Genomic DNA, 72,089 nt, shown 5'->3' with positions numbered 1-72,089 from the left:
TTAATAGATTATTTTATTAAGTATCAAAAATCTAAAAGGTGTGCGTTATAGCTGACACCTAGACAAACACTTTACAGTTGGTTTTGTGACTGTAAGTCATTCCGTTCAAATGCTATTGAAGTTAGAAACGTGTATACCAATGTTGTATGTAACTTTAGAGACGGTCCCTTAATTTCCACATATCTGCGAATTTCCTTTATGCCAGTGAACCACTAGGCCTTTATGTTTTATGATTCGTCCAATTTCTGAGGACAAAAGTATTTTAGTGTTTAGTTGGCGATATTGTTTTCCTCCACCACTAAGAGTTTTTAAATAATCCTTTTTTAGGTAGAATGAACAGTAAAATCAGTCAAAAAAGTCAGGGTTCCGACCAAATCACAGCACTGAGACTGCTCTTGTTAAGGTCTTCAATGACATCCATTTAAACACAGACAGTGGCAGAATTTTAGTCTTAGTATTATTGGATCTCACTGCTGCATTCGACATGGTCGACCACAATATATTACTAGACCGACTAAAAAATTGGGTGGGACTTTCTGGCACTGTACTAAACTGGTTTGAATCCTACTTAATGGACCGGGACTACTTCGTGTCTATAGGCAATTACACATCTGACATTACAAAAATGACCTGCGGAGTTCCCCAAGGCTCCATTTTGGGACCTCTTTTGTTTAACATTTACATGCTTCCACTGGCTCAGATTATGAAATACAACAAAATTTGTTGTATTTGACAACAAGATGACACAGATTTACATAACCCTTTCGCCAGGGAAATATGATCCCATACAGGCTCTGAGGAACTGCATTGAACAAATCAATGATTGGATGTGCCAAAATTTTCTCCAATTAAACAATGAGAAAACTGAAGTTATTGTTTTTGACATGCATGGTAGGCTGATTGGCGTGTCTAAAGTGTCCGTAGTGTATGAATGGGTGTGTAAGTGTGTATGCGATTGTGCCCTGCGATGGACTGGCACCCTGTCCAGGGCGTACCCCGCCTTGTGCCCGATGCTTCCTGGGATAGGCTCCAGGTTCCCCCGCGACCCTGAAAAGGAGTAAGCGGTAGAAGATGAATGGATGGATGGATGGATGTGGGTTATCTGCACCCCGATGGAGCCCATGCTTATACAGAAATTCCGGTCTGCAGGCCGCATTCACTTCATCCGGCTCTGCAGGGACTGGAAGACCGGCTCGTCACTTGGCTACGCTTACGTCAACTTTCAGCAGCGGGCCGAAGGGTAATACAAACCACACAGAACACTGGAGTACGCAGTTCCGTACAGTATTTATGCATTTTATACCAGTTTATAGCATACTTAAGGCTACATATCTAATTTATGTATTATTTTACTGTTTTATTACATGGATAAGGTCTAGTTATGTGCCTTATAATGACATGCTGTTTTGCTGAAAATGCGATTAAGCTAATTAACCAAACCATTTTTCATAACCTCTCTAACCCATCTTTACCAAAGGTGCCAATAATTCTGAATATGACTTTACCTAGTATTTTTTAATGGAAATGAATGAGCTGTAATTAATTTTGTTCCCTCAGCTGAGCAAGCATTGGAAATGCTTCATTTTGAGCTCCTTATGGGACGGTCCATGCACGTCATGTGGTCTCAGAGGGATTCATCCCTGAGGAACTCCAGCATCGGAAACCTGTTTGTCAATAACTTGGACAAGGTGATTGACACCATGGTCATTTTTGACACCTTCTCTGTCTTTGGAAAAGTCCTGTATTGCAAGGTTCAGGCTTTGAACTGTTTGGAGCTGTATAGCATCTGTATAGCGTGATAAGCATGTTTTTATACTAAAGTCCTGTATTAATATATCCTCTGTTTGATATAAATTGTGTGTTGACATGACATGTCTCTCCTGAAGGTTGTGGGTGATGAGAAGGGGTCGAAACGGTACGGCTACATCCTCTTTGAGTCTGCAGAGGCAGTGGATTTGGCGATGAAGAGGCTCAACGGCAAACTGATGAATGGCCTTAACGTGTAAGCCATGCGTAAATGACTAGGTTTTAGCAGCCTGGGTTCTAATGTCAGGGTTCTTTTTACTTTTACTCTTTTGTCTTTAACTAATTCCATTTGATATTTACTGAAATCCTTATATTGTTGACATAAAGGTTCTGTTTGGTCATATGAGGGTATTTCAGCCAACTTCAGGTGTGGGCATAAAGACTAACAGCAGTGTTTAGATAAAGAGTCTAAGAGCACTGTCTCCGTTGTGTTACAGCTTCAGTGAACACTTTAAGTCCCGTGAGGAACACGAGGCTGAGATGGACGCTCGCTCCCAAATCTTCACCAACAAGCATGTGCATGTGGCCCGACAGCAGACTAAAGTATAGAGACAGACCAAACTCCATCAAAAGACTGAGCAGGGAAACACACACACACGCACACACACAGGATGCTGACTCTACCTTCTCTGCTCCAGGGTTTGGAACGCTACGTGAATAATCTTGATGACAGGGTAGATGGCAAGTGTCTGTACATGAAGTTCTCAAAATTTGGATCCATCACCAAGGCAAAGGTCAATTACAACTAATAATCCCTGCATTTTACTATTTTCTCCATAACCTGTGTCTACTTCCCCTTAATGACTCTGGAGTGTGTATCTAATATGAAAAGCTTCCCCAGTGCTAGTTTTTTCTCAGAGTTAGCCATGTTAGGATCTCCTAATGTGTCTCTTCGTGTGTCTCCTACAGGTGATGATGGAGAATGGCCACTCCAGGGGATTTGGCTTCATGCGATTTTAATCTTCTGAGGAAGCCATGAAGGCCAGGAATGAGATGAACCGTAGGTGTATGTGGGTGTGGCTCAGCTGAAAGAGGAATGCCAGGCTTACCTTGCCATTCAGAACAGGCGGAGGATGGCGAGCATGCAGGTTAATAACATACAGAACATCTACCAACCCGTGCCATACACATTAAAATCATTCAATATTGCAGTTAGATACTTCAGTTAAAGCACAGCTAACTGCTAGCTGTGATGATGATCTGAGAGAAACAAGATGAAATAAAGTGTGTTAGTGGCTGTGTGTATCTGTGTGTTACAGGATGAGTCTCTCTTGGGATCAGATCTGTCTCTTACACACCCAGCCAGAAGGTCGAGCCCCGCCCAGATCTGCTCTGGACTGCACAGACTATCCAGCCGCAACATGAGTCACGGCTGTCTGATTATGTATCAGTGTTACGTTTGTTACACAGCGTGTGTTCCAGTCTCTCCACGGCTGTGTCAAAAACCACGCGCCAGTGTAGTCAATAGTGTGTTAGCTTGTGAGATCAGTGTTTAGCAACCAGGGTATTATCTGAATAAATATCCTTTAGCAATCAGTGTTAGCTCATGACTTAGATCGGTGTTTATCTGACTATTTCCCAAGGCTCTGTTACAAACCACATGCACTACATGTACTACATAGGGTGTAAATAGAGTATGGCACCTACTCGTAAGCTATGGTCCTGTACTACTTAAACGATGTACTGGTAGAACATGGTTTGGGATGCAGCCACAGATAGAGCCTTTGTGTAACATTTAAACACTCTTGCCAGCTAGCCAACTGTTTTCACTGAATGCTGTTAGCATAGCAGGATATGGTTTAGGATGCAGCCTGTAACTATACGTCTTTGTTTTGTGCTTTTTTTCTGTATGCAGATGTCCAGAATATGCCCGATGTTTTTCAACCGGCATCGGTGCATCAGCAGACCAGTGGCACCATCACAACATCAACTAGTCAGGTGCCATGTTTGAATGAAGAGTGTATAATCATCACCGCACCAACATCTGCAGGTACTGTTCCAGTGGCAGACACAGTGCCAGCTGTAGAAGCAGTTCAATCTGTAGCTAGTGTCCCAGCTGCAGACACTCTTCCATCTATAGAAAGTGTATCAACTTGTGACACAGTTCCAACTGTAGATGGTGTCTCAGTTCTAGTTCCAGCTGCAGATGAGCTTCCAGCTACATCTCAAGCTCCAGGAGTGCGAGTGAAGTGCAGCAGGACAAGGACACAACGGTAAGAACAAAACTCTAATTGTGTCATTTTAATTTTGACTACTACTACTAGTACTACTACTACTACTACTAATAACAATAATAATATGTGTGCAGGATGTACCCACATGCCCATCAGGTGGGAAGCATCTAACTATCTACATGTTGGAGTCGGCTCCTGTAAATGACCAGGTCTAGAAGGCGCGGGAGTCTCACACTCATATACACACAAACACACACATAAATATGACTCATATACACGCCTGCTCTGCAACGGTGATTTAATGCACTTTATTTTACGTCCCCATTACGGTTTCCTTGTATGGACTGAAAACTTCTACAAGCTCCTGCTTTCAACTCCTCTTGCTTTTGTTACACAATAACAGTGTATAGAAAGAGTCTGGCATCTGAACCCTGCCCATATTACATGATTTGGATGGCTGGCACCATTCACTCTTCCTCTCTCACTTCTCTCTCTCTTTCTGCAGATGATTACATGTTACCTCTAGTCGAAAAAATCCACCTGACTCAGGCTAATAAGATAACCTGGATGCTTTTGGAGGGTGTGAACAATTATGAGATCGCGAACATGATTGGATATCCTGAGCTCCTGCATACCAGGGTGAGCATGCATGCACACACACATACACATACACACACGCGCACACACACAAAATTATTCATATTAAGCTTAGGAATTATTTTTTAAGTGGTTGTAATAACAAGTGTATATTCAAGCAATATATAAAGTGTTTAATATCTGATTCTTAAATTTTTTTATATTAAAATGATGATTTGGCTACGTGGAAACAAAACCTCACCCCCTGATTCCTCATTTACATATATTCACAATTACATATATCACTCCTCTATTCAATCTTTATATGCATGTCACTATAATTGACCCACATGTGATATATGAGTGTGTGTGTGTGTGTGTCTGTTTGTGTGTAGGTGGAAGCTGGTCACAAGCCGGTGAGGATTCTTAATGAAAGCCGAACATGTGTAGATAATCGGTTATATGACACACCACAATATTTTGTAGTTGAGTCATATTTAGATTTATCATCACATCACAGTTTACACAGGGATAAAAAGTTCCATCAACAAAGCAGTCACGCACACACACATGCACACGCACTCACACAATCTAGCTGTGAAACACACACACATGCTGTGTAGACTAAAACCCTCTGCATTTCTCTTTCAGGAAACCCTGAAGATGTTCTATAACAAGAACAACAAGACAACAACAGCAGCAATAAAAAGAAGAAGAAGAAATAAACACTGCAACCAATATTGCACATATTATAAAATGGTCTGGGTCTTGATTATTGTCATTTATTTAGAATTTAAAGATAAACTTGTGAAATGTAAATGTGTTAACTTAAGGGTGTTAAAATCTAAAGTATTAACTGAAGAATATTAACAATTCATTGTGGTTTATAGGTATGAAAGAGGGAAATTTAAATGTCCATGAGTCAGAACTTCATTCTGTGGAGGAGATTAAGTTGTAAATGGCTGAGTTAGATAAAGAACAGAGTTCAAGCTGTTGCAGGGTTTTCAGCGTGACCTGTTCTACTCCAGCCAGGAACACATCTGGGGCGGTTGTGTATCAGGTGGTAGAGCGGGTTTTCCACTAATCGTTTCTCAAATTTAGACGCTTTTTTAAGGTCCGAAAAAGAGGACCTGTCTGGGAAAAAGAGGACGTATGGTCCCTAACAAAAGCATTTCAGAGAACAATTTGTGTTCATTTTACCAAATGAACTTTGTGCAAAATTTATTTGCGCATGCACCAGGAGGTTGCTCACGTGAGTCAAGAGAGAACCAGAACTATAATCAAGCAGCTGTCTATATTGTGTTATGTCAAAAGATTAATTTTAACGAATTGCAATCCTGATAGTATTCCCATTTTTACTAAATGAATCTATAATCTGATTACTTTGTTTTTTGACGGAACTGTAAAAGATTATGGTTACTAGTTTTTAGTATACTGATTACGTAATGCCATTAAATGTATTCTGTTACTTCCCAAGCCTGTGTAACACTGATATACAATCAGACAGCTGTGGCTTACATTGAGGTTGGATGGTCTGTGCAGTATAATGAGGAAAAGTCATCTCGACCTGCTGGCAGCTGGCATAATAGGGAGCCAGGTACTGGGTCTGTAAAAGACATGTAGACACAGCACATGTTATTTCATCTTGTTCCTCACAGATCAGAATCACAGGTTGTAGTTAGCTATGCTATCCTCATCTGCTAACATAGAAGTATTACCTAGAGTAGCTTAAAGCCAGAATTCCTCAACCTTTTACAGCCAGAGACCCTTTAACTACAATTTGAATCATTTCAGATGTTGGTAGATGTTCTGTACTGCATTAACACTGACCTGCATTCTCGCCAACCTCTGGATGTTCTGATGGGCAACCTCTTTCCGCTGAGCCACGCCCACGTATATCTGCCCGCTGCCCCACATCCTGCCGTTCAGCCCCTTTATTGCATTCATGGCTTCATCAGGAGACCAGAAGCGCACGAAGCCAAAGCCTTTGGAGCAGCCATTCTCCATCATCACCTGTAGTAGACAGTGAGGAGACACATTAGGATAAACATGCTAACGTGGCAACCATGACGGAAAACCAGCACAGAGTGTACACACAAATATCAATGAATATCACAAAACTGTAAGAGGACAGCTATGTTTTGTTAGCATCAAAGTTCTGGTTTTGAATCCCCACACATATAGCAGTGCCCAGCTAAGGAAACATTTTATACTAGATACACGCTTCAGAGTAAGTAAGTGGAAGTGGACCGGTTATTGGGAAAGGAATAAAATGTAGGGATTATTAGTTGTAAGCGACCTTTGCATTCACGATGTTTCCAAATTGCGAGTACACAGTATGCAGACACTCCTCATCCACACTATCATCCAGGTTCTTCACGTAGAGGTTCAGACCCTACAGCAGAGAGGAGAGAGCAGAGAGTCAGCATCCTCTGTGTGTGTGTGTGAGTGTTTTACCTGCTCATACTTGTGCTTGAGTTCAGTCTGTCTCTCTACTTTATAATGTGCTGGGCCCACATACACCTTCTTGCCCTTCAGCTCTTTCCCGTTCATCTCATCCACAGCCTGAACATGTACACAAACACCACATTAATTACTGTTTTCCTGCTGTAAGGAAACTTTCCACTAGGTTGTACACTAGTACACTTGACTGTAGTGTACACTCACCCTCTGTGTGTCTTCGTGCCTCTCAAATCTAACAAAGCCAAATCTCTTGGACTTCCTGTTCTCGTCGGTCATAACTCAAACACTGGCCAGATTCTGAATTCTGTCCAAATGTTCTAACCAAACCAGTGAACATGGCACATTTACCCTTGACCAGCTGGTAGCTAGAGTCCCAAGTAACTTAAGTAAATTAAGCACAAGTTCACTCTCCAAAACTATATAGCTTGAACAATCAGTATAGAAAAAACTCATTTTTAATCCTATCTGTACACAAAAAACTGAACAAGCCAAGCTGCAACAATTCCCACTTATAATACATTCAGTGACTCTGTTCTGTGGATAAGAAGTGTTTCAACAGTCTGTGACCTTGCTGTTAATTGGCCATGATGCTTTATTATTATTATTATTATTATTATTATTATTATTATTATTATTTCGCAGAAACCCCTTCTGTATATCCATTTGTATGAACAAGTCTGATTGCAAACTGACCTTATCAAATAAAACATCCATCCATCCATCCATCCATCCGTTTTCTATACCGGTTATCCTACAGGGTCACAGGGAACCTGGAGCCTATCCTATGGAGCATCGGGCACAAGGCAGGGTACACCCTGGACAGGGTGCCAATCACATACACATTTACACACCCAATCATACACTACGGACAATTTGGACATGCCACTCAGCCTACCATGCATGTCTTTGGACTGGGGGAGGAAACTGGAGTGCCCAGAGGAAACCCCCGCAGCACGCGGACAACATGCAAACCCCACACACAGGACCACAGCAGGAATCAAACTCCAACCCTGGAGGTGTGATGCAAACATACTAACCACTAAGCCACTGTGCGCAAATTTTGTTTTAATAAACAATAATGTATATTTGTAGTTAATATTCAATAATCATATTCAATAATAATGATGATGATGATGATGATTATTATTATTATATTTGAAAATCTTCTTCTTGTTTAATATTCCTTTTATTTTAATATTACATTTATTTCTTCTTCTTGTATAATTATTATTATTACTAATTATTAATAATGTTTATTATCGATAGTTTATTTATTATTACTGATTGTTATTATTACTCATGAAAGTTGTCATATCATAGCAAACCAGTTACTCCATTTCCCAGGGTGCACCATGAACTACAAACATGGCCGAAGAGGACTACACTTCCCTCACACACACAGGTTCACCTTCTCAAGATTTCTAATCACACACACACCTGTTACCAATCTCTTTCTCTCTCTCTCTCTCTCTCTCTCTCTCACACACACACACTCACTGCACAGTATATAGAGACTGTTAGAACACAATGTCTTTGTGAAGTATATGCTCAGATGCTATTTGTCTCTGTTGTTACCAAGCCTTTCTAAGTGTTGATATTCTGGTTTTGACATTGTTTACTCCATTCACCTTGATTCTCTGCCTTGACTATTTTGACCTTTTTGCCTGATCGTATGACCCTTGTCTTTTTAACGTTGTGAAGTTTTGAATTGTCCTTTCGACTTGTTGTTTTTGGATTAAACTAACTAACCTGCACCTGCTTCTGTCTGCGCCTCCTTTAAGGACCATAAGTATTATATAAACTACAATCAATTATTAATATTCTTCGTAGTTAATACTTCAGATTTTAATACTATTGACTTAATACATTTACAATATGCTTCTCATTAAATTCTAATTAAAATGATAATGATAAAGACACAGACACTTCATGCAATGTATTGTACAATATATTATGGTTGGAATTGTTGGATGGAATGTTTGTTTCTTCTTTCTCCTCTTCTTCTTCTTATTGTTGACGTTGTTGTAAAACATCTTCAAAGTTTCCTGAAAGAAAAATGCAGAATGGTTTTAGACTACACAGTGTGTGTGTGTGTGTGTGTGTGTGTGTGTGTGTGTGTGTGTGTGTTTATCCCTGTGCAAACTGTGATGTGATGATAAACCTAAATATGAATCGAACACAACTATATTGTATATCACATGAATGATTATCAGCACATGTCCAGTTTTCAATGAAGATCCTCACCGGCTTGTGACTAGCTTCTTTTGCCTTCAAGAGAGTGTCCATTATATCCACCTACAAAAAACACACACACAAATATATGTATATATCACGTGTGTAAATAAAAGTAATATGCATATAAATATTGAATAGGGGAGTGAAACAGTTTGTGTATTGTTGGAATATACACTCATTATTACAACCACTTTACAAATAATTTCTAAAAAATAATAATAGTAATAATATGTGTGTGTGTGTGTGTGTGTGTGTGTGTGTGTGTATGTGCACACCTCAGGAGCTCAGGATCTCCAATCATGTTCATGATCTTGCAGTTGTTCTCACCCTCTAAAAGCATCCAGGTGATCTTATTGGCCAGATTCGGGTGGATTTTCTCAACCAGAGGCAACATGTAATCAACTGCAGGGAAACAGGGAGAGAGCGTGTGTGAGGTGTGTGTGTTTGTGTGTGTGTGTGTGTGAGAGAGAGAGAGATAATAGTGATAAAGTGAATGGGCTCACGGGTGAGGCTCAGGCACCAGATGCTTTCTATGCATTATTAATGTGTAAGACAAGCAAGAGGAGTTAAAAGCAGGTGCTTGTAGATGTTTTTAGTAGACACACAGAATATATGTGTGTATACAAGTGTGAGACTCACGCGGCATCTGGATCTGGTCATCTACCAGTGCAACATGTAAATTGTCAGCACCTTCCCAGCTGGAAGATATGTGGGTACATCCTGGGAACATAGGATATTAATATTATTATTAGATTGTGGTATTAAGCATGCAAAATAGTGTTATTTTATTTGTCTGTGTGTGTGTGTGTGGCTCTGTGTGCGTGTGTGCACTTCACTTACAGATACTGTAGATATAGAAGGAGTTATATCTTCTTCTGCAGCTGGAGCTGGAACCTCAACTGCAGCTGGAGGTGGACTTGGAACTGCAGGTAGATGTAGACCTGGCACAGTATCTACAGCTATAACAGTATTTGCATTTGCAACTGTATCCACAGCTATAACCGTATCCACAGCTATAACTGTATCCACAGCTGGCACTGTATCCACAGATGAAACTGTATCTAACACAGGAATAGAATCTGCAGCTGTAGGTGTAGTTGTGTCTGTACACACTTCATATATACATGGCAACTGATTGGTTGTGGGTGTGATGGTGCCATAGGTCTGTTGATGTGCTGTTCCAAGATGCATCACATCAGACATATGGTGGATATTTACATAAAGATACCAAACAAATACATATAGTTACAGGCTGGAGAGACTTGAACACACACTGTGTAACAAATGTAACATCAGGCTTGGGAGGGTTACTTTAAAAATGTATTCCATTACAGTTCCAAATTACTTCATAAAAACGTAATCTGAAAGTAATACACAGTGAAAATAATCACAATATGTAAGTAATGTAATCTGATTATATAGTAGGCTAATGGTTGACAGGCAGGAATTTGGCCAATAGTTACAGCAAGACTTTTATAATCGACCAATTGGTGTGTGAGAAGGCGGGACCTACAGAGAGGGGTTAAAGCAATGCAAGCATGTGCACACAATGCCACATCTCATTGGCATTGTTTGACCCGATTGCTGAGACTTTGTCAGAAAAAGGGGAATATTCTTCAGATAGTGTCTTGACAAATCGGAGAATAACTTCTCTAATAGACCACGAGCACCCTAGTTATCTCAGAAATGTGAAATGATCTTAAATCTGAATGAACACAATCAAATATAATCATCATTAACCTTAAATCTTAACAGGATCCAGTTTGTGTATATGAAATTGTCCATTATTGTTTTTGGTGGAGTATTTTTAAATAACACGTTTTCCTAAGCGAACGGTGTCCACAGTCCAGCCTCAAGGCCAAACACAGCCTGTGGACAGATGTGAATTGGCCTGTGGCTTCTCTATTAGAATGTATAATTGATGGCAATTATTTCTTTCACCTGACGGTGGCAGCAGATTGTGTTATCACAATTATCTAAAAATAAAACCCCTTTTTTTCCCTCTGACTACGCCTACAAATTTATTTACTGAATGAAATTTAGTCATAGCTTCAGACAAAACATACGTCAAAAAGTTAACAGTGAGATTTCAAAAGAACTGGAAACAAGAAATCCCGCAACCACCATGAACACACACACACACACACACAGGAAATGACTGGTATAATTTCATATCATTTAATCTTAGACAACCTAAGCGATTTAGAAAGGTATGGCATTTTACCCGTCATGTGAAACACTTGCAGGATGAATTCATGCATTTTCTGTGTTACACAAACAAACAAACAAAAAAAGGTTTAGAGTTTTGATTGTAAGATTTAGTTATTAGTAGAGATGCACCGATACTAAATTTCTCAGCTGATACCGATAACCGATTATTCAGAGTGATATCGGCCGATACCGATAACCGATACCGATAGTTTGGCCTTTTATACCTTCTTTTAAATGAATAATAATTAATTCCACAATTCTGAAGGAAATGCAAATAAAAACTTTATTCTCTCCATTTCAACAAGTTGTTTCCCAGTAACTGGTCTCATAAACAGAAAACACATTACTCACATTAACATTAACACATGAACTAAATTCTGAAGATTAAAGTAAGATTTATTAACTTTTTGAATGTTATTAATTCATATTAACAGAATTAATTAACTGAATTCTAAAAAACCTCCTGTTAGTCTCCCATTCACTCACCACAAACAAATGCATTTCTACTTCATCACTGAACATCAAACTGGTTATATATAGGCCCAATATAAACTTTTTATTTGTTGATGATATTAACTCATAAGATTTCTGTGCAATATATACTTTTTTTGTCAACTCATCTTCATTTAAATCTTTCAACGGTGTGCTGGTGCTTTAATTTAGTGCGAACAGCTCCGGAACAGCATGCGAGGGGAGGGGGGAGTAGACTCGATTTCGCTGCTGCTCACTTCCGGTGTAAAATTTTAGTGGTGCAGAGATTACAAATTGCAGTTTTGTCATCATTCCACACACACAACATCTTTACACACAGTACGAAATCAATTTGTTTTCCCGCCCTCTTTTGATTGACAGGATATAATTGGCCCTGATCATCGGATGTTTTTAAAGTACCAGCCGATAGCGTGAAAAATAGCCTTTATCGGCTGATGCATCGGTGCATCTGTAGTTATTAGTGTATATGGGGTGAATTCTTCTCTTCTGCCCAGTGTCTGCCAGGACTGGCCCTGAATTACTTATGGCCCTGACCAGGATAAAGTGATTACTGAAGCTCTGAAGATGAATGAATGAAAGAATGAATTAATATAATATGAAAGAATGAGTCGAGTCTGACTTCAGGTCACTTTTCAAAGCAGTTTATATTCCTGTTATTTCCTACATTTTTTGGCAATCATATTCATTGTTCCTGACATGCCATGATCATTTCAGTCACTTGTGATAATTAGCCTTTGTGGAACCTCAACTCTCCTAAGCACGGTGGTAAAATCCTCCAAATGCACCATCCTCTAGGCATAGCAGTGAGTAAGGGCATGAGCTAGCGTACTCGCATGTCTGAAATAAAAGTTCTTCTGTTACACACGATGACATCATGTTGTGTCTCTCAGGGTCAGTAATACATGTGATGAGTCATTTAAGTCTGACAGCACTCCAGCAATAAGCAAGTAAAGTGTGTGTGTGTGTGTGTGTTTTTGGCTAGGGTGAGTCACATTTAATTCCACACTGGAATGAACTCGGATGCACTTTTGGGTAGGGGTGTGTCATGTGGCAAAACTATAATGTCAATGATTCAAGACATTTTTACACCACACATTATATATACACCATGATGTTTAGGATGACTAAGTGCCAGGATTAACAGTAACGCCACTGGGTGAGTGTGCTATGACAAAAGAAGAGAATCTCATAAACGTAATATACTGCGATGTATTTAAGGTTGAAGAACGGTCAAAACCAAAATTCATACAAAGGGCTGACAAAGAGCAACCCAGACCTCCTCACCTGACTTCAGTGCCTGACCTCACTAATGCTCTTGTGGCTGAATGAACGCAAACCCCCACAGCCACGCTCCAAAGTCTAGTGGAAAGCCTTCCCAGAAGAGTGGTGTATATTATACAGATCTGCAATGGGATATTCAAAAAGCACCTGAGTGTTATGGTCAGGTGTCTACAAACTTTTGGCCATAAAATAGATTTTAAAAAATGTATATAGATAAAGATAATTGAAGCACTGAACAGATACATATAGTGTCATTGAGTTAAACATGTAATGTGCAAATATAGCATGTAGAGTGACCATCCATCCATCCATCCATCTGTAGAAAAAAAAAAGATGTTTCACTCACAAGTCCTCCATCAGTTGATGATGACAAACTCATACAAAGAGTTTAAACCGAAAGAATACTCTGACCTGGTCTGATTCAGTGACATATTCAAAGAGGTCATTGATGTTCTAGCTTGTGTGTGTATTTCTTACGCCAATCATAGTTTTTCTTGCACAGTAATTACTGGAAACTCACCTTGCTATCATGCCCTGTATTAGCACAACAATTAAACAGCACAGCACACACACAATTATGATTAATGATGATAAACCTCTGTGTACAGAATCCAAATCAAACCAGTGTTATCGTCCCTGCCTGCTATGTTGTCTTTCACGCTGTAGAGGGCAGAAGCAATTTGTTACCTTGTGTGAGAGAGGAAACAGATTTACTATGGACCATATAACAGTAGTATTTAGAAATTCCAAACATTTTTGAATGTGTTTCCAAAATTCCTTTACAGGTGGTTATTTCAATAGAGAAAAGTGAAGTAAAGCCTGCTTCAATTCACACCACCGGTCTCCTACAGTGGCACTTTCAATTTCCAAGACTGACATGTCATGAAAAAGGAGGCATGATGAAGTGTTTGGGTGTGTGTTTACTAGAAAAGAAGCAGAACAGTGTGTGTGTGTGTGTGTGTGTGTGTGTGGGGGGGGGGGTTCATTTTCTGAAGAGCCTCAGCCTGAGCATGTGAATGGCATGAGTCAGGCATATTGACACAATGGAAAATGAAAGCTTTCAGTGTTAATTAGAATTGCCTACGTACTGGCAACTGGAGTGAATCTCTCACACACACACACGCACACATATCGTGAGCCGAGCCGAGGGATACAGGACACACTATCCTCAAATCTTACTTTGCATCGACACTCCATCAATGTCTCAACAGGTGCTTTGACTAAATTTGGTGGTACATCTTTTTTTTTTTGAGCTGGCTGCGATAGAGGGTGTCATCATCTTGCTCGGGGTGAATCTTGGTTCAATCAGAGCCAAATCTGACATGATGAGTTTGCATTAGAGAAATATGAAAACGGAAAATCTCAAACAGCTTACTGCTTGTTCCTCAAGTACCTTGCATACTGTACATTGGTGGGTAGGCCGCATGGTGGTGCAGAAGGTAGCGTTGATGCCAAGGTAACTGGTTCGATCCTGAGGCTGGGTTACTGTCTTTTGTTTGCATGGGCTTCCTTCGGATTGTCCTGTTTCCTCCCATTGTCCAAAAACACGCAAGTAGTTGGATTGGCTTTGCTAAATTGTCCCATCACATTCATCACAACCGTGACCATCGCAACCCTGAACAAGATAAAGCAGGAATGGATGAATGAATATTGATGGGTATTACCAACAATTCTTTTACTTTATAATGTCAACTTTAAGAGAAGAATGCATGATATGTCCATTCACAAATGTGTTCATTTCCCTTCTTAGACTTTAGAAAAGACACATCTGTGATACTGTGGACATCAGCCGTGAAATGCCATGGTGGAATTCACAACAAATCAATTCAACTAAAGCTCCTAGATTTGATGGCATGTGTAAAGTCTAGTCAGTCAGACTATTCCTTCTTCCAAATGAAGTGAGCCTCTTTCATCAGGATCAATACATCCACAACATCCCTGCCAGGACAGGGAACATAAATCTCATCTATGAACAGAGAGGGAGAGAGAAGGAGGGAGTGAGAGAGATAGGCAGGATGGAAAATACTCAGGAGAAGGACAGCAAGAGAGGAGAGAGAGCATCTCCTCTTAACGTAATGGAGAACGGTTCAAAAGTTTAACGCGCCGGCCACCCGCTCCTGTCTTTATAACCTCTTTGAGTCATTGCATGCGGGTGAGGGCCGATCATGTCGATGGCCATTAAACCAAATGCTGGGTGGCGGCTCGAGAGTGTGTGTGTGTGGGGGGGGCAGGGAGGGGGAGGGGGGTGCAGGGAGGTGGATGCATTAGGGAAATTGGTCCTGCTCGCCTGAAATGCCGTACTGTACCAAAGTAATTATAGATACTGAAGGGATGCTGAGGCCAGACTTTAGCTTAAGGAGTGTGTGCGCCTATGTATGCCGCAGAGACAGCGCTCGCCCCACCCTTATATCTCCCCCAGCACAGACTGCAAAAGGGGTAGAGCTGGATCTTTATTGATGGGATGGATGGGGAGGGAGACGTGGGGAATTAGACGGATGGCGCGGCAGTTGAGACGAACCATGGCAGTGCTGGGCAGTCTGCGCTCAGTAATGCCACCGTTGTGGCCAGCCTCTGTTCACCAACAATTCCATCGCTGACATGTAGAGAATGATAAATGCCAAGAGAGGACTAGAGTTCTGGCAAAGCTAGGTCGCTGCATGAGAAAGACACCTGCAGCATGGGACTCACCTGTTTCAAGTCTTGGAAGTTTGACAGCGTCACACAGAAAGGTGAGTGCGCCTACTTCATGCACCTTTTGCCACATCCATCATGAAATAGCTGGATGGATTACAATGGATGGCGACCTTGAGCATAGAAATGCACTGCGTGTTGCCTTTGAGAGGTCATGGCTGCTGAAATAGGCCTTATTGCATTAGGTTGCAATTACTTAGATTGTACAACTTACTAACTAAATAAATAAATAGTAGCGCTTCAGCAGATGAGCTCAATACCTGTGAAGCTTGGATGGGGTGTGAGCTCTGACCTACTAAGTTGGTTTGCACAATACTGCAGAGCACTTCAATAGCGACTTGTCCATCAATCTAAGTGGTCTTTTCCATTCAATCAAGATCAGTATTGGCAGCTTCAGACACTCTCTATATAGTTATTTGTCTGGACCCTGATTCTGATTCTGTTTGATGGCTCACAGACACAAAAGCCCATGAAGAAGAATCCAAAGTGGCGTTAACAGTTCAGTGATTTGTGGTTTCATGGATGCCTGAGGGACGGCTATAGTGTTGCTGAAGACACCACTTAATTTAATGAACTGGAGGACACTTGGCAAATGCTATACACTAAAGCAGTCAGTAGTATTATGTGGAGGAGGAAGTGAGGTGTTGAATAAAGGTTTTTAAATAAAGTTATTTCTCTTTCTCTCCAAACACTAACAAGGATTGGTTCCATCCAGGATTCTGAGCAATGCTGTGAAACGTTGTAATGTTTGACAATGGAACATGATCAAAATTATTGCTATTACTGACATACTTTTCACAGTTAAAACAGCACTATTAAACAATACTTGTGATTTTCTTGTGATAAGAATCACAAGAAAGTGAATCCTATTGTAAATGCCTGATTTTTCCAATGATGACGTCCCAGTGGTATGTAAACGTGTAGTGATATTAATATTTGTGTTAAGCATATTCATACTTGTAACTACTTAAAATAAAGATGTATTTAAAAAATATAATTTTATACCATTAGAATGTATATTTTACAATATTCATCAAAACTATATTAGAATTCATTCACATCTGAAATTAATGCATTACAGACTGCAACTTAGTATATTTAAAATAAAACACCTCACTTCTGTTTAAATAAATAAATTATACATATTACACACACACACATATTATATATATATATATATATATATATATATATATATATATATATATATATATATATATATATATATATGTGTGTGTATATATATATGTGTGTGTATATATATATGTGTATATATATATATATATATATATATATATATATATATATATATATATATATATATGTGTATATATATATGTGTATATACACACATATATATATATATACACATATATATATACACACACATATATATACATATATAAAATTAAATACTTTGTGTTAATTTATAAATGCGAGTAGACGGAGTGGCTACAGTAAAAGCTCCCTGGTGTGTAAATGTCTGTGTGCATGTTGCTCTGTGATGGACTGGTGTTCCTTCCAAAGTGTATTCCTGCCTTGTTCCTAGTGTTCTCGGGATAGAATCCAAATCCACCACGACCCTGACCAGGATAAAAGCACTTACTGAAGATGAATGAATAATTTCATACCCTAATAAGTGCTTTTAGTGTAATATACCCTTGACATCAATTTAACATTTCTTACTTAATTCTTACATAAAATGAATTTTGTTTTTGAAAAAATAAAACAATTTATGGAGTATTCTGTAAAGTGGACAGTCCCCTCTGGTGCAAATCGCAACAGGGGGTTTCTTTTTCCAGGGTTCCAAGTAGAATGGTTTTAGGAAGCTAAGAACCCTCAAGGAGCCAATTTTAATACTTTATTAAAATAAAAAATTATACTTTTTAATACTCTTCTATTTATTTCCCTACCTAGTTATTTTAGCTTGCTTTTATATATATATATATATATATATATATATATATATATATATATATATATATATATATATATATATATATAATTGTAACAGACTAAGTGTATAGTACAATGATATCAAACATTCTTTATATAAATACACTGAAATTTTATATTATATATAATTTTCCTAAAATTATTAAATAAAGGATTGGTTTACACAGGCAAAACATTATTACATTGGGATAAGTGTACTTATGCCTGTAACAATGTTGAATCTTAAATTCATCTACTGCACAAGCAGTTCAGCAAGCATTTTGCGACTCTATGTTCAAATTTGCTGTAGTGATAAAATACCATACCTAAAATTATTTACTATGGTGGCATATTAAGTACAGTAGTAAGCAAATTTGAACTAAACCTTTAAGTAACATTTCTGGTTATAAACCACACCCATGTATGGTCTCTGTCATCAGCCTACTAGTGTCACACCTACTCATGAGTTATTGAACTCATAACAACCAATATTGAGTTTCCACCCATGTTTCTTCTTTTATCAGGTAAGCATGCCATATAGGAGCACTGTATATATGTATAATTACTGACCATACAGCACTCTTTTCTCTTTACCCCATCCCATCCATCAAGGGAGACCAGAGGATCACCGCTGTTCACATGTTATTTGGATGGTGGAGCATTCTCATGCTACACTTAGTGATCTGGGTCCATCTTACAAGTTTAAAGTTAGAGACATTGGCTCTTCTTTGTCCAAGCTGAAAGTATGTTTATTATGGTCTAGCCCTTCATCAGCGGCAATTTCCGATAGATATTTTTAGTGGCCTGACTGGTCTCAACACCAGTGCTACCCCTGATACACTCAGACCAGGGTCATTACTGTGCTGAGAGTGGTTCACCACCCAGAAAATATCAACACAGTAGTGGTGCTTTCTCATTTACTGACACAGTTGCAATAGTTACAGTTGGTAATTATATAGCTATAAAGTGCACCATCATGGTAGGTATACCTAATAAACTGCAACTTACTCAGTCATACTTATAGTATATAGTACAATACAGCCAGTACAATATAGCCAGGTTTAGCCAGCAACTTAGCCATATAATGTTATGTAGTGTCCTTACAAGAATCCTCCTGTTTCCATTTTTAATCATTTTTATTTTGACAATTTATAAGTCAGAAGGCTTTTTGTAATATTTTGGATATATATATTGTAATACTTTCAATGAAGCTCCCTAGAGATTTATAGAAAACTTTCTCTGTGGCACCTTAAGCGCTGTGAAATAAAATAAAATTTTTTAATGATGTCAACCAATCAGAACAAGAATGAGTCTACAATTCCCTGTTAATTATCACATTCATTCATTTAAACATCTAATTTACTGGGACTTGTGACTCAGGCTCATCACAGTCTAAGCCTACTAATAAAAATTTCTGACAGTTAAAGCTGAAGATCTTCCCAAAGTGTAAGGAGGGAGGAGTTTATGTTTTGTGGTTTCCCTGTAACAAGCTAATTTTTTTCTATCTTAATAACTTCAAAAGAAAGTGAGGGAATGACTGTTTATAGCCGATATGTCAAAAATGATAACAGGAAGTTACTTGTTTTGTGAACGTTTCATAACTATAAACAAATTTTTAAAAGTATACAGCGTTCTTTAATAAATTAAAAATGGTTAGCACGTTCGCCTCACACCTCCAGGATCGGGGGTTAGAGTCCCACCGTGGCCCTGTGTGTGGGGAGTTTGCATGTTCTCCCGTGCTGCGGGGGTTTCCTCCGGTTTCCTCCCCCAGTCCAAAGACATGCATGGTAGGCTGATTGGCGTGTCTAAAGTGTCCGTAGTGTATGAATGGGTGTGTAAGCGTGTATGTGATTATGCCCTGCGATGGATTGGCACCCTGTCCAGGGTGTAACCCGCCTTGTGCCCAATGCTCCCTGGGATAGGCTCCAGGTTCCCTGAAGGAAGGATAAGTGGTATAGAAGATGGATGAATGGATGGATGGTTAGCGATGTTAAATTGAAGTGGTATAAGAGGAATAATAGAATAAAGTAGTACAAAACGTGCTGTTATTGGAAAATAATTAACTTCAATGGGCTCTGATTCATGTCAGGCTGCATCACTGATCATTTCCTATAACAGTTAATCTACACTTATTTGCCCTTCAGTAAAGCTTCATAAAATGTTATATACAATAGTTATATTGTTTTCAATTGTTTATACTATATTGTTATTTTCACTTATAAAGAAATAAAAATTATTCATCCAGAAGGGAATACTTGCATTCTTCTGTTAGCTAGACAATGCATTAATGTGTCAATTAAAAAGTTATAGGTGGGACTTATACTGTATAACAGTAATTATATTAAATACAATCTCACCAAGCTTTATGTGACACATTAATGATTTGGGGTGAAATAATCATTCAGCTTCCCTTCAAAACTTACATTAGTTTTAAACACAATTATCTTATGTTTGCATACCTTATTACTACACAGTTCTTTAAGTCCTTTATATCCCACAGAGCAGTTTTCAAAGTGCAGTCTGTACAAATTCTCTTACACTGCTCTAATCAAATTAAGCTAGATTTCCTAACCAGTACGTCTATTCTCTTTTATCGCATCATGGGAGAGCAGCTGATAAAGAATTCTGGGCCTCGTTTAAAGAATGAGCAAGGGGGGCACTAATGCCATTGAGAGAGCTACAAATGTTCACTTACATTAAACTCAATTTAAGCTTGTTGCCCAATGTAGCAGTCATTCCCTTCAGCCTTTAGGGATGACCTCCATCTCCTTTTAATATCATTAGGCTATGGTAGGTCTTACTATCCATGCTTGGAACAAAAGAGGTATTGATAAACCACTTAGCTGGTTGTTGCAGCTCTCTGTAGGTGAAGGAAAGTGTCTCGCTGAAATGAATTACCACGCTCTATTAGCAAATGTGCGTGGAATGTAAAATGCAGTGTAATTGTGGCCAAGACCCATTCTGTGATTAATAGTCTCCTCCCAGGAGGGTGGTGGTGGGGAAACAGCATTTTAGAAAAAATTTAATTATGAAAATCAATGCTGTGCACTTCCGCTTTTGAACTTTAGTCGTACTTAAGAATAAGAAATGGTCACCCAATTGTACTCAGGCCATTATCTCGATATGAGACTGGGCAAAAGGACAGTTTGACCGTGACTCACAGAGGATCTTCTTAATTAACTCGTTTAACCTGTACCTGAACCTGTCATGTCTGATTTTCAGCTCGGGAAAACAGATCCAGTACGGTTCGATTCCCTGTCACTCAGTGCAGTTAATAAAAAGGAGGAGAATAATCCCAGCTTAAAAACTTAATTAGTTCCCAAGTCACCATATACAGTCGCGTCTGAAACTACTTGAACAGCAAGGCCAATTCATTGCTGTAGCCTGGAAATGTTTGAGCTCAAAAGATGAATATGAGAAGAGAGTTTAGAATTTCAGCTTTTATTTCCTGGTATTTATATGTAAATGTGTTAAACATTTTGTTTCAGACCACCCAATTTGTAGGCGAGCAAAAAATATTGGACCCTGTGCCTGCCAGATGTTTCTTGTTATCCAGGTGTGTTCCGTTAGATTGACTGTTTAAACAATAAATAGCTCTGAACATCGACTATTGGTTTTAGCCTTCAGTTTCACCTGTGCATGGCATTTGTTGTTAAAACAAGAAACATGAAGATCAGAGAGCTGTCTATGGGAGAAAAGCAAGCGGGGAAAATCAATCAGAGGCATTGCACAAACATTGGGCATAGCCAATACAACGATTCTGAATGTCCTGAAAAAGAAAGAAACCACTGATGTACTGAGGAACAGGTACCGAATGGGTCGGCCAAGGAAAACAGCTTGGCAGAAACATTGAGAGCTGTGAAGAAAATCCCAAAAACAACAGTCAGTGACCTCAACAACAACCTCCACAGAGCAGGGGTGAAGGTATCACAATCCACCGCTCAAAGAAGACTTTGAGAGCAGAAATATAGAGGCCATACCACAAGATGCAAACCACTCATCAGCAGTAAGAATCGGAAAGCCAGATTGGAAGAAGAAGATTAAACAAAATACAGAGAAAGTTATGGAACCAAGATGAACCTCTACCAAAGTGATAGAAATGCCAAAGTGTGGAGAAAGAAAGGATCTGCTCATGATCCAAAACATACAAGCTCATGTGTGAAACATGGTGGAGGTAGTGTCATGGCTTGCATGGCTGATTCTGGAACAGGCTCACTAATCTTTATTGATGGTGTAACTCATGATGGCAGCAGCAGAATAAAGTCAGACATTTACAGGAACATTTTTTCTGCCAATTTAAAGCGAAATACATCCAAATTAATCAAGAGGAAGTTTATCATGCAGCAACACAATGGTCCAACACACACTGCCAACTCAGCAGAGGACTTTATCAGGGGGGAAAAGTGGAAGGTTTTAGACTGACCAAGTCAATCACCAGACTTTAACCCAATTGTGCAGCATTTCACCTCCTGAAGACGAGACTGAGGGGAAAAACTGCCCTGAAACAAACAACTGAAATAGGCTGTGATAAAAACCTGGAAAAGCATCACAAAAGAAGAAACCAACAATTTGGTGATGTCAATGAGTCGCAGCCTTGATGCAGTTATTGCAAGTAAAGTATATGCAACCAAATATTAAGTGTTCATTACCTTAATTTACTTCAAGATTTATTTGTTCCTACACTATTGCTTCCCTAAAAATTGTGAGGTGTGATATAAAAGTTTCTGTTTTATGTTGTTTAACATATCTAGAGGTAAATACAATCAGAAATAAAATCTGGAAATCCAAAACTCTTGTCTCATATCCATCTTTTGATCTTAAATCCAAATGTATTTTGTGTACAGCACAAACAAACAAATTGGCCTTGCTGTTCCAATAGTTTTGGAGGGGGCTGTATCGCACTATTTATGGTGGAGCCATTTTGTAGTGTTAAAAATAAATTCAGTGGATGCATATTAAATAGTTTTGAGTTTTAATGCTTCTTTAGAGCATGCTCATGTTTATCTGAGGTTGTATTACATTCAAAAGACGATGACACACCTACTAAAAGCAATCGATCATGTTTATCAAGAGCCGTAAAAGAGACATGTGTCCTAGAATGTCTCATTCGTACACATCAATGCTGTAATGTGTCCCATTGTTCACTGTATTTATAATTATGATTCCCTTCCCTCACAGTCATATTAACTTGAATGAACTCAGATAGACACAGCAAGTCTATTTTCATGTCACCCACTCCACAGGAGCCTTCCTTACATCTGGAGGGCCGGGACAGTGCAGGAATGGAAAACAGACGTTTATGAGTTTGTGGATTTGTTATGTCTGGCTGGTGGGCTGCGGGGGGAAAAAAATCCCAAGCTTAGAACCTCTTTTTTCTTTCTTTCTCTTGAAATTGATAAGATTTTTTTTAAACAACAATAAAACAACAACATGAGCTTACTATGTTACGGAGAAGTCCTCCATCATGAACATTTAGGTATCAGAAACCTTAACTTTACAGCTTTATCTCTGACTGTTAAAAAAAAAATCCAAAAAATCCTAAATAAACTTCTCACAGACAACATGTTTATTAAATTTGTTTATGTGGAGCACCCTCCATACAAGTTCCTGGGTAAGTTGTTACTATAGAAACAATAAGGTATACAAACAAGCATATTAACTATTCGTGCTTGATAGACTTCCCAGGCAAAGTCCTAAGCAAAAAAAAAAAAGGATTTGTGTGTGGAAAGTTTAAACTTGACTGAAATGTAATATTAAGCACCACTGAACCTCATGGTGAAATTCACTGAAGACGGTTCTAAAACTCTCATTCAACTGACCGTTTGTGCTATTAAACAAATGCTTTCTTCGATACCCTTCATTTCCAATTTGGTCCAGACAGCTGAATATGATAAAGGTTACATTGTCTAATACACCTTAGACGCCAATGAACAAACTTTGTGTTTTTGTTTCCCCCAATAACCCCTCCCCCCTCCATGTCTCTTTTACAGGGAACAGAGATGTGTTAGTAAGCCCAGGATCATACTTCTTCCTGTCTAACAGCTGTGGTCAAGGAGAAGAATGGCTGAAGAGCCTCAACAAAGGAGTCTGGATACCTTTCACAGGTAATTATACACACTCATGGACATGTCTCTGGAAAATCCTGCAGGAGTTTCCCTGATGCCCTGCCTGATAAAAACACTATGATAAAAGTGTTTGGACCAAATACCTACACAGTGTGACAGCCCATTACAGATTCAAGTCATAACACATTCCAAACACAGACACTCATCTCCAGACACAATACCCAAATTACGACCATTTCCCAGATACTATCATTGCATTATACAAATCAGCGATTCTCATTTGTCCACCACTGCCTACAGAGCACAAAACTCTTTTTATTAAAAAACAACAAAAAAAACAACAAAAAACAAAACCCAACACATCACTAAAACCGATGCAATTCCAAACTGATTAAAGAAAAAACTCCAGACTATTCTATTTTTCTTTATTTGTGGCAAAAAGCATAAAATCATCTGAACTGGAAGAGGTGGGGAAAGTTCTAGCACTGTCACTTAGGTGAATATAGACTTCACACACTTCGCCAGATATAAACCTCCTGGTATAAACAGATGATTCTGGATTGCAGTTCCTCCACATGCCCTTCATGAACTATTTTAGCTCAAGCTCGGAGTAAAAAATCCCTGTCTGGCCTCCAGGCATGGGGAGGGAGGGGATAAGGGAGAGAGAGATTGGGAAGCAGTTCAATTTGGCAAAATACCTAATTCCACCAGAGTTACAACACACCTCACGTCTCTCAAGTGGGCTGTCAGCTCCCTATCATTCTCTACTGTTCTGCAATGAAGTGTCAAACATCATTACCAATGTACCAGTCCAGAATGGACCCCAAAACAAAGTCAATAGCATGGCATTTGCCATTTTCGTATGATCCTATTCATAGAACATGCCCCATGTTCTACAATAAGTGTGCAATGCCTGGGGGAGCTGTTGAAAGACCGCTGTGAGTTAAGGACACTCCCGAGTCCCCATCGCTCATTTCCCAGGAGAGATTAACATTCCCAATGAATTCCCCACATGACCTCCTAGCCATAACTGCTGGGGCACCTACATGGAGAAAGATTTCCCTAAAAGATAAACACACACTCACACTCAAGTTCCCAACATGCTAAGTCAAGGTCTCAGGAGCCATTTTGGATGTCATCAGGGGATAAGTTACCCAAACTGGATATAAGCATTAAAAAGGAGTTGAGGGAGTGCCCACTGTGGGCTAAGGGAAAGTGATTGGAGACGGGTAACTATGTTAGGTTTGTAAGCAAGGGTGTTTGGGGGGGGTTGGGGTCATGAGACAAGGTGACAAACAGAGGAGAATGGCAAAAGTACCTGGCAGAAAGAGTGAAAGAGGGTGGTTAAAAGCCTACATGTTCTAGCTCATTTATTTTAGTCAATCTGTGACAGTGGTGTTCAGTGTTAATGATTCATGGAGAGACAAGAAGGATAGGGAAAGTGGGAGTCGGCACCAATTGGCCATGCTCCAAAGAGCCTGCAGTGGGGTAGTTTGATACAGGACAGAGATAGAAGGGGGAGAACGAGAGAGAGAGAGAGAGAGAGAGAGAGAGAGAGAGAGAGAGAGAGAGAGAACGCAAAGGAAAAGGAAAATGTAAGAAGACAGGTAAGGCAAAAGGAACAGAGGGCACAAGACTGGGAACATGTGACATGGGGAAGCTGAGAAATTCCAAAGGTCTTTGTTGAAGGAGCAGCCTTGAATAATTCTGACAGTGAACTAAGGAGGTGCCAGCTTGCGTCACTGAATACTCCTTAGACAATTAGAGCCTCTTTTCATCAAAGAAAAAAAAACAGGCACCGAATTATTACAGACCACATGACCTGGACATCTGAAAGTGGCTGCAAGGAAACCTCAACTAAAACCTCAGAAAAGAAACAGAAAATATGGATGGCTGGCCCCTTCACCAAAGTTGACTGGGGTTGAAAGGACATGCACTGAACACAGGAGGTGCTGGACACTCCGAGAGGACTGGACAAGTCTGAGCTGGTGGCACATTCATAAAGAGCTGAAATAGAAACGGCAGCTTTAGATCATCTATTGTTCTATTCCATAGCAGAAACTTTCATCCGAGACTTGGATTTTGGTTTTGTGTTTTCCTTCTACAACTGTTATATATATATAAAAAAAAGATGTATATTGAAACAGCATGGCTAGTTTATTCAAACCTATATGCATGGGACATATTGCAGTGGAACAATGCCTCCTCTTAAAGGATGAGATTTGTTGTCACCATCGGAATGTTGCTATATCTGATTAGCAAGCATATTTGAGCCTGAGGGTCAGAGCACATAAACAGGACAAGACAAGGACTGCCTCTTCTCAGCTCCAAGGCTAACAGAGCACTGGGGTTTATCCATATACCTGCACATGGGAAAAGAGACAAGAGAGAAGACTGAGAGAAAAGCAGGACACACTATACTAAAACTAAAAAAAAAAAAAAAAAAAAAAAAACCCCACCTCAGAATGAGCAAGAAGCAGAAAATTGTTTTTATTTGCGTTTTCGCAGTCCTTTGTTCCATTCTGGGATACTAAGCCATTCACAGGCGCTGTGATTTTAAAACTGTAGTAGGGTGTGCATCTGAGAAACGAAGACACAAGATACAAGCGAGGAGGAGAAAGAGGAAGATGCCTGAGAGCAAGCAGGCAGTCCACCGAACAGGAAGCTACCTCTCCAACTCCGCTTACAGAAAAATTAAGAGAGTGTTGAGCTTTAGAAGGCGTGAGTATGTTAAGCTTTTTACAGACCCGTGCTGAGAGATTTTGGTGCAGTGCTACAATTTATGATTTCAAAAATCTCTCTCTGAACTACATGCTGATGTTGCAGCTACAGCATATTTTCCGAAATGATCGCTGCATTATAACCCTTTGAGGTTTTTTTTTTTAAGGTCAGGTAGGAACCCAGGGTTTGATCAATTACACCCCTGCCTTTCCTCTAAGGTGTGTTTGGGCAGCGGTTGGAGGAGACGGTGCTATATGAGCGTCGGTATGGAGACCACATGGCTCCACTTGTGGTGGAGCAGTGTGTGGACTTCATTAGGGAGCAGGGGCTGATGGAAGTCGGACTCTTCAGGCAACCCGGCCAGGCAACACTTGTCAAAGAGCTGCAAGAGGCTTTTGATGCGGGTGAAAAACCTTCCTTTGATAGGTAAGTGTTAGCACACTATGAACATCTGTTAGGAATTTTTGGACATGCCATTTTGGTGATATGAGATATCAGCTGTGTTATTCACACCAGTGTGCCAGAAGCTAAAAGACTTTTAGCTACAAAGGCAACTATGTAGACAAGATGTAGCACAAAATATGTCAGTATTCCCTCTCTGTGTTTTTATTTATTTATTTATTTATTTATTTTTTATATATCTCAGCAGCACAGATGTCCACACAGTGGCCTCTCTGCTGAAGCTCTACCTCAGAGAGTTGCCTGAACCATTAGTACCCTTCTCTCGCTATCAAGAGTTTCTTATATGTGGCAAAAAAATCCCCTCAGACAGGGAACAGGTATCACTGCATGTCCTATTGTGTTAAACTGAAATATACTGAATAGTTACATCATTCAGTACATATTCACACTGTTTAAAATGTATAAAGAATAAAGAAAAAAATTAAATAAAGGAGCATTAACGATGCATCCGTAGAAGTCTTTTAATCTACCAATACTTCTCTGAAGTTAATGTCTACTGATAATAGATATAAGGTTTTGTATAACCTTCTTCTGGTCTGGCTCCAGGGATTGCTGGAATTAAGAAACCTTCTTCACGAGCTACCAGTAGCTAATTTTAAACTTCTGAAGTACATCTGTCAGTAAGTGCTGGTTTTCATATTGTAATATTAGATGCTATAGAATCATTAAACTCCACCATGGATAAATATTCATCAATGTATAGTGATGGACAAATACTCTTGTTGCAGGTTCTTAAATGAGGTCCAGTCCTTCTCTAGCACCAATAAGATGAGTATCCAAAACCTAGCAACTGTTTTTGGACCAAACATTCTTCGACCTAAAGCTGAAGACCCTGAAAGTATAATTGGGGGTAAGACAAAAATAAATAAATAAATAAATAAATAAATAAAATAAAGAAAAAGAAAAGAAAGATATAAAGCATGAAAAAGAGGGGAAGAACTAAGCAAACCTGACTAGACCCACCTTAGACCTAAAACTATGAGATCTGATTTTTTTTAAAAGGATGTCGGAATACTTCAGGCACAGAACCTTAATTTGTAGGTCCCTGTGGTTAGCAAAATTAGATGACTTAACGTGCACTGTGTCATATTTAGTTAATTATTATATTCAGATTTTGTTTAAAATATATTTGAGAGGAGTGAATTGTCCATGGTGGCAAAGATCTCTTGTCTGAGGGCATAACCTGAGAACAAGACCCTGACTAAGAACTCAGAACCTCATATACTCTGATATCAAGTCTCTCGGCTGGCTCGAGAGAGAAAAACATTATCCAGAGAAAAACATTAGTACCAAGTGGCATAAATGTTTAGGAAAATTCTAGTGCCTTTTATTCATACAACTCATACTTGACTAACCACTTTTACTGACCTTTCTCTCTAGGTGCAGCTGTAGTGCAGCATCTGATGTCAGAGCTGATCAGAGAGCACAGTGTGCTCTTCTCAAGAGAAAACAACCGCAAGGCACCAGGAACCTCCCTACCAGCTTTTGCTTCCATACATAGACAAGGCAGCCGGGTAGATTGGGTGCACACCAAGCCTACTGCTCCTCCAAGAGAGCCTCATCTAGGACTTAACACCAACTGTGTGTCCCAACCAGCTCAGACTTTCAAGCCATGCTCCCGGAAATTTTCTCTACCTCTTATGACTGAACAGAGATTTTCTTCCCAAAGTTCTCACACCCCTCTTCACCTACCTGAGATACAGCAGCAAAAAATGGAAGTCTCTTCTCAGGCAAGCTCGGCTCTTCTTTATGAAAACCACAGTCTATCTCTCTCGGCACAGGAGTCTCCTCACTCTGGACTTGTACCCCCCCCCACCACACCACCAACTGCCTCCTCCTCAACGATTACAGTGGCAGAAGTTGGGCATGAGGGCTGTTTGCAGTCTACAAGCTGGCCTGGCCTGAGGCAATGGGAGACAGAGAGAGCTCTAGGGAACAGAGAGGGGAGCAGTGAAGCCCAGGACAGCACATTATCTGTGTATGACAACATGGTAACTGGGGTGCAGATGGATGACTGTGTAGAAGAAGGGGAAGCTGGCACTGGGATAGTAGACTTGGAGGGTGGTACTGCTAGAATGGCCGACAGCACTAGTTCCTGGTCCTCCTGTGAGATCCTGCTTGGGGATGGGGGCTCTGGTAGTGGTGGAACTGCTAGTCCCTGCCACAGCTCTGTATGTTTCCCTTTTTTAAGGTCGGAACTTGGAGAAAGTGATGTACACCCAAACTCCCCTGCTTCTTCCACAGCCCCAACAGATGCCCCACTGAGTACAGGTAGCAGTGAGGTCTTTCTTCCAAATGCTCCTTCAGATTCACAAGACCCCCCTGCCCCTCAAGCAATACAGTGCCTCGTGGTTGGCCTACGGCAGCAAATGGCCATTCAGAAAGCTGAGTATGAAGACAAGATCAACAGGTAAGAACACCTTTATCAGAGTTCCAACACTACTAATAAAATACACATGAAACCTTGGATCTCAGTATGACTTTAAACTCTCCATAAAATACACAAAATTCACAATCTTCGCACTGATGATCAGCATTAACAACTTTTTGTTAGGCACTGAATAGTCTTGTATATACTTTGTTTCCTTCGGGAGATTATAGAAAAAAAATAATAAATGTAAATAATAATATAAAATTCACCATACGTGTAATCCATCTGTTAAGGTTGGAACAGCGTAACGAGGCCCTCCAGGGGCTTGTAGCAGGACTGCGTGCAACTCTGGAGCAACAGCGCAGATGTGTCAGCGTCGCTGAAATCAAGATGCGGAACATGGAACGAGCTCGGGCTGATGCAGACCGACGAAATGCTGCACTACAATGCGAAATGGAGCAGTTCTTCGACACCTTTGGAGAGCTAAACTCGGAGGCTCGGAAAACAGAGCGCATCATTCAAAGCTTCTGAGACTCCTGAACAGTGCTTCCATACTGAGACTGACACCTAAAAATTCTCTCCGGCATGTACAAATGTTAACAGCTGACTGGATCAAGCGTGAAAATAGGATCCAAGAACTGAAAAAGAAGACACGCATGTCTGCGATACAGCTAAACAAAGACAAAGAAATGACTCAAACATAGGATAGGAGGTGTTAGCAAGCATGGTGTTATAAAATACACAAGAAAGAGTCTATTCTTATGGAGTATTGAGTGTAACATCTTAAGAGACTGTTTCAACTTTGATCTATGACTAAACTCCTTAACTAACACTGGGGGATTCAAGTGAAATTAAACTCAAATTAAATTAACTCTATTTACCAACTTTAATAAAAAACAAAACAGTAACACAGATCCATATAGAAATTACTTAATCCACTTAAGTAATAAAAAAAACCCTGCATTTGTACCAAAATAAAATGTAAGAAATGTAGAAAAGCATTTAATTTAAAGTGTTTTATTTGGCAATTTGTTACAGATATTTCTTTTTGCCACCCCACCCCCCCACCCCCCACATAGAAATGAATGGATTGGACACTCAGTTGAAGCAGACCTATAATCCTGTTTGAGATTTTGCATATGTTTCAGACAGGGTTGAATGACTGAAACTCAACTAGGAGTTTCAGTCATTCAACTGAAACTCCTAGTTTCAACTGAAACTAGGAGTTTCAGTTGAATGACTGAAACTCACATTTCAGCAACCCACAAAGAGCACATCCATACGCGACACTACAATAGAAACCACAAAGAAGCGGTAAGAGTATTATTCATACATAGCAGTTAGGATATTTCATAGGTTTTTCCAGAAATGTTTTTGAGTGATGAAATTATGGTTTAAAAAAGAAAATTAAAAAATAATTAAAAGTGTTGGGTAAAAGTGTTGGGTAAAAGTGTTGGTTTAGCCATACAGATTGTCAAAGTGACAAAAATGTCACAGACACACCTTCTGAAACACCGGTAAGCCCTTAAGAGAGTCAATTGCCAGCTTGCACTGGGATTTAATACCACAAAGCTCACTTTTGTTCAAGTGCTTACAGAATTCATGTTCATTAACAAAATTGCGAACGTTTAGAGGGGGGGAAAAAAAACACCAACAGTGCACTATTGCAATACATAATGTATCGTAATACATTATTACCGTGCTACTATTATGAAAAGAAGAACCAGGTGAGGTTACACACATACACACACACACCTGCATCTTGTATTGATGCTACTTTACAGCAATTTTATAGAAATGTGTATGAATGTGTATGAAAGCTATTGTGCAAAAGCAAATAATGCTGCCTGGTGACAGATAATGTCTTCAATCATTCTGTCCATCCACATAAAGCTTCTTAATTGTCAGACCAGACTGGAAAAGAAATGGCGAGGATATTAAGGCATGAGGATTGTTCGTGATACTGAGGCTGCACTTCTGTGTGCATCGCTCAATGATGGTTCGTTTTGAAAGTCCATCACAAGAAGCCTGAGGTGCATACACACCGCATGAAGATGAAGCCAGCTATGTTCACCTCCAGGTGAGTCAATAATGAGGCTTAGAGTGGTTTATATAACTGAGGAAATGATCTTCAACGACACCTTTAGAAGAAACATTCCCTGGTACAAGTAAGATTTGCACTGAACAACGGCTTTCATGCATTTCTTTAAAACAATAGCTAGATTATACACCGGAATTTTATACTTTGTTCTTTTGTTTTCAAGTCTCAGCACAGACAATGTTAAGTGATGGTTCCTTTCCCAGGGCAAAAAAGAAAAAGAAAAACTGGATAGAGGAGTAACAATGGACTGCTCATGCTACTGTGTTAACAGGACAAGAGATTTATAGTACAATGCTACTTGCTGTGCTCAGCCACAGCATGCCAACTACTAAATGCAGTGAAAATGTAGAATGCATACACAGGGGAACCATATAATCTCTCTCGGAAGAGTTGAGTATAAAATAAAGCTAATTTTCTTTCCGTAAAAGGGTAAGAGGGCATTGGTCTTCAATAAGTGTTTTTAAAAAAAAATAAAATAAATAAAAAAAAATAAAAAAAAAATACAAATTTGATTTGCAAAACATCCTTATGGTTATGAAATTTTTTTAAAATGCAAATCATCTATTTTGAGCTCATGTACAATTCTCACAAATGACTTACGAACGGCGCTGGTTATGCAGAATTGTTTTTTGGAATGATACGGAAAGGAAAATTTGTGCGCTGCTTCCACAGTTTTATCGTTCCTCATCAATACGTACACACGACAGGGTTCGTACAGATGCTTCAGAATGAAATTCCAGGACTTTCAAGGACTATTTTTGTTTTGTTTTCAAGGACTATACAAGAGATTTCCTTCAAACATATTCTCATATATTGTAATAATAAAACACAACCAATTTTTATATGGTGCCTTTTCCAGCCACACTGGACTAAATTTGCATTTCCCAGACATTGCTGCGTCTTCAGCAGAACGTCAACACAGTCCAGGTGAGTGACAGGATCACTGTTCCAACAACTTTCAATGGAAAGTCGCTAAATGTTGCTGGATGATGTCATGAGCTAATTAGCATATTCATTACGTCTTCACATATTTGCATTCTGCCTAGTGTCAGCCTTCACATCTGTTTACTTCTCTCCTACTCTCCGTGCTCACGTTCTGTACTTTAATACAGCCGAATTCCCAATAAAGCTGTTCTCATTTACATATTTTTGTATTTCTGTTGTCAGACAACGGAACAACTATGAAATAGTGACTGAAACACAGCGCATTAAGAGACTACATGTTAACCAGCAATCACTTCCAAGCTGCTTCTCTGCTAAAATCCTGATTTATAACTGCGACGTTGTCTGACAAAATCACCGTACACATGTGTGCTGTGATTTTGGCTATATTTACAGGCAAAATGTAAAATGCGACACAATGTCTTTCTTATTCTTTCTCTCATACCGAATGTGCTCCTCTCTCTCTGCCCCTCACTGAACAGAGTAGCTGTAGAGAGAGGTGTACCTGCAGGGGGGAACAGGACCTCTTGCTCACGCACGGGGCAGTACTGGCCACTCTCTTCTATGGGAAGTAGTTAAGATTGGTCTAAAATGTCGCTAGAATTGTCACTAGGTGCTTTTTTTTTGGCAGAAAAAAAAGCCACTAAAGGAGCCTGGAAAGTTGGCTGTTTCTGTTCAAATGAGTGAGTGAACAGTGATAGGAGAGGAGGGGGAGGGGCTGCAGCAGGGAGTCATATATAGAATGAAAGGATTGTATTTGTGTTCTATCAAAAATAAACATTTTAAAGTTAAAATAAACATTTAAAAGTTATTTAGCAATTTTGTAATCATTGACTTTTTAGAATACAAGCACTTTTTAAGCACCACTAGACTAAAAAAAAAAAGGAGATTTTCAAAGTTTCAGTAGTTACATTACAAAAAGTCAAATTCAAGCACTTCAAGCACCTTGTACGAACCCTGACATTGACCGCTGCTTACTCTGTGCAGCTTTTTCTTTCATCTGCAACAAATCCAATTCCCAACAATAGACAACTGGTTCAAAATAAAGTGTATGGCATACAGTACTTTTGCTAAACCATATTTAGAGAAGCTGTAAAATCGGGCTTTCACAACACAGACAAAAAGGTACACTTAATCTATATACGTATATACATGGCTACACCCTATATGAGTGAGATGCATTATCAAGTTCTCTGATTGAAAACATGGTTGTATCATGTCTATATACAGAGGCAGGCATTAACATTTCGTAAGCGTATTCAGGCATAATCAGGGGGCCTGTAAACATATACTTTCTTAAAGATGAGTGGCATGCAATACTTTAACACAGAGCATTGAGAACTTGAACATTTCCAGAAGACAGAACTGGCTATTGATTAGCTTGTTTCAGGAGTGTCGGTGCTTCTTGAGTGAGAATAGGAAAGATAATATCAGCTACGTGGAATGGAGAGAGAAAGAAACGTAGGAAGAGAGGGGAGGGTAGTGACTAAGGAAAGTACCATGAACTTGAACATAGTTATAATTCAAGCAAAAGTTCATTATAGTTTCGTCTAATCCATTAGCAGGAAATTAAACTGAAATAGGGATCAAAGGTAAACTGTGTTTAGACATGCCTACATGTGAACAATAAGCTAACAGGTCATTTTAACATGAAAGGTAAATTTAGAATCTGCTTTTCCAACTATGTGCCACCTAACTAATTAGAATAATTCCACTGCAGGAACCTTTGAAGGAACTCCAAAATCTTTAGGCACATTTCCATGAAAGAAATCAGACCAAATTGGCCACAGCTACAGGGACCATTTTAGTTCCTGCTCTAAAATATGTACTTAGCCTTACTTCTCAAACGGTTAGGCTATGGAACGTAGTTGAATGCAAAGAAACTAGGTGAAAATGATTCTGTGCAAGAAGAGCCCCAGAGAGTCACAGCATGTCTGTCTTGAACAAGTCAGGGCCCACACTGCCATCTGGAAAAATGTGTGGCGGAGGAAGAGAAGGGGAGAGAGAGAGAGAGAGAGAGAGAGAGAGAGAGAGAGAGAGAGAGAAACAGACACACAGACACAGACACAGAGAGAGAGAGAGAGAGAGAGAGAGAGAGAGAGAGAGAGAGAGAGAGAGAGAGAGAGCGCTATGGAGGCTCTCACAGCAGTCACTCCTCTAATCCCCCAGCGATGGTGTCTATGCAGGAACTATCCGTGTCTGAGGCCAGCGTCTGCTCGGTGGACATAGACGAGATGTCATTAATTGACGAGGACTGAGAGGCTGTAGCACTGCTGTTCAAACCATCTACTGCAGAGGACAGAATATCACGCACGCACACGCACACACACCATCAATTATAATTAAATGCAGATGTAAAACAGAACACAGCTGACATTTGGGTCAACTCACCAAAGCACTCCTCCTTTAGGACACCATTTTTGTTCCTTTCTTCCCAGTCCATCACCTCTTTATAAATCAGCTCTAGTGAAAGGCAGACAGAGAAAATGAATCATCTTATCAGAGGAACACATTAATACTAATCTCTCTTATAGACCGTTTTTTTCTGGCAAGGACCTCTACCTTTCCATTGTTCTATGCTGTGTTCCCTCTCCTCCAACTGTTTATCTGAGATTTGAGGCGGGGGCTGCAAATAGGGAAAATACAACAAAAAACAAACAAACAGAAATTACAAATCTGGACCTCAACACAAGACAGACCACCTGGGTATAAAAAGGAACAGTCAGGCAAAAAACCCCTAATTTGCACTATTTTTCTCTTAGTCAACGTTTCTGATATGATGCGTTTGGTTACAAGGCTGAAAAGTCAACGTCAGCAAAATATTATCAGCATATAGCAGCCTCAAACCATCTCCATTTCATCACGAATGTCACTCGAGTTGCCGATGTGACCTGGGACATAGTACGCCTTACTGTAATGTAGGAAAATTATGTAGCTGAAATCTGGTTCATGAACGCAGCAATATTAGACAACTGGAATTTTTTCCCCCTCTCACAGCTTAATCTGGTATCAGTTCATCCCTAGGCCCAGAATTCTAGCGAAAATCTTAAAGTTACTGTACCTGAATGATACCTCTGTGTACTTCGCAATTTCACAAAAATTGCTCATTGCTTAATTAGTGAGATTAAGTAAGTATATGGACTGGTGCAACCATGCCCAAAGTTCCTGCACTGGATCTACCATGACCCTGACCAGGACAAGCAGTTACTGAAAGTGAGTGAGGAAATGTATGGACATTTTTTAGCATGTACTTATGGGAGAGATTTTGGCTGATAGAAACCTTATTTGTTGAAGAATGAACAGATTATGTGGGAAATGGAAGTAAAGAGTGTTTACACACCGCATCAGCCTCAGCTGGGTCGTACCACACATGGATGTAGGGATGATTCAGGGCTTCCTGGACAGAGATGCGAGACTCTGGATCGATTACCAGCATTTTTGACAACAGGTCCCGAGCTTGACTAGCTGTAAGAGACACAATGGAAGAGAGTGTGTGTGTATGAGATAGAGATATATATATATATATATATATATATATATATATATTGTATAAAATGCATCTAGTCACAAGAGCAAATAATTCACATGATTGACATTTTTGACAACAAAGCTTGCAGTCATAGAGGTGGAAATAAAAAATTAATAAAACAGGAAGCAAAAAAAAAAAAGAGGGGAAGAGAGAATATTTGTCTTACTCTTAAGTTTGTCGTGCTCGGTCTCTGATGGGAAAGCCCAGTCTGGGAAGAGCTCGCTGAAGCTGACTCCAGGGAAATGTGGCTTATTCATCACATAGTTCCTCACTGTCTCCATCAAACGGTTCATGAACTCTAGAGAAGGAGTTCCCAGCACCTCGATAACCTTATTCCACTGGTCAATGTCTAGCAATGGGCCAATTTAAGGTTCAAACAGAAGTGAAAAATTTAAATCATGTACTATATGCGTATCTGTTTCGAATTGAATGCTGCTAGTTGTATAATGATTAAATCTTCACTGTTAGTTGCATTACTGAATGAAAACAAAAAAAAGGAAGTGAGTGAATGCTCTGAGCAATGTGCACTGACAGCCAGCTTGTGAATGTTTTCCAATGAAAAGCAAGAAGCAGCTTCTTTTAATCCAAACAAATCCTACCGTCTGCTGTTAATCTGGCTGCAAGTTTAAACAACTGTGACACAACAACATTGCCAAATTGGGGTAGAAAAAATGATTTAATCATTTAAAAGCAAAGGAGGCTCATGCACAGGCCATTAGATTTAATGCAGGACTGCAAAATAACAACTAAAATGTGGAATAATGATTATTTTACTTATCAATGAAACAATCTCATGTTTACCAAAAAAATAAGACTGCAAGGCATTTTGGTTGATTTGAAAATAAATATGCCAGCATAGCGCACAACCATACGAACAATTAAAGCTACAAGCAGCGTCTTCAGGCACCGAGCACCCAGACTCAATAAGCTGCACATTCACATGTTTACGTTCACTGCCACTGTTGCCTAAGCAATCACAGGAAAGCAGAGCCATTGGAAACAAACAATAAAAATCCTTTTTGATAGTAACCCTGTCAGTCAAGCGTTGTCTGTTTAATAGCACATTGAACAGTTAGAATAGCAGTAGACAGTTGTTTAGACAGCAGTAGCAAAAATGGCAGTTAGATGTAATCATTTAAACATGTTATTGTAACTTTTTAGACCAGAAGTTGGTGCTGGCACGAAATTTGCTGCATAGCCTCGGGTCATGGTCCTGAAGTTGCCTACCAAGTTGAACTTGTTTCCACCCAAGGAATCCATGGATGCCTGGCTTTTAAACTTGACACACAGTTCAAAAGCTATGGACATAAACGTACTTCCAAATTAGGTACAAGTTTGACCCAATGGTGGCAGTAGAGTGTTGGCAGCACTTGGCCCAATTTTGGTCAAAATGTTCCTTAGACCCTCTCCAATCAGTGTGCCAAATTTCATAACTTTTTAACAGATGGTTCTATGGGCTGTAATAGATACCCTAGCCTTTGGTGCTTGGGTCCTTAATTACAACACATGGATATGGGAGTTCATGATTTAATACTCCAGTGTAAGAAAATAACACACATTTCATTAATTAGGGAAGCCAAAATGGACACAGTTATTATTTCACAGCCTGTGTAATTTACAATCACATTCATTTTCATTTTCTGATTAAATTCATCCCTGGCATTAGACTTGTATAGGTTGAGCACACAGTGGGCATACAAGACAGGCAATTTAAATGAAATTCTTTGCAGTCATTCTTTACCGTGTTCAGCCCCAGGTCTAAGTACTAAGCACCACCTGTTTGACGTTAGCAAAGAAATATAACATTTAATTGAATTGGGATAAATTCGCACTTTTAATATATACCTGTACTGTATACCGTGTTTATATATTCTGTAAAGCTGCTTTGAGACAATGTCTATTGTACAAAGCACTATACAAATAAAATTGAATTGAATTGCACCAGAAAGAAACAAAGAAGTCTAGACATATCCAAAGAACAGTCTCTTGCCTCCCAGGGGAGTCGAGGCATTGTGAATACATTCTGCTGCCATCTGTGTGTGCATCAAAGCACTGTGCAGTTTCACAAGAAGCTAATCAAAGAAAGCTGCTAACATGGTATGTGGGAAAAGAAGGAACCCTGTTATATTACTCAATGCTACCTCACAAAACACATACAGACAGAGAAAAACTGGACCTTCTGGACTAGTTTCACAACCACTAGTGTTAACACGCAGATAGGATACGATCAGTGCCTTGGAATATAACACTGCCTTTCACCATCTCCCCCATGATGCAGCCCACTGACCAAATATCCACTGCAAAGACAAACACACAAAATACAAACAATATTCAAAACTGAAAAAAGAAGCTTCTAAGGTAACCACAGACAACATTCCAGAAACATGAGCAGAACATTACCGTTCTCCTTATACTTCATGCCTAAAATGACCTCCGGCGCTCTGTAGTATCTGGTCACCACGTATGGGGTCATCATGAAGTTGGTGCAGGCGGTCCTGGCCAGGCCAAAGTCTAAGATTTTTAAAGTGCAGTCTGATTTCACCACTATATTACTTGGTTTCAGGTCCTGAGGGGGAGGAAAGGAAGATGCTAATCTCCATGGTGATTCGTGTTAACTATTAAGAACATCATATGTCTTACCAAAGCTGTGCTTGGAAGTTTATAACCCTTTAGAATTTTCTATCATTCTGAAAGGAAATTATCTTATATCATGTACTCTCATATTACAAACTGTATTAAAACACCTTGGATACGGGGAATACTGGGTTATAGTTTCTGTTTGTGTGTCCCTGTGCTATCAAATACCTATGATGAATGTATATATTTAATTACCTCTTTGAATAAGCTGATCAACTGCCATCCTTTAATATAGCTGAAACATGTAGACTTATTTTGTAGTATGACCCTGAGCGCTGTGTGTTTTGTTTTGTCTGTCTGGCTGGCACCTGCACCAGTAGAAACCGTCCACGCACTGCTGTTATCAATGTGTATAAATACTTCTGCTCTGCATGAATAAAGTGGGATGTCTGTGTGAGCATGCATGAAGTCAGTGTGTGTTCATCTTAGACCCCCTAGGCCTGAATGCTCCACGTTAAACCACACTTTCTAACTCATATCAGCACAGAAGTAAGAGTAAAGTTAATAGAAGTAATTGTAGAACAGGCTGAAAGGGCTGACGGAGGTCTGGAAGACATAATAATTATATTCCTGAGATACATGGAAATCCAACACTTTCTGTATGAATATGACCTGAAACATCATCAGATAAAGAGAACGCTATTAAACAAATGAGACAAAAATATTATACTTGGTCATTTATTTCTTAAGGAAAATTTTCTTCAATAAATAAATTATCAAATATAACATTTTTGTCTCATTTATTTACTCGGCTTCTCTTTGTTTACTTTTAGGACTTGTAAAATCTGATGTTTTAGGTCATATTCATGCAGATATATAGAAAATTCTAAAAAGGTTCATAAACTTTCAAGCACCACCATTAAGTCTTGAGAAAAGGTAGACTGAAAAATGCTGGACTATTCCTTTAAAAACAGCTACACTCATTACCCTGTGGATGATACCAGCAGAATGCAGGTGTCTGATGCCACACAGGATTTGGTAAAGCAAGTAGGACATCCTCTCATGGTCCAGGTCCATGTGGATCACCTGACACAGGCTGGCATCCATCAGCTCCATCACCAGATACCTAGAAGGCACCACATTATTTATCTGTACCCTTGCAGAGTGCATTACAGACTCAGCAAAGCTTTGAATAATACTAATAGCTGGGCTACTAACAAATCAATTCCCTGAAGCAGTAAACCCATCCAGTGTAATAAAAGCATCATAGGCAAAAAATAAACATAAAACTTGTTGCTTACAAATCCTGAAACTCCTCCAAGGACTTCTGAGGTGTGAAGACGTTGAGTAAACAAATGATCTGCGGAGAGAGACATGGATGTTTGAGTCAGCTGGGATGATTAACCCGATGAGTGTATGTGGGAGAGGAGTGTGGTGGTGAACGTGACGTACATTCTTGTGATTGACGCATTTGAGCAGCACCAGTTCTCTGTAGGCTCGCTTGGCGTGGGTCTGGTTCTGAAAAGGCCGGCTGAGCTTTTTTACAGCTACAGGGATGCCCAAGACGGTGTCCAGAGCAGAGCTTAATGTAGTGGGTGGAAAAAGCGGGTGTTATTATCATACTCATCATCATCAACAGTACGCCAGCAAGGATGTCTGTCGGCTTAAAAGGTGACACTCCTAATTCAGTGCTTGCACAAGAACAGGTGGGCGATATGTTAAAAATATCATATCATGATATTTGAAGGCACTTCTATGATATATGATATCTATCACAATAAATAAGTCATAAATTGCTCGTATTTAAAAATACACATTTTAAAATGTACACATTTTAATGATATACACCGATCAGGCATAACATTAAAACCACCTGCCGAATATTGTGTTCCTCAAACCATTCCTCAACAAATTTTGCTTTATGGCAGGGCCCATTATCCTGCTGAAGGAGGCCACTGCCGTTAGGGAATACCACTGCCATGAAGGGGTGTACTTGGCCTGCAACAATGTTTACGTAAGTGGTACATGTCAAAGAATGCCAGGACACAAGGTTTCCCAGCAGAACGCTTCTCAGAGCATCACACTGCCTCCAACGGCTTGCCCCATAGTGCATCCTGGTGCCATCTCTTCCACAGCTAAACGACGTACACACACTCGTCCGTCCACATGTCGTCAAAGAAAACACCATTCATCAGACCTGGCCACCTTCTTCCATTGCTCCATGGTCCAGTTCTGATGCTCACATGCCCATTGTAGGTGCTTTCAGCGGTGGACAGGGGTCAGTATGGGTACTCATAGCTTCATATCCTTATGCTTGCACATTTTTCCTGCTTCTAACACTTCAACTTTGAGAACTGTCTGTTCACTTGCTGCCGAATATATCCCACCCCTTGACAGGTGCCACTGTAACAAGATAATCAATGTTCATCTGTCAGTGATTTTAATGTTATGGCTAATCGGTGTATGAAGTATCATCAAGTAGGAGTGGAAAAATAATTTATTTCAAAATTGATTTCATTACTATATAATTTATAAAAAGATACAAGATAGTAGAAAACATTAACTTCAAATCAGATGCCTTCAGCATTTGAAATTTTTATTTTAAAAAACAATTGTTATAAAAAGAAATCAAAATACTACCCCTGGTGGTCAGGTGGTGTGAAACAGAACATGCAAGCTACTATAGCAAACCCTACGCCATAAATTAGGGCTGCAACAACTAATCAATAAAATAATTTATTAATAAAATAATAATCAATAATTAAAATAATGTACAACGAATTTCATTATGGATTAGTCGGGTCTGTGACCGTCAGAGACGTCACTTCACGACGGTGAAAAACACATTTCTATGAATAAAGCCATGTGAAAAACAGCGGCGGTCACAGAGTGAGCTGCTGTGGGAAAAGGGCAGGATCCAAGTCGTCCAAAAGAGGAGAATGTTTTATATTAAGCGCTTCAAACAAACTCGTAAGTGTATTAACGTGGCTTGTCGTGTCAGATGCTGTGACAGATAAGTGTGCTGTTTAATGTGTTCCAGATGTGTTTTCTTCAGCACAGAAATTACATGTTTACCTTTATATCCTTATCTGTAAATGTTAGAAATTCACACCAGTATTTCCATTTTACATAAAGACTTGTCCCTACAGCGAGCGAGTCTCCGTTACACGTCACTGAATGAGCGCGAGTCCACGCATACGCGTCAATCAAACAGCGTGCAGTAGAAAGGAAGCGCAATAACTCTGACTAAAATATTCATTTTGATCAGATATGTTGTTTGCTGCTATATTTAGCGATATTTAGAGACTAAAGTAACAGTGTTTTTATGAGCGCAGTAACTGTAACGGGGTTAGAACAGGTAATTGTATATAAATGTAAGAAGTGTCGTACATTTACAGAATAAAGAAACATGTTACTGTGTTCAGACGAGTGAATGTGTGTTACTGCAGAACATTCAACCTCTCACCAGTTAACACTTTTGTTAACTGCTTTTGTTTTTATATTTTATCGTTTTAATATAGTGATTTATCTTCTGCTTTAAAGCTTGTGGACAATCAGTTGGTTTTTTTTTTTTGGTTTCAAAATATAATGTTAATATTTAAAAAAAAAATCCTTTACACAATGTATAGCATAGTCCACATAGATACATTTAATAGCTTTTTCATAGCCTTCAATTTGCACAATATTTGAAGGACAACATTGCACAGAATGTGAAATTTTCTTCATTTCATTTCATCAAATTCATCCATTTTCTGTACCGCTTATCCTTACTGGGTCGCCAGGAACCTGGAGCCTATCCCAGGGGGCATGGGGCACAAGGCGGGAGACAGCCTGGACGGGGTGTCAATCCATCGCAGGGCACAATCACACACATTCACACACCCATTCATACACTACGGGCACTTTAGGACATGCCAATCAGCCTACAATGCATGTCTTTGGACTGTGGAGAGGAAACCGGAGTATCCGGAGGAAACCTCAGAACATGCAAACTTCACACACACAGGGCCACGACAACAATCGAACCCTCAACCCTGGAGGCATGAAGCAAACGTGCTAACCACTAAGCCACCGTGGCCCCTTGTGAAATAATTTTTTTCTTTTTAAATACAGAAAATAAAAATTGCCCTTTTAATCCAAATAATTGATTAATTGAAGAAATAATCAACAGATTTATTGATTATCAAAAATAATCGTTAGGTGCAGCCCTACTGCAATGTAACAGAACATTTGTGTTTCACGGATCAGCATTATTAAGGGAGGTCATACAATCGAAATGACAGTTTTTACGGCTGTACACGTCGGTAATGTGTGGCTGTGTGTTTTGAGTTTTGCACAAAGAAAAAAATTGCAACTTTTTTGAGATCACAGAGGCCACATCCCCTTTCCAGCCTTGTTCAGATAAAAATATGGTAAGATTTTTCAACAGGTAAAGTTGAATGCATTCAGAAATCCCTACCAGTTCTTCATCTATACCAGTGTTAAAGGGTTACACTGATGGAGGCGGCATGACGGTGGCACTCGGTGCCCACTCACCAGACGATGCCCTGCGCCCCGGAGCCGATAGCGCGGAGCTGCTGGTACCGCCGCAGCACTGTGAAGGTGGAGTCCCCCACCTGCACGCTGTAAAAATGTCCGTCCCCTTCACTCATGGCTCCTCTATCTGAGTGCCGCTGGACAATTCAGACCTGAGAAGGTTGAGAGAGAGAGTGAGCAAGAAAGAGAGGGGGGATGCGCTTGGCTGAGAGATATTACGCCAAGTCATCGCTTAGTGTGCACACTCATTCCGCACCAGCTTTCCTGTCTCAGAACTGTGTGTGGGAGATGACTCTCTGAATGACTCATACAAGGAGAACCAGAGGAATCAATGTCAGAAAAATGACTTTTAGAAAACAATATTACCTTACATTAACAAGACAAAGATAATGCCATCTTTAGGGATCAATCGTGCTTTTGATCGTAAAAAGTGGCTTTCTAATCAGTATCTGATCACTGTCTGCCAGACAACATGGTGACGCGAGTCCACCAGGCGCTTCCGTCTCGGGCTGGAGTTTACGTAAACGTGAAGAACTGATTAGGCTCAACATGCACCCCTCTCTATCTCTCCTTAAACCGTCTCCTCTTATCCTCTTAAACGCTCCTCGCATTCTTATTAGGTGACAATACGTGTTGATTATGGAACAGGTGGCACGCGGTGATAAGTGGTGAAAAGGAACGAATCACATGCAGTATGTAGAGCCAATCCAAGCAAGTTAGACACCATTAGCATTTCCACACTCTTAACACCGTAAGTGGAGGCTTTGCTAAGGTCGGACTAATTTCTTAATAATGTCGTCTGATCCGGCGTGGAAATGGATGAACGTAATCTATGTTGGTTAACGTAGGTTAAAGACAGCTCTATAATGCATTATCTTAATGGAGCTAGATCTGGCAACAGGCAGCCACTGGAGCAAGTGGCACCACTTTTGCTGTAAGAAATGAATGCAATAGTGTTTACAGCAAGTATAACAAGTATAAATCTAGCTGGTGAAAACTATGATGTGATACAATACATCGGACTAACGTCTGGCTGAGAAGAATACAGAAAAAGAGAGAAGTTGGACAATCAATGATGGTTGGGTTCAAAGTAAAAAGCAAATGTGGCCAAATTACATATCGCAATATTAGATATATTATAGTCATTATAAAAGCCTCACTCTTCAGTGTCCCCCAAGAAACCGCATAGTGCTAAAATGACAGTAATCAGGCTTATATTGTATCAAAACAAATTAATGTGACCTTTAGAAAGACATTAACCACATCTCCAAGACATACTTACCACTAAGTACCAACAGAACGGTCATGGACTGAAATGTCATTAATAATCTGTGCTCATACCCAAACTTCCCTTCAGAGATGGAAATTAGTTCTCACAAGAGATGTACAGGTATGAAAATTTCATATCATGATTATCGTGACCAAAACTATCACGGTTATCAATATTATCACAGTATTGTTAAAATGTGCTGAAACAAAAAGTACTGATACACACTGAAGTGATGGATGGCTGACACTAGGCTTGCTGCGATAGTCGGTGTTCCACGGTGTTCGGCCGCACACATCACTTGCCCACCGCAGCACCGTTTTGCTTTTTATAGTAATAAAAATAATTTCGTTCAGTTAGAGAACATGGCAAAAGGCAGTGACAGCACTCAGGTGAATTTCCAACCTTGTAAGAGGACCAAAACTAAAGTGTGGTCATATTTTGGATTTTATAAAAATGCTGAGGGAAACTTAATAGGAGATGGTAACCCCTTCTGCAGAGCTTGCCAGAAGAAAGCTGCAGTGAAAGGTGGCTTTGGTGCTTCGTTGGAGCTTTACCTCCTTTCCCCCTTCACTTTTAAATCGCTTATGAATGCCCCTGCACACATTTCACGCTCGCTTTCGGGGGCGGCAATTGCTTGAATAGAGGGTTCATTATTATTCTTAATGAAAAACACAACCACAACAAAACACTACAATGACAACTTGCTTATATTAAACCAAATCTTTAGTCTTGTCAGTCAGCTCACCTTCTGAAAGGTGGCAAAAAGAAAAAGAGGAAACTGACAGCTAAATACAACTTTCTCTGTCTGTGCTGAACACATACTCTGTGCTGACCTGAACTCCTCTGGTGCTAAATCACAGAAAGAAAGCTCACAGTGCAGCAAACAGGTCCCACTCACCTTGACTTTATCTCCTCTGGTGCTTCATTCCCATATTTCCCATAAACTGTGAGAGAGGGGGACAGACTTTTTTTTATTATTTTTTTTTTTACTGCAGCTTGTTCAGTAATGGCTGAGCTAAAGCCTGATAAGGAAACCAATTCAAATCCAGACAAGGTACCGGACTGATGAGGTTAGTAATTACGAACAAGACAAGCTAGCAAGGACATACAATGCCGTGACATCCAAAAGTCGATTGACAAATCCACACAAAATAGAGCATGCCTATGTCAAAAGAGCCCGATGATATGTAAATAGTCCGGTGACCTAGAAAGGCACAACAGATCTTCAGCCTGGGGGCCGTTCCTGCCCTCCTCATCCCGTGTTATTCCTCTATTTGTCTTCTGCAAGCTGTGATTAAATCAGACTCCGCTCTTAACATTCCCAGTAATGGTCCCGAGTCCTGACTCTACATACGAGGTATGAGCCTCGACTGCCATTACAAGACTCTTTAATCATGTCCTAAGATTAAATACGATGACATCATCTGGCATCATAAATCACAGCGATAGGAAAGGAGGGAAGTAGGGAGGGTGGCTGGGTGTGTGGGAGTATGGCTGAAGAGAATAAATAAATAACTAAATAAATAAATTCCCCTCCCAAAACATGTAGACACTGAATGTCTTAGTAGCTCATATCAAGGCCAGGTAGTCAACAGGACAGGTATCAGCAACGATCTGATACTGAATGACTAGAGATTATCAGAATCTGAAACACTGGATCAATGGATTTCAGATCGGATTCGACTAGTTTTCCAGTAATCCTGATCCCTTCTGACATATTTGACCATACAGTGACCATGCAATTTTGACTGAGCCAACAAAGACGGCTCATGTCGACCCAGGCTTGTGTTAAAACCACCAGCCTCTGATGGATTTGCATAGCTTGCCAACAGGAGCTTTAGAGAGTTGGGATGTTTTTATTGAAGTGGATGTCAGTGTTGGATCAGTATTAAGTATTAATCATTTGCAGATACACTGCTCTCATATTGGGTACTGGGACAACTAAAGGAGTACTGAAGATTAGTGCAAGCCTCGTATCAGTATTTATTTTATAAAGCTAAAGGAAATTCTGGCATGCAAATGTATTCCATGTGTCGAAGAAATTCACCCTAAATGGCAACACATACACAGCTTTCGCACTAGAACGAAGTGCAGCTACGTCACTGCATATAGCCGTGCATACTTCCGTACTAAACAGTATGCACAAACACCACAACCCCACAGTATTCTCACATACTACTGAATACCCTAGTATGTATTAAGAAGTGGACGGAGCCTGTTTCACCACTTCCTAATCAATTAAGCTTCTGTACATAGACCCAAGCGACCTGCAATTTCTTTTACATTTTATATCTCCTTTTTTAACGTATTTCTTGAAAATAAAATGGATGTAATATATGTAATTTTAAATGACGCGAGGCAATTCAGAATGCAGCTACAGGTCATAGTCATTACCTGACCATCCTAGTCAGTGTACATAGCATGTTAGCTTCAGGAAAACACGGCCAACACCCGGCTAACACCCGAATAAACCACAATTTAACCCATCGTATAAAGTGACCGCGTTTATTTACTTTGCTCCTGAACTTAACACAGAATGAGTCAAGTAGTGCAGCTGGTGTGGTTTTTAGTCGCTTAGAGGCTAAAACTGTGCAGCTGTGTATTGGGCGGCCAAGGTTAACACAACCTAACACAACACAATACTACACAACCTAACACACACACCGCTTCCTAAACACAAACTCGATGGCAAGCTCCCGGCAAACTGCCTCCAGAGCTCGAAAGCGGAGTTATAAACGAGCTACACTGTGTGTGTACAGGACGTTTGTCCCAGCTGTGAGAGAGCGGAGTGTGAAGCGGCGTTAGCCGGACAGATTTTTCATTAGCCTACTGGATGGAAGCTTACCTCCTCCTCAGCTCCTCGCTTTTCTCCAGTTCACTCCCATACACGCTAGCTAACAGCTACAGCCTGGACTGCGGAAGTGCCGCTGCGGTGTCCGCTAAGTCTCTAATGGTTTTCGGGGTAAAAGCCGAAGTGTTGCCCGTGTTTCGGCGGCATGGCTACAGGGGCGGAGGTCTGTAGAATAGTCTGTGTGTGTGTGTCTGTGTGTGTGTGTGTGTGTGTGAGAGAGAGAGAGAGAGAGAGAGAGAGCGAGCGGGAATGACGTCATGGCGCAGCCGTCAGCTCAAGTTGGAACTTTGCAGCAAAGAGCTAAATTTACGTCCATACTAACGCACTACACAGTAAAATAGTACGCTACACTAAGGCAACAATCGCATTTTTTTGCATACTGTTAAGAACGGAAGTATGAATTATAGCTCCCGTGATACGTTTCCCTATTAAAGTGCTATAAAAATAAGCTAAAAGTCCATGTAAATGCAAGTAAACATTTATTACCAGTCTTATTTTGAAACTTGACGTATAAATAAAATATTATATTACCTTATACTATCAAAGAAATCAGTTTAATAGACACACCAACAGCTCCACTTAAATGTGTTCATGCAAAATACAAAATTATTTACAAATAGGAAAAAAAAACATGAGGTGCATTCGTATTCACCAGTTACCTATTAGTGCTTAAGCGTTACCTTATAGCTGCTAATGACACAAAACAGACTTAAAATATAAAAATACCTTTATAAACACATGACCATAAAAAAAATAGCATTGGCAAGTCTTACTAGAAAAAAAAAGTGTGTGTGTGTGTGTGTGTGTGTGTATATATATACACACACACACACTTGTTTTTAATATTAATATTAATATACAACTTATATATATATATATATATATATATATATATATATATATATATATATATAAGTTGTATATTAATATTAATATTAAAAACAAGTGTGTGTGTGTGTGTGTGTGTGTGTGTATATATATATATATATATATATATATATATATATATATATATATATATATATATATATATATATATATATATAAGTTGTATATTAATATTAATATTAAAAACAAGTGAATGGCTTGTTGTATTTTGCTAAACCCAGGCTAATCATTCATTTACACAGTCTTTAGCTGTATGAATGGACTAACACTTCTGGTTTATATTATTTTTCCTCAGAACTGAAGTTTTGGGGTAGGTTAATTTTATACCATGAAAGTGTAGAGCCACTCCACCTATATAAGTTTAGTAGTCCTAAATATGTTTATATGTGAACTTGCAACATTTTCCAGTGATATAAATGATACAGGTTCTTCATGTCACACAGATTCTATTTATAGATTTTATATACCAACATGAATGTGATGCTCATATAGTCCTATCTATGATGAAATGTAATGATACTGTGTGCAGTATTAATAAATGGTTAATTAATAGATAAATGGTTTATAAATGTATATTCGTATAATGTGGGTTTGCCAGAACATCTGCCCCTACAGAGACCATCAGCGAAATAATTTATAGAAATGCATGGAACTAGATAAACTGCAACAGAGGACGTGGTACAGAAGCCAAGATGGTTCAACCATACAGTCACTCAACTGCAGTAAGTGTTTCTATGTTTATCAGCTCTGTTCCAGCACTTTTTCAGAACTCGTTTCAGAACGCTGAAATACTTTTCTGGGCCCATATCCTAGCACCTGTCCTAGCTGGTCCTAGCTGTTTTTTTTATTATTATCATTCAGTTCAATTATGTTCCAGAAGACCATTTAAATTAAGTTAGAATTATATTTTGTTAGAATGCAGAGTCTGTATGTTTATAAAATTCTTCTGACTGTTAACCTAAGATGAAACATTTCTATCCTGATGGGCGTGGTCTCTTTCAGGATGACCCTGGCCCAATATATAGTGTACAAGGCCTGAGTGAATGCTCTGATGACTATGAAAATGGTGTAAATTTTATGCAATGGCTTCACAGTCACCAGATCTCAACCCAGTTAAACGTCTATGGGAGATTTTGGACTGGACTGTTAGACAGAGATCTCCACCACCATCATCAAAACACCAAGTGAGGGAATATACTTTGGAAAAATTATGTATAGTTCCAGACTTGGGTTAGAAACAAATTATGTCATATACATGCTCCAAATCTTTCATTTTACAACTCCAATTCCATAAAAGTTGGGACACTGTGTAAAATGTAAATAAAAACATTTTGGTGAACCTCTGCCCATCTTTACTTCTGAAAGACTCTGTCTCTCTAAGATGCACTTTTTATACCCAATCATGTTACTGACCTGTTGCCAATTAACCTCCAGCTGTTTCTTTTAAGTAACACTTACTTTTCCAGCCTTTTGTTGCTTGGTCCCAACTTTTTTTTTAGACGTGTTGCGGCCATCAAATTAAAAATTAACTTATTTTTCCCTTAAAATGGTACATTTCTTCAGTTTACACATTTGATATGTTTTCTATGTACTATTGTGAATAACGTATGGGTTTATGAGATTTGCAAATCATTGCATTCACATTTACATTTTACACACTGTCCCAACTTTTTTGGAATTGGGGTTGTAAATTAGTGTTTGGTAGAAACTATTTTGGAAATTGATTGAATATTTGCACATTATATGAAAAGTACCATGTGGAGATTCTCTGTATTGGCTCTTTGGTTGTCCTGGTACTTAAACAAACTTTTCAGCTGCTAGAGTAAAATCCTGAGCTCCTTATCCCCAAAGAGAAATCAACACAACAACAAATCCAATTATAAATGATTTATTCATGTTTAATTAAAGTGATCACAGTTAGAAATAATAATTGTTTCCAAATAATTGATCTTCAAATGCAAAACAATAATCCATAATCCCATATTTAAAAAAGTATAATAAAACTGATTTGCATTCATGAATATAAACATGAACAGAAGTAGAATATAGAAAGAATTACATAAGACTAACCAGGGACAATGAAAGCTGATGCTCAAGCTCATGCCTAGAAACTAGAAAATAAGTTATGTATTTCCACAGAACATAAATAAATGAAATCACTTAAATCATGTAAATATTTAAAAGTAAAAAAAAAGAAAAGAATGTACACTTAATAACACTTTGGAATGTATTCAGAATTCCTCAGTGAAAAGCCAAAAAATGATTTACTTGAACAAATACTAAAAAAAAATGTCAAATGAGATGACTTTTTGGGATGGTGGCTTTACAGTGTTTTTCTGTGCTGTTGTCAATGGTTAAACTTTCATGTCTCATTCAGCTCTCTTTCACCGACACGACCTCGTAAGGTCTGTAGGTTCCCGTTAGCTTATACGTATTGCACATTGGTCTGAAAAAAGTAAACATTCTGCCTGGCTGTGGCTCTCTGGAAAGCCGAGCACGTTCTCCAGTGCACCGAGGTTTTAAGGCACAGTTTAGGGTTCTTTTCTTTTTAGGCACGAATGGAAAGAAAGGTGATCGAATGCAAATAAACAGACCACCTTCACATTGGTTCAGCTGGTTTTGGTCATAATTCATAAATATGCAAAAATTTACACACACACATACACATACACATACACACACACACACACACACACACACACACACACACACACACACACTCACAAGTAAACACACACACTTGTAATTGCACTAGGATGGGAGATGTTCTTGATTTCATTGCTACTAGAACGTCCTATCATGGGTTACTCCACTGTCACAGATTTGGCCAGGTTCCTCGGACAGTCCACCTGATGAAGAGAGAGTACTAGATTAGCATGTGCATGTTGCAAAAAACACACTCGGCATGTGCATTATATCATAAACTTCTTAGAGATTACGTTCCTAAAGGAACCATTTGATGCATTATTCATCAGTGATACGTCTGTAATTCTACTTGTAATACTTCTATTCGTATCCCAAAGTACTGCAAAATTCTCAAATGTGAGTCAAAAGGTGTTGATTAATTTCTATAACAGCAGCTTGGACAGTAGTTCCAGCACAAGGTTTATATTAATACACTCGTTCTAACATGATAGGTTTCTATAGTAACAACATACAGTACATAGGGACTTAGTACATAGGGACCTATCTACATTTTATTGTGTTTATTAAACAAACTAAAATAAAAACTTTACCTTACTTTAAAATGGTAAAGGTTTCTATAAGGAGACATTTATTTAACATTTATGGAAGGAGTCTCGAGTGTGAGAGCTTTCTAACAGTACGTTTACAGCCAGTCTTCAAGAGAGAGAAATAAGAGAAGCTGGCGAGGGAATGACTGTTTCTGACTGTTATAACAACATCAGAACATGTTATAAACATCATTAAATGTAACTAAAATCTCTAAAAAGTAGGATGTGTCATTCTTTACTTAATAACAAAAAGTACTTGGCAAATTACCAACAGAAAAAAGGAACAAAACACTTTTAAATATGGAGCTTTATGAAAATAATTAACTTTGGGGTAGCATCATACCACCCTGTCGCTAATCACTCATATAACAGCATGAACCATTGTGTTTTATTCCTTTCATACAGTATTCCCCTACTTCCTGCCTTCTTCAAGCTTTTACTAGTCAGCTTTTACTAGTAAGTATGTTCATTTTCAGACAGATTTCAAAATGATATTGAGATTAGAATATTCACTACTAATAATCCACTGAGAGCAAATAAATGTAATTTTCTCAAATTTGTCACTCAGTCAATTTCTAGACAAACGTTGATGTGTTCTGGGACCATTTATTACATACTATAAGTATGTCTAATGATTTAATCCCACTGTAAATTTTAGTAATTTTTTCTACAATATATAATTCTTGCGGAAAAAAACAACAAAAAACATTATAATTTTTGTATAATTCTTGAGGAAAAACCTGTCCCTCTCTCTGGCCCCATAATCGTACATGAATTACTTAACATTTCTGCACTGGCAGAAAATGATGCTGAATAATTCCTGAATAATACAAACAGGGTTAAGATAACGCAGTTCAAGCTGTTGACTCACATCATATCCTCTGAGTACAGCCAGGTGGAAGGACATGAGTTGCATGGGGATGACACAGAGGATCCCCTGCAGGCAGTCTACTGTGTGGGGCAGCTCGATGGTCTTATACGCCATCTTACTACTCTCTGGGTCATCCCTGCAGCACAGGATGATGGGACGGCCCTAAGAGACAAAGATTGTTATCTTCTTGTGGAAAGATGCATTATAAAAAACATTTGGAAAGTGCATAATTGGTTGCATAATTGTCAGTGAAGTAGAACGAAGGCAAATTTTCTCCAAAATTCCTGTCAAATTCCTTTATAATATGGAATTCGCAATGACTGTAGAATCGTTCTACTCTAGAACAGCCATAGAAAAGGTCAACATTAGCAGCAGTGCTGCAAAACCACATTAGGTGAACATTGTGTCACTTCACAGAGACAAGGTAAAAATTTTTTTAGCAAACATGCATGTTTTTTATTTTAGATATACCCACAGTAGTGTTTTTACATTGCAGACATTTAGCTAGAATTTACAGGTCTTATGCTACTTATACTTAAACATAATTGTTAATAAAGTGGATTTATTCTGATGATTTGTCCTACACCAAATAACAACAGTCCATCCATCTATTGTCTGTACTGCTTGTCCTACACAGGATCGTGGATGAACCTGGAGCCTATCCCAGGGAACTTGGTGCACAAGGCGGTTGACACTCTGGGTGGGGTGCCAACCCATCGCAGAGCACAATCGCACTCCCATTCAGACACTATGAACAATTTGGACATGCCAATCAGCCTACAACGCATGTCTTTGGACTGGGGAAGGAAACCGGAGTACCCGGAGGAAACCCCCTAAGCATAGGGAGAACATGCAAACTCCACGCACACAGGGCAGAGGTGGGATTCGAGCCCCCAACCCCGGAGGTGCAAGGCATACGTGATAACCTCTAAGCCACCGTGCACCCCATAACAATAGTCACTTAGCAAAAAATAAATACATAAATAAAATGATCCAAAAAAAAGTTTTGCATAGTATTGAACAGTCACTTTTGTGAGTAATTTATCTGTTGGTGTTACCTGTCTGGCTGTGACCTGCTGCAGGGCGTTGTGACACTTGGTGTAGCAGGAATCTCTCATGATCACCATAATGACAGGCATGTGGTGGTCAATCAGAGCCAAGGGTCCGTGCTTCAGCTCTCCAGCCAGAATGCCTTCTGAGTGCATGTACGTGATTTCCTTAATTTTCTGCAGAATGCATTATTACTTGATCATTAGTGACATTTGAATTGCCTCTGGGATTCTCATCAGTATCTAGAGTGACAATAATATTTCTTCCTTTACAAGCAATACTATGCATACCTGCCTTGTTAAAACGCTTTTTAAAAGGCTTCTGAACGACTCTCTATGTGACCTTGACTACTTGAGAAGGTATGTAATTACAATTTACATTTTCATCTCATGAGTGACATGTCATTCATACTCATAAATATATGTGTACTCACCAGCGCCCCCTCTAAGCAGGTAGCGTAGTTGTAGCCACGACCCATAACTAACAGAGACCTCTGCTGGTAAAGTTCATCGGCTATGCTCTTGATATGATTATCAAGAGCCAAAACCTCTTTGATCATCTCTGAATGAATATAGAGAAAGGAAAGTTGAATGTAGCTATCAAATAAAAGAAATGCAAACTTCTCTAAATCACCATGCACTAACCTCAAAGGAAATAATTAAAGCTAAGCATTACCATTTGAGTTTCATAAAATGCCAGGAGAAGAATATTAAACAATGAATATACAAATTAATTTGGGACTAGAGCATAATTCAAATGACTTCATATTAGGGGTGTAACATGACTGTCACGATCTCGCCGGCAGATGGTGCTGCGGCCACGATGTGCATGGACAGCTGTTGAGTGTGTGCACGTGCTTGAAGTGCGCATGGACTATAAGACTTTGTTTACAATGGACATGTGCACTTGTTTTGGTTCCTGTTCTGTCCCCACCCTGTTCAGTTATTGGCGGAGGTGCGAGGGTGTGTTGTGAAGTGTTACCAGCTGTCAGCAATTAAGGTAATTGTGACTGGTTATTTAAACCCCTCGTGCTGCTGTGCACGTCGCGCGTTATTAGAGACTAATAGAGACTGAAAGGTGTAATGGTGCCACGAAGTTTCCAGGTCCTGTCTAGTTCCTTGTTCCTTGGTCCTTGTTCATGCCATAGTTAAACGAGAGTTGCATGTCCTAGTTAAACGAGAGTTGCATGTCCTAGTTAAACGAGAGTTGCATGTCCTAGTTAAACGAGAGTTTCATGTCCTAGTTAAACGAGAGTTTCATGTCCTAGTTAAACGAGAGTTGCATTTCCTAGTTAAACGAGAGTTTCATGTCCTAGTTAAACGAGAGTTGCATGTCCTAGTTAAACGAGAGTTTCATGTCCTAGTTAAACGAGAGTTTCATGTCCTAGTTAAACGAGAGTTTCATGTCCTAGTTAGAGAGTTTCATGTCAGGGTTAAACGAGAGTTGCATGTCCTAGTTAAACGAGAGTTTCATATCCTATTTAAACGAGAGTTTCATGTCCTATTTAAACGAGAGTTTCATGTCCTAGTTAAACGAGAGTTTCATGTCCTATTTAAACGAGTTTCATGTCCTAGTTAAACGAGAGTTTCATGTCCTAGTTAAACGAGAGTTTCATATCCTATTTAAACGAGAGTTTCATGTCCTATTTAAACGAGAGTTTCATGTCCTAGTTAAACGAGAGTTTCATGTCCTATTTAAACGAGAGTTTCATGTCCTAGTTAAACGAGAGTTTCATGTCCTATTTAAACGAGAGTTTCATGTCCTAGTTAAACGAGAGTTTCATGTCCTAGTTAAACGAGAGTTGTACCTGCATCACTTTATGCATTGCTGTTCTGCTGCCACATGATTGGCTGATTGGTTAAGTTTCATGTTCTTTGCTTCAGTTCTTGTTTTATGTTTAGACCTTGTTTCCCGCCTCCTCGTACAGTTGTAAATAAAGACTTTACTCCTGCGCTTACTTCCTGTCCAAGTCTTGTTTTGTAACAATGATGTCTCTATCTGTATCTGTATTTATTTAGTTCTCCAAATATTCCTATCTATATCTGTATTTGGATTTATAACTGAAGTGGGCGTGTCTTAAACCACTAATCCTGACGTGTCAGGCACACAAGTTTTTATCAATAACTGTGTACCACAAAGTATAAGAAATCACATAACTATTTTATTTATGTGCAAATAATGTATGCAAATACACACTGCTATATGTAACCATGTAAGTCCCTTACATTGCATCCCTTACATTCAAAAAAAAAAAAAACCTTCTTGTCTTGGTTGATCAATTACATTTGGGGTAAATTGTGCAAATGAAATTTTCTACTTAACAATGCATTTTTATGGCATGCACATTTGTATTTACCTGGCAGTCGACGAAGGCCGTCGATGATCTCCTGTCTCCTCTTCTTCAGCGAGAGCCTGTCCTCACTCATCATCAGACCAAACATGACCAGAGACACAAACTGACTAGTGTAGGCCTGCACAAGAGAACAAGACATCCTAATTACTCATTTATAGAGACAAAGAGGCAAAAAGGAGAAGGACCAAAAATGCGGTAGATGTTTTGTCATACCTTGGTGCTGGCTACGCCAATCTCAGGCCCGGCGTTGATATGGACTCCGCAGGCAGTCTCTCTGGAAATGGAGCTGCCCACAGTGTTGGTGACGCCCACGGTGAGAGCCCCGTTCTGCTTACAATATTGCAGAGCCATCAGAGTGTCAGCTGTCTCACCTGGTTACAAACACACACACACACACACACACACACACACACACACACACACACACCAGCTTATTTCACTACTACCACTATAGCTGCTACTATCATCCACTTACAATACTCTACAAACACGTGCCACAAATTTCTGCTGTTTGTTTTTTTGGTTTTTGCACTGGTGCTACAAGGCAAGAGTAACTAATATGAAATGGATGTCTACCTCACCTAAAAACATTTCTGTGAATACGTGTTTAAGCATATAAGTCTGTATTTCTGACTACAAGAAACCAAAGAATATGCTCCGTCAACTACTAGGAAAAGCCAGGAAGGCGTCTTCAACCTTGACTTCAGCATATGAAGTCAAATCAACATGGCTGCTCACAGTAAATAAAATATCACTACACTACTTTAAATGCGTTTATAGTAGTGTTTACTTTAGATCAACCAACACAGACACATTAGTTGGCTATATTTACAACACTGACCGTACAGTTCCCCCCCCCACTTTGTAGCTTCAATTGCAGCATTATTCTTAAATGAGTGGTTTTATAAAATTGTAGAGATTGGCCATTTCTGTATTTAACAAAGATTTAATTGTGAGAATTACATACAAAATACAAGGAGGAACAATATGTAAATGAGGTGTTTGTGTTCACTAACTGTTCTCCAAATTAAAAAAAAATGAAAAAGAAAAAAAGCAAATGATAAATGACAAATAAACCGTGTCAATTAGATTAGATGTTGCCCTAAACTGTTCCTTTAATGAAATTTGATAAGGAATTATAGCCAACACATGGTGGACTGCTGTACCTGATTGACTGATGAAAAAGCAAACATCATCTCTATATACCGGGGTGGTGCGGTCCAGAAAGTCGCTGGCCAGCTCCACCATGACGGGCAGCTCTGTTAGTTCCTCCAGGACCTGCCGGGTCTGAGCACACACACAGAAGCATGCCGATATCAGTGAAATCAATCAAATAATACATTTTAATCCATGTGCAAGCAGAAAAAAAATATGTTCATAGACTTACTGCAAGTCCTGCGTGAAAGCTGGTGCCACAGCCAATTATAATGAGGCGGCGGCATCTCTTGATCTCTTTCAGATGATCCTTTAAACCACCGAGCACCACTGCACACACAAGCACATGGGTTATTAAGAATACTTTCTCTACTACCTCTGTCTGAAATCGAAATATCTCCTGTGAAAGACTTGAAAAAAGTCCACACATCAAGAGAAACAGCCAGTGGCGTCAGTTTATATGAGATGCTGTAAATCACCGGGGCATTTTTAGCTCTAGAGGAAGTGTAGTGTGAATGCTGGTTCACAGCTGGTAGTGATGTTCAGACTCTACCTGTGCTTGTGTCAAAGCAGATCCGGCCTCTCATGGTGTTGAAGATAGACTCGGGCTGCTCAAAGATTTCCTTCTGCATGAAAGCTTTGAAATTGCCTGAGGGAGAAAACCACGAGAGCTAGCATAAGCACACTGAACAGGTTTAATGCAGCTAGGAACATGGATATACAGACACGGGCAGAGAGGAGGAAAGACGGAGAGAGAAAGATACATATTACAGTTATGGTTTTAGTTTAATTTGTTTATTCATATCTTAATTTGTTTATTCATATCTGATTTGCCCTGTTGTCGATCAGTCTCTAATCTTGACCTGTAGTCCAGTTCAATATGTAATAGACAGTTATTACAGTTTTTAACAGTCACATTTAAAAAAAAACATTTTGTTTGGTATTCATGGCTAAACTCCAAGACATGGGCCTGCATTCATTAAAAAACAAACAAACAAAAAAACAGATATAAGAATTGAGAAATGTTTGTGACTTTATATAATGCATACACTGGGCGGTTGAAGTTTGGAAAAAAGACCAGGCAAAGTTTCGGACAAGTTTCACTGATCCTGTGTCCACTGTACCCTGTACTTGGCTGACAGGAGTGGAATCTGTTGTGGTCTTCTGCTGCTGCTGCCCATCAACCTCAAGATTTGGCATGGTGTGTATTCTGAGATGCTTTTCTGATCACCACGGTTGTAAAGAGAGTCTGTAGAACCAGTCTTATAACCATTTCTCTTTGACCTCTCTCATCAACAAGTTATTTTCTCCCTCATAACTGCGGCTCACTGGAAAGGTTCTCAATACTCAAACAAACCCATCTGGCATCACCAAGTCCACGAGATTACATTTCCCCCTATTCTGATATTGGATGTGAACATTAACTGAAGCTCTTGACCTGTGCCTGCATCATTTTATGCATTGCTGTTCTGCTGCCACATGATTGGCTGATTGGTTAATTGCATAAGTGATCAGATGTACAGGTGTTCCTATTAAAATGGACTGTGAGGACAGTATAATTTACTCTTCAAGTACATCCACTATTAATAAAACATTCATTCATAGTCCTTAAATGCCTGGAAGCATGAAAGTTAATCATTCTTAAGATGTAGGTCTTTGTGTGGTGGCACACCTGGTTAATGATTATAATTAATATGTTAATAATTAATAATAATTGTCCTTATTTACTTGTCCATCCCTCTGCTTGTTTGAAAAGGTCTCATTGGAGTATAGCTGTGTGAGTGTGTGTGTGTGTGTGTGTCTATTGCAGACCTTTCATAATCTGCTGTAGCTCCATCTGCAGGGTCTGGATGACTCGGACAGGGTCCTCTCCAGCACTGCGGTTCATGCGGTGCAGAGACAGCTTCCCCTCCGCCACAGCTGCCATGTCATCATCCTCCAGGTAGATCACCTTATTGGTGTGCTCAATGATGGCACTGAGAACCATAGAAAGCCAGAGAGAGAGATAAAGAGAAAGAGAGAGAGCGAGAGACAGATAGATGGAGAGAAATGTAAGCACACCTATTCGACAATATAATAGACAAAAAATATCAGACAGGAATTTTCTGTGTAACCGCTTTAAATCATGACTTCATAGCAATTCTGCTACAAACTGAGCCAAACAGGGAACACCGGTGGCAATACTATACAATTTCTAAGCCGAAGTTGCAGTAAGATTTGGTGGCCACACAGAGGCAGCACTGAGCTTCCCTTGCATACGCATTGTATCAGTCATTTAAGATGGAATTTCATGGGCGAAGTCCCTTTTAAAAATTCTAGCTATTGAAGCAGAGTGATTAATGACTATACTGACGTCTCCTATGATGCAGTATCGTGTGTGTGTGTATATTTTTGTTACCTGGCATCGGAGGCGAAGTAAAACTCCACAGCCATCCTGTCATTTACAGAGTGCAGGGCATTGCTGTTATCCACCTTGTTGATATAGTTCTTACTCTGAACATCTCTTGAGTCTCCTGTAGATAAAAATAAAAAGATGCCCAAATTACTAAAAAGAACACGACTACTAAATAATTTCTTGCAGCTAATTTACATTTAATTTAGTGTAAGAGCATGTGAGTTATATGTGGACTTTGGATTTGGAATTGGCTAAACGCACACATAAAAAAATGTTTCCATGTCAAATATGAAAACACACATTTTGTTGAAACAGAGGAGACATTTACTGAACATGCTTCGCTATTTACTTTTACACCCTGTCCTTTAACAAACATCAAAATCCGGTGTCTACAACAGTGCTGTCATCAAGAGATGAGGTGTGAGTTTAAATCCTGGCAATGCCACAGCTGACAGTGGACAGGAGACTGAACCTGACTGGTCCACAAAATGGCATTCCATAGAAATTGGCATATTACATGTCCGTATTGTAAATATGCTTTACAATTATTTACTGTAAATTTACAGTAAGTGCTGTCAGTACATTGCTGTAACTGTGACAGTAAATTGTTAGAAAACGTATGTGCGATTTGTGGAGAATATTTCTGACACGTTCCCCCAAATTGAGAAACATAAAAGAAACTGTTTTCTTGAACCGCATAATCAAATTTATTCTTCAGCTAAAGGTATCTCTCAGGACGAGGTGTGGAAGAATTTGTGGTTATGCGTTGCCAAGCTGAAAGTATTCAACACACATTCATCCGGCTCAGGCGTAGTGTCCTAAAATCATATGGAAAAAAACAAAATAGCTAGAACTGCTTATTACTGTATTAGCTCATCCTAAGATTGTTATATTGTTTCTATTTGTCTCTCAGTGATTCTTAATGCCTTTGATCTCACATTTCTGCTAGGTCTTGCACTACAACATGTTGCTGGTAACAGGTTTGCTTTCGCCAGAACCTGTGCCTACCACCATGAGTGGGAGTGAAGAGGACAATGAAATAGAGCATTAGAAATGCAACAGGACTGGTCTGGCGAGCCGTGGTTAGGCATGTGTATGTTGGGTGTGTGTGTGTATGTTTGACATAGAAGATCACATTAGCTGTGAAGGACAGTGAAGGCTCACCGTTGTACTGAATGGTGATCTCCTCAGTGGAGAGCTTATACTGGCTTCGGATACCAATGAGCAGAGGACTTCCTCTCCTAGGAGGCACAAAACAGAATTTCTCAAGTTCAATGAAATATTCCATGTGATCCATGTCACAATGTATTAAAAATCAGAAGCAGACAAACAAGAAGCAGGCTGCAGGCCCTCATTAACCTATCCTTCTTAAGTCAGAGCTGATATTCTACAAACTAATCACACTAATTACTATGAAAGAAACTCATGTACAAGGATTATCAATAAACACACAGTGTCTTGACCCCTACATACTTGACCCTGGACCCATGACCCTGGTTTATGCAGTTTATTTACTCTGCATAAACGTAACTGTTTTTATATATGATATTTAGTACACTGCAATTTGGCACTACATAAATTTGGCACCAGTTTTCTTCTTCAGTGTCCTTACAGGATTTTTCTTTCATGGATTTTCACAACACAAGATATTAGAAACTCCTGGAGGTCCTGATATTCTGTGTGTGAATACTCGGTTAACGCCTGTGGGGAAATAAAAGCTGGTTTATTTTCTCCTAACATCCGTGTTCAGATCCTTTCTCCTGGGTAAAGAAAAAGGGAATATGACACCTGCATGCGCCAAAGTGAAAAGTTTCCTCGGTACACATTCTCACAATCCACGTTGTTTGACCAGGTGTGGACTTAAAATAAGTTCAGCTGACTAAATCATGTCTACCATACCACACTGAGTTGTTAATTAGTTGTTTTCAATTTGGTTGTTTAAAAATGCTGAAAAGAATGAGCAGATTTCTGAACAGGCTCAGTAAGAAGTGCATTCAAATGAAGTCAAATGATGGCAGGCTTATGCAGATAGGTAGAGAAGAGTGAAGGCAGCTTTACAACAAGGAATGTGGATGAAGAGAGAGAGAGAGAGAGAGAGAGAGAGAGAGAGAGAGAGAGAGAGAGAGAGAGAGAGAGAGAGAAAGCCTTTCTTTGACACTTGAACAGATGTAGCTGAAGCCAATTACACGTTCCAGGAAGCAATTTAAATTTAAGGAAAAAACTTGGTCCCCCAACCCCCCTCCTCCTCCTTTTGTTAAAAGAATAAAACAGATTATCCATGCAATGACTTGCACAAGATCTCAAGAAATCAAATGACCACAACCAACAGCACACTCATTCAGAGTGAAAGAAAGGCAGATGGGAGCGATTAACTCTGTACGTGGTCTCACTCGGCTCGCTTCCATATGTATAAGTCAATATTACACTGTTTCTAAAGGGTTACAGCACAACTCTGCTTGAGTAACATGTACTCAGATGTCTGGATCTAGTACCCTTTTATGATGGAAGTGAATGGAGTGATTTTAAATAAACACATTCACCATGAGGATGTAGCAACAGTAAGTCTTAGGCTATCAAACTGCCATTTTTAATTTATTGTCTGCTAGTTTGTATAGAAATCATCTTGCGTCAGTATTGAATTGCTGCATTAACCCTTACCTGTCTGTATTTCCCACTATTCTAACTTCCTACATTTTGCTATTAGTTTTATTGCAGTTCCTGAATAATTCATATCCTTTAAAGGAGTTAAAAGTATAGTCAATTATATTTGAAACCAAAACATCTGTCTCTTTGGTTCTATCAAAGCCACACCTATAAAACACACATGCTGTCCTGACCGCTAGTGTAACCTGACTGACAGGCGAGTAGAGACGCCTCTTGGTCCTGACTGGTTGGATACTTGTGGGCCACATTGTTTGTTTTTGATTCCTGTTTTACAGAACCAGAGTTGGCCAAATAATTATTATCAGCTGACAGAATGTTACAAAAACTATACCAAATATTAGGAAATGTTAAAGCTTCTGTGGTTTGCTCATCTACAGGATGCAAGGAACATAATATAGTGAGAGTGAAATACAGTGAGTGGGTTAAAAAAATAAAAGTTTAAGCATTTCTTAAACACTGTATTGCTACAGACCTGGTGACGACAGCCTGTCCTGGGAAGTGGATACTTTTGAAAACGAGAGCATAAGACCCCTCCTGCGGACAAAAATAAAAGATGGTTATTAGAACACTCCTACAAATGAGACTTGATTACACACATATTAAATCTAAACAGAAATGCGTCTTCACAGATTCTTGCTTTTAATGTTAAGGTCCTGCCACGGAGCACTACCGTGCTGGAGTGAGGAGGTCAGGGGCGGAGCGAGACGTGCTGAGAGAACAGAAAGCCACAGTGAACCTTGAGGGAAGGAGGAATATATCAGCCCTGTGTGCTGTGTGCTTCTTATACACTGAACGTGTGCATTCATTAAGAGAGAAACCCTACAAGCGCAAACATACAGACATGCACGCACGCACGCACGCACACAAACACTCACACACACCTCTGAAGTCATCCGGGTCCTTTTTGATATGTTTAGTAGTAGCAAAGATTTTTTCCTACATGAATGTAACTTCTTAAATGTGTGAGAAACTAATTAGGCAGTTTGTTCATTGTGTGGATTGAATGCTTTAAATATAGTTGACAAAGTTAAAATGTACAGGAATGCGATTTATTTAATTATTTACATAAATAAAAAAATCTTGGTATTATGAGACTTATAGCAAGTACAGTACTTGTAAGGTCTCAATAAAAACATAAGGAGTAACTATTTGTTTTTGTTTTTTTTAAAGTGAGTGAAAGTACAAGTATACATTTTTTCATTTAAATTTTTAGTACAAATCCTCTGAAGTTATACTAAACTATATTATACACTTTCCACCTCTGGACAAACATATTATGTCTCCTGGTTAAACTAAGCATACTGCTTGCATATTTACGACCGTCTTATGGCCACTATGTGCCCTGTGATATATTAAAACAAACTGATGTTTCACAGTTAAAGACTGACCTGAAATCTTTGCTAGAACATCAGTTTTTCAGTTTATCATTGCTGCCTTGATTGATTTAAATTGTTGCCTTGTAATCGATGCATCAATCCAAATTGTCCAATCATCACATCCCTATTATCTACACTCATAGTCACTCATAGTAAAAAGTATAGGACTGAATATACTATATATATACACCCGTTGTACATTGTTAAATAGTATACTTTTTAACTGTAGCTGAAACTATTCGATTTTCATGCCATTTTCTCCTAATTTTCATAATTCTTGCTAGCTCTCCCCTAGGAGACCTTGGAGTATGAAAGTTAGCAAAGATTTCCTCTAAGACACATGAAGACAACCAGTGCATATTTACAAATTTGCTCATGCTAGATCAGAGGAAAAGTGCTATCTACCCTCTTCCACATACATGACCTCAGAGATGGCCAGGATTGTTAAGTGTCTCTGTGATTGATAGGGGAGAGTGTAAAGTACAGCCAATTTTCCCATGGATGGATGTGGCAATATCAGGATTCGAACTGCCCCACATCTCCTGAAAATAGTTTGGACACTCTTCTGTTACACCCCCTTAATGTGGTTACCTTTATCAAATCTGAATACTGTATCAGGAAATCATGAAAATATCTTTATGTATTATGTTTGAGTTTTGCCATTCATCATGTCAAAAATTATGACCTATACACCCACACACACCCACACACACAAGAAAAAAAAACATCGCTCGAACATGAACACTGAATTCACAGTCTGTTTCTACTCAGATCGAACTCTTTTTCCTCTATCCTTCCCTCTGGCCCCTCTAACGCCAAAGAGTCCTCCATGAGCCCAGCTTGCTGCTACAAGGAAGAAAAAAGGCCTATAAAACCCGCATACTCCAGGCAGCTCCAAACCACTATGGCTCTTTCATCTCATCGAATTTCAAAGCTAACCCAAGAAGACTCGGCGAAGTGCAATTTAGATAATGAATTCGTTTTATAGGAGAAGCCATAAAGCATTATGAGTGTTTTTTAGTGATATGGAGAAAAGGGGAAAGTCAAACAGGTCTCAGCTGATACAGCAAGCTTCTCTTTATAAACTAATGACAAATGCCAGATTCCAGTTCCTGGATAACAAGGATATGGATATCGCCATGGCACAGTTAAACAATGCTCTTACAGGAGACGTTTACTTAAATACGTGGACTCTGGAACCTTCGGAAAAAACGTTATGGTCCTGAAGTGTGTCCAAAGGTAGTAATGATGACTGATAAAGCCTTGCATGCTTATTGCCAATACAGAATAAATACTATGTGGGAAGAGTTTAGTGATTTACGCTCAGTGTGGTTTGGACACTAAACCAAATCAACAAATCAACACTAACACTAAATCAAATATTCAAATAGTTTTAGAAAGTCAAATTTTACATATATAATGTGAAAGGTAATGTTGACACAATATGTATCATTCTAATCCACAGTGAATTATTATAACCTATATATACAGCAGTCTATAAACCTGGTAATAACCCCCCGTAATAAAGAGCTACTACGGAACTATCTTTACCTCATAAAAACACACGTACGCACACACACACACACACATGCACACACACACATGCACACACACACATGCACACACACACATGCACACACACACACACAGAGAAATTGAGCAACAACTGGACTTCGTTCCCAATATTATGAGCAAAAAGTCCCAGAGGAGCCTGAGTAAGACTCACACACATGCGAACACATACACACACAGACGTACAGTTGTATTGCTTACCAGCTGCTTGATGACACGCTCCACCAGGGTGGAGAAGGACACATAATCTCTCTCACGGTTGTCATAAAGATACTTGATCAGCTTGGGGATAACTTCAGTGTCTGTCTCTGACTCAAACTCATAGCCTTTGGAGATCTGACAAAAGGGTGGGATCCGGCAGTGTCATGGTTACACATACAAGCAAACACAAAAGACAAAGTTTTGTATTGAAGAAAACAAAATGGTCTCACTATGGATTCTGAGGATTAAACTATAATAACTACATTAATCTGTATTGGTCAGATAAGATAGTAACTTAATCCCCTCCCCCACCCCCAGAGAGACTTAGTTTTGTCCATTGTGTATTAACACATTTTTTCTGTTACTATAGCCTCCTCATATGAGGTTTGGGGAAATGTGACAAAATGTTTTGTTGAGAGATGAAGAAAGAGCCATATGGCTTGCTGGATTAGTCATCTGTTCAACTTTTAGGCCAAGTCTGGCATAACTTTATCCACAGGAGGGAAAAATTAGGATTACTACATCTTTCTCACAGACAATTTTGTTCACAACTTCCTTAGTTAAGCTCAGACTTCTTACTCAAAAGATGTTTTTCTGCTGAATTAATTCAAAGCGTGTGTGCAAACTGTGAAAATCTCACTCACCAGAAACGCTTTCAGTTCTTTATAGTTAGTGATAATGCCATTGTGGATCACCACAAACTCTACAAAGAGAAAAGCAGACATTATTAATGAATGAATGAATGAATTCATAGATGTCAATGCATAACCTGATCTCGTCTCTTGTTCCATTACTAGTGGGTTTTCTTTTTTTTACAAAAAAAGTTTGGCCCCACTTTAGTTTTCAAAATTGGTTAGAACTAAATAAAAGAACGGTTAATAATGTTCTTTAGATAGGGTCAAGAGTTTGCAGTCCTCTGCATAGAGTGAAAGATATTTTCTTTCAATATGATGCTACAGATTACCACAGTGATCAGAAGCTATTAGCTCAGAACATCTTTCCTTTCAGTGTGATTTGATGCTGGCAAAACCGTAAAAAAAATCATTTCTATACAGACTTTCCTGCAGCTGAAAACCTGGATATAGTGGCTAGCAAACATCATGTATTCTGGTGACAAAATTTAGGCCTATATTTTCTTGAAATCCCACAGGGATGGAAGAATAACTTTGTTAACCAGTTTTGATGGTACTGAATAAAAAAATTCAGTTTGTTTTTTGGTCATTCCTTTTTTTAAAAATATTTTTTACTTTTTTTTTTTTATCCCTGGTCAAAGCCCATCCTTCTGCTTCTGTATCAGATACAAAACATACTTGCCTACCAAAGACTAGTGAAAGATCACCAAAAATCAACATGTTTTGCTTCTGCATGTCAAGTAAATCTCTTTCAAACACATTTAACGTCTTTATTTAACATTAAGACATTTAAAGTCCAGCATCAAGCGACGGAAATTAAGAAATGTAATTTGTAATGATTAATCACAAAGCATTTATTTTTTTAACACTGCCTGTGACTCATTCATTTAATTCATACAGTCTGGGAGATTATTCATTCATTAGAGTATGGCGCTTTAGATAGGTACTTTCTCATTAAATTAAAGTAAATACATCCTGCACTGGTCGTCAGATTATTATAAACATGCGCTACTATGGCATACATTCAAACAGTGAGACGAAATAAGCTTAGTGTGTGAACAGCCTTTTTTAATTGCACTGGTGTTAAAATGAGAGATGATGGTTCTGACACTTCAGTGTGCTTTTAACTTCTTTTCAGCGCTCCATCGCCTTGCATTCAAACATATGCAGAGCAAAAACAAAAAATATACGGGATACGAGACGTTACAGAACAGCCAAAGACTTTTTTACCATTAAATTATGTCAAGGGCACAAACACAACAGGCCTTATAAAGGCATGTTCAGCAACTCTGAATAAAAGGACATGCCCTCTCCAGTGACGATGTCAGTATGGTTTGAACTCTGATGTTTTTCATAATAAATGCTGCTGGAATCAGGCTCAACAAGTTATGATGGAATGCCTCTCCTCACCTTCATAACTTAATTAATCATACGCACCCACTGTACACACTAATACTTTTTTAATTATAAAATCACCAGGGCAAAGGCTTGGGGATTATTTTGTAGTTTGTCAATGCAAAGACTATCTACGACATCTGTAGTGTATATTGTGCAGTTACTGTAAAAAAGAACATAATAAAATAGACATTTAATCAAATCTCACTGTTAGGGAGTTGTTGGGGTGGTCAGTAAACATTTCTGTATTTTTGTGAAATGCTTTCATTAATTCTTACGTCAAAGATATCTTTAAATAAAGTTTTAAAGCTGTACAAGTTGTCCTTATTGAATTTTTTTGTAACCAAAAACTCATCATGCTGTAGCTACACATTAGAATAGAAATACCACCATTTCTTCCTGTCCGAACATGGGTATAAGCTGCGTAAGTTATTTTTTTATTGCTCTATAACTCAACAACTGCCCTTAGACTTACATTATAAACATGTTTTAAGTTTTCTGAGTTTTCTTTCATTAGTCTGTACAGGAAAATGTGTTAAAATTGTATATGGTAATGAGATATGCTGTAGTTAAGAGAGATTAAGTTTGTCATCAAGTGTAAGCATGTTTCAGGGATGTATGATGCTACCTTAAGGTCATTAAGAGCATAAGTTAAGTGCGGTTTCTATTTTGATTGATATGTCCTGCTTGGGAAAGTAGTTGGGATGTTAAATCAGTAACTCTAAATGCTTTTTCTGCCTGAGACTGTCTAATGGACTCTTTCTGCTTTCTGCCCATTTATTTGCTTAGGTCAGCTGTCACATCTGCACTGAACTAGGCCCAGCTGTTGTCTTTTATGTTGGCTCTGATCTGTTGAGGATGAGGATGTGTAGACTTCCCTGAGTTACAATGAGTAGTGTGGCCCGACAAATGACTACATAATGGCGGTTCGGATGACCTTCCAGATGTTACACTCCCAGTAATTATTGGTAATTAATGGTTAGTTTTCTACATACAAATAATGTGATGGTGAACTTGTGTTTTCTGAAATCTCAACTTGCTAGTGCTAGTGTGTATTACCATTGTTCTTGTCAGAGCGCTGAGGGTGGCTGTTGACCGCGCTGGGTTCTCCATGTGTCGCCCAGCGAGTGTGAGCAATGCCAAAGTGTGTGTCCATTTCCAGTTCCAAATCAATCGCGTCATTCTCTGACGAAGAAAAGACCAAGAAAAGTTGATACGAATACGGATTAGGAGTTGGTGATAAAGTAATCAGAATGAAAGTAAACAAGATCTAGACTCACTGTACAGTTCCTCATCCAGCGCTTTCACTTTTCCCTTCTTCTTAAACAGGCAGATGCTTTGTTTGTCATTTTTCCCAGAACTATCCACCGCAATACCTGAACAAAACAGACAGTCATATCATAAAAAAACAAAAACAAAAATGGAAGAGTCATTTGTTCACACATAACTTAAAGCAATACTCAATCATTTACCAGCCTAACTATGTCATCTGTACTATTTGGGTAATTAGCAAGGACAATAATTTCAACATGTACTGTTATGAGGGGGAAAAATACAAAAAAACACGTTTGCTCAAAATTCACTCAGAATGGAAGTCTAAGGGCAGTTGCAAGGGCAGTCTATAAACATTTACTTGCAACATTTTTGGAGGAATCGGAGGAATTTGTCGTGTTGTTTATTGCTTGTAGTAAACAGGTTGTTCTCAGAGCTCAGTGTTGTTTTCTCAGTGTTCCTGCACTCTAGAAATGTAATAGATACACATTAGGTTCAACCCCTAAACCCTAAAGTATTCGTTTAAATCCCCACTCAAACGGATCAGCCGACTACTTATCGTTTAGCAACAGGTGAAATGGAGCACTTGGGCCTCCTTGCTGCCAAAAGCACATGAAACAGGCCCTCTGTTTCAGCTGAGTCGTATCTGTTACTGTTACACACTGCCGGGACATTCAGTGAGCTGGGAGGAGCTGGCTCACCTGCAGAGTCATAACCTCGGTACTCCAGCCTCTCCAGTCCCTTCACGAGTATAGTTAAGATCTCCTTCCTCGTCCGGGGAACTCTGTAGTTTAGGTAGGCGAAAATCCCTGGCGGAAGGTTCAGAGAAAGGAGGGAGGAAATGTTAATGTATGTCAGATACAGGTGAAAGTGCTTCCTGGGCATGTTGAAGATGAATGAATAAGAGAAATGGAGGTGTTTCATGTGTATCATAGGTGATAATGTTGTGATGTAAGGAAAAAGACAGGATTTCGACCAAATCTAAAGTAATACATGGTTTAGAAATTACTTTAGAGCTTTTTTAGGGCGGAAGAGAAAACAAGGAGACTTTTCATGCAGCCAAGTAGCTTGTATACTGTATGTGTAGCATTGGGGAGCTCGCGCAGAACCACCGCGGTTAAACAGAGGCTCTTCCTGAACGCACGGTTTATCTGTAGCGCAGACATTTTAGGGGCGTGGCTTTTACACACAGCGGTAACTGCACCGAAAGCGAACAACGTTCTTTTAAGAAACTATGTGATTGCTGTTTCTGCTGTTGTCTAACCACAAATACATTTTTAAAACGTGTACATGGTTCATTTCACAGAGGTAGTCTGACACCAATATATTTAATATTTTACTTCATCTTAAGGCTGAAATAAAAAGGACATTTTGAAATGTTAAACATTTTAACGTAATTAGTGTAATTTTAACGAAAATAACGTAACTCTTCAACGTTATTGGATCTGTAAATATAACTGGGCAAGGAGGCAATATTTAATCCATTATAAACTGTGAGACAATCAAACCCGGTTAGATCAGATCACAGGGACAGAACCGGATCTGTCACTGTTCACACTAACATGTTCCCAGCATGAGTGATGTTACAGAACTCAGATCATTTCATTAACTAATATCATTTGATGCTAATGACAAGTCTCTCTCTATAACTCTACAGCTAATTATTAGGCTACATGTTGTTGTTTTGTTGTTTGTTTGTTTTTGTTTTGTTTTCCACAAGCGACATTATACACAACTTCAACAGCTGGGTCTTTCTCTATATATGATAAACAACAACAACAACAAAAAAATATTCCCTCACTTACCACACATCGTAATTCAGTCCTCTTTTCAAACCAAGTGGAATAAATCGCTCCTTCAAGTCGGTTTCTGTTTTTCACACACGTACTCACACACACACGTACAGACACGCACTCGGATAAAAACTCCAACACGCACATCGTCTGTTCATTTTATAAGCGAGGCTGCTCCACCTCTGTCGAGCGTTGAGTCACCATGTCAACGCGGGACACGCCCACTTCTGCTCTAAACTAGGAATGTATTAACAAAACAACAAAAAAAAAATTTACAAGGAGGCGTAATGACGTCAGCGCGCACGGCCGCGCCCAAGGCATAATAACGTGATCGTCCAAACCTTGTATGTTAATGCCTTGATGATGATGATGATTATTATTATTATTATTATTATTATTATTATTATTATTATTATTATTATTATTATTGTATTCAGAGTGGAAATCACAACTACAGATGATCAAAGTTGTTACATTTATTATTGAGTTTTTAAAATTATTAGTAGCAGTAGGCTGTGGCTCAGTTGGTAGAGCGGGTGGTCCACTGATCGTAGGGTTGGCGGTTCAATTCCCGGCCTGCATGACTCCACATGCCGTAGTGTCCTTGGGCAAGACACTGAACCCCAAGTTGCTCCCGATGGCAAATTAGTGCCTTGCATGGCAGCTCTGCTACCATTGGTGGGTGAATGGGTGAATGAGACACAGTGTAAAGTGCTTTGGATAAAAGCGCTATATAAGTGTGCCATTTAGGTGTAGTATTCATTTGTGAATCATGATGATGCCTTGCACCTCCGGGGTTGAGGGTTCAAATCCTGCATCCACCCTGTGTGTGCAGAGTTTACATGTTCTCCCTGTATTTTGGGGGTTTGTAAGCTGACTGGTATTTCCAAATTGTCCGTAGTGTGTGATTGTGTCCTGCGATGGGTTGGCACCCTATCCAGGGTGTCCTCCAAGATCCCTGTGATAGGCTCCATGCTCCTCTACCCTGTGTTAGATAAGAGATATGGAAAATGGACTGATGGATGGATGATGATGTTGAGAAGTGCTATTTTAAGTATCAGATTTATGGCCAAATCGCCGTGCTAGACTATGTACACTACATTTTAAAAATATAAATGTTTTTTTACACACCATTCCTCTGTCTTGCCTTAACATATTTATGATTGTTGCATTGATTCATTTCAATCGTCACCTTATAAATTGTTGCAGAAATGCACAAACCTTACACACTCACTGACGTTCAGTAAATGCTTTATCCTGATCTGGATCATGTTGGGTCTGGAGCCTATTCCAGGAAAACTAGGGCTAAGGCCTAAATACACCCTGGATGAGACACTACACACATATTTACACAAAGAGGCACCTGATCATAGCAAATCCACATACTGAGGTGGGAGGAAACTTGTAGGAAACCCAAACAAGGTGAACATGCACAGAAACTCCACTCAGGATCAAACTGGGGAACCCTGGAGCCATAGTGCTGCCTAATCCAAACCTGATGGACCTAATGCGGTTCTGTCGGTGGAATGTTCAGGAATTGAAAGCTCTACAGCTCAAAATCTTTAAATTATGTGCTCAAATTATGCAGAGGGGTGTCAGCGGAATTTATCTGATGCTTATTTTAATGGCAACCCTGACTGCAAAAAGCTTTTGAACCCCTTTGATAATAGTTTGATAGTTCTATCAAACTATCATCTGATACCACCAAGGGATTTATCATTGCCTCATCTATCAATTAAATCTTCCTCATGGCCCTGCAACTACTGTACACTCATTCAAGAAGGGTGCATCTAGAACCTTTAAAGTTTCTTAGGCTAGAACCTCTCTGTAACCCCAAAATGTTCTATGTAGAACCTTATAGATGATTCTCTATTGGAAAGAGATTCAAGTAGGAAATAAAAACCTTTAGCTCTACATAGAACCCCTTGAGAACCTTTAAATCATGTACCC

At 39.2% G+C, this 72,089-nt stretch overlaps 3 protein-coding genes, 1 long non-coding RNA gene and 1 pseudogene across 10 annotated transcripts; 2 read left to right on the top strand and 3 right to left on the bottom strand.

Annotated features, from left to right (window-relative positions):
- LOC108278611 (polyadenylate-binding protein 4-like) overlaps window positions 1-4,023 on the top strand; it is a 4,894-nt pseudogene extending 871 nt beyond the window's left edge.
- Window positions 4,024-8,845: 4,822 nt separating this feature from the next.
- LOC108278634 (uncharacterized) lies at window positions 8,846-10,718 on the bottom strand. Its single transcript, XR_001815365.3, has 5 exons — window positions 10,095-10,718; window positions 9,894-9,974; window positions 9,530-9,656; window positions 9,264-9,314; window positions 8,846-9,064 (listed from the first exon to the last, which is right to left on the bottom strand). It is a non-coding gene; the product is annotated as an uncharacterized LOC108278634 (long non-coding RNA).
- A 4,897-nt stretch (window positions 10,719-15,615) lies between these two features.
- On the top strand, window positions 15,616-30,650 carry si:ch211-247j9.1 (rho GTPase-activating protein 24). Of its 4 annotated transcripts, none has more exons than XM_047161763.2 (8): window positions 15,616-15,967; window positions 23,855-23,968; window positions 26,869-27,076; window positions 27,300-27,429; window positions 27,659-27,732; window positions 27,841-27,962; window positions 28,493-29,522; window positions 29,777-30,650. In XM_047161763.2, exons 1-8 carry the CDS (start codon window positions 15,916-15,918, stop codon window positions 30,012-30,014), a joined length of 1,968 nt encoding a protein of 655 aa, XP_047017719.1. In that variant the 5' UTR covers window positions 15,616-15,915; the 3' UTR covers window positions 30,015-30,650. The 4 variants fall into 4 exon arrangements, with proteins under 4 accessions (XP_047017719.1, XP_047017718.1, XP_017347556.1 ...); XM_047161762.2 differs by having other exon boundaries at window positions 15,618-15,967; window positions 27,297-27,429; XM_017492067.3 differs by lacking the exons at window positions 15,616-15,967; window positions 23,855-23,968 and adding an exon at window positions 25,193-26,650 and having other exon boundaries at window positions 27,297-27,429.
- Window positions 30,651-30,733: 83 nt separating this feature from the next.
- mapk9 (mitogen-activated protein kinase 9) lies at window positions 30,734-47,514 on the bottom strand. Of its 4 annotated transcripts, XM_017492081.3 has the most exons (13): window positions 47,284-47,513; window positions 45,337-45,382; window positions 43,169-43,320; window positions 40,085-40,214; window positions 39,934-39,992; window positions 39,620-39,758; window positions 38,456-38,621; window positions 38,281-38,352; window positions 36,222-36,404; window positions 35,867-35,991; window positions 35,089-35,152; window positions 34,918-34,989; window positions 30,734-34,815 (listed from the first exon to the last, which is right to left on the bottom strand). In XM_017492081.3, the coding sequence occupies exons 3-13, from the start codon at window positions 43,282-43,284 to the stop codon at window positions 34,676-34,678; spliced, it is 1,266 nt and encodes a 421-aa protein (XP_017347570.1). In that variant the 5' UTR covers window positions 43,285-43,320; window positions 45,337-45,382; window positions 47,284-47,513; the 3' UTR covers window positions 30,734-34,675. The 4 variants fall into 4 exon arrangements, with proteins under 4 accessions (XP_017347570.1, XP_017347571.1, XP_017347569.1 ...); XM_017492082.3 differs by lacking the exon at window positions 45,337-45,382 and having other exon boundaries at window positions 30,734-34,812; window positions 47,284-47,514; XM_017492080.3 differs by lacking the exon at window positions 45,337-45,382.
- Window positions 47,515-50,049: 2,535 nt separating this feature from the next.
- On the bottom strand, window positions 50,050-70,310 carry gfpt2 (glutamine-fructose-6-phosphate transaminase 2). The gene is made up of 19 exons (XM_017492064.3): window positions 70,152-70,310; window positions 69,048-69,155; window positions 68,355-68,450; window positions 68,134-68,259; window positions 65,692-65,750; window positions 65,048-65,182; window positions 62,371-62,432; window positions 60,399-60,475; window positions 59,238-59,352; window positions 58,652-58,815; window positions 57,393-57,488; window positions 57,072-57,169; window positions 56,851-56,971; window positions 55,898-56,055; window positions 55,688-55,802; window positions 53,765-53,892; window positions 53,340-53,507; window positions 52,282-52,443; window positions 50,050-51,026 (listed from the first exon to the last, which is right to left on the bottom strand). Exons 1-19 carry the CDS (start codon window positions 70,156-70,158, stop codon window positions 50,982-50,984), a joined length of 2,040 nt encoding a protein of 679 aa, XP_017347553.1. The 5' UTR covers window positions 70,159-70,310; the 3' UTR covers window positions 50,050-50,981.
- Between the last annotated feature and the right edge of the window lie 1,779 nt (window positions 70,311-72,089).

This window comes from Ictalurus punctatus, chromosome 18 (genome assembly GCF_001660625.3).
Source record: "Ictalurus punctatus breed USDA103 chromosome 18, Coco_2.0, whole genome shotgun sequence".
Classification (NCBI taxonomy): Eukaryota; Metazoa; Chordata; class Actinopteri; order Siluriformes; family Ictaluridae; genus Ictalurus; species Ictalurus punctatus.
This window is presented reverse-complemented; position numbering and strand designations above follow the sequence as displayed.

Excerpts from the sequence above, each read along its gene's own strand:
- mapk9 (XM_017492081.3), bottom strand. The coding sequence starts at position 43,284 with ATGAGTGAAGGGGACGGACATTTTTACAGCGTGCAGGTGGGGGACTCC. Across the intron at positions 39,759-39,933 it reads TTGGAGGAGTTTCAGGATTT|GTATCTGGTGATGGAGCTGA; the intron begins GTAAGCAACAAG and ends GGTGCCTTCTAG. Across the intron at positions 34,990-35,088 it reads CAGCATAGAACAATGGAAAG|AGCTGATTTATAAAGAGGTG; the intron begins GTAGAGGTCCTT and ends GCCTTTCACTAG.
- gfpt2 (XM_017492064.3), bottom strand. Across the intron at positions 59,353-60,398 it reads GATCACCATTCAGTACAACG|GAGACTCAAGAGATGTTCAG; the intron begins GTGAGCCTTCAC and ends TTTTATCTACAG. Across the intron at positions 52,444-53,339 it reads AGCAGGTCACAGCCAGACAG|GGCCGTCCCATCATCCTGTG; the intron begins GTAACACCAACA and ends TTTGTCTCTTAG.
- si:ch211-247j9.1 (XM_047161762.2), top strand. The coding sequence starts at position 15,916 with ATGGGACTCACCTGTTTCAAGTCTTGGAAGTTTGACAGCGTCACACAG. Across the intron at positions 15,968-23,854 it reads TGACAGCGTCACACAGAAAG|GGAACAGAGATGTGTTAGTA; the intron begins GTGAGTGCGCCT and ends TCTCTTTTACAG. Across the intron at positions 27,963-28,492 it reads CCCTGAAAGTATAATTGGGG|GTGCAGCTGTAGTGCAGCAT; the intron begins GTAAGACAAAAA and ends CTTTCTCTCTAG.